The sequence below is a fragment of the Diadema antillarum genome, unplaced genomic scaffold (assembly GCF_040938485.1).
Source record: "Diadema antillarum isolate AM-2024a unplaced genomic scaffold, OU_Dant_1.0 seq00000779_RagTag, whole genome shotgun sequence".
Lineage (NCBI taxonomy): Eukaryota > Metazoa > Echinodermata > Echinoidea > Diadematoida > Diadematidae > Diadema > Diadema antillarum.
The window spans coordinates 14295-66660 of record NW_027271667.1 but is presented as its reverse complement, the minus strand read 5'-3'; the positions used below and the strand labels follow the sequence as shown (position 1 = coordinate 66660).

The 52366-nt window shown below is 38.6% G+C and overlaps 2 protein-coding genes across 2 annotated transcripts; both read left to right on the top strand.

Annotated features, from left to right (window-relative positions):
* The first annotated feature begins 26171 nt into the window (after positions 1-26171).
* Positions 26172-35205, top strand: LOC139739017 (acetylcholinesterase-like). Its single transcript, XM_071649632.1, has 10 exons — positions 26172-26306; positions 26613-26789; positions 28649-28808; positions 29808-29885; positions 30479-30597; positions 30769-30936; positions 31479-31930; positions 32328-32522; positions 34134-34315; positions 35090-35205. Exons 1-10 carry the CDS (start codon positions 26172-26174, stop codon positions 35203-35205), a joined length of 1782 nt encoding a protein of 593 aa, XP_071505733.1.
* Positions 35206-37906: 2701 nt separating this feature from the next.
* Positions 37907-47702, top strand: LOC139739016 (cholinesterase-like). The gene is made up of 7 exons (XM_071649631.1): positions 37907-38068; positions 40662-40847; positions 42337-42496; positions 43300-43419; positions 44247-44413; positions 44954-45393; positions 47504-47702. The coding sequence occupies exons 1-7, from the start codon at positions 37907-37909 to the stop codon at positions 47700-47702; spliced, it is 1434 nt and encodes a 477-aa protein (XP_071505732.1).
* Positions 47703-52366: the final 4664 nt, after the last annotated feature.

Below are 52366 nucleotides of genomic sequence, written 5' to 3'. Positions count from 1 at the left end.
AGTGTTCAAAGAAGGGTGACGTTTATGGTAATCTATTGAAAGTAATGGTGCCAACACAGAGAGTGTTTTACAGCCTTTTTTATAGGAAGTTACACTTCCTATATTGTCAGTGTTATTGAAATTCATTTGCTGATCATTTGTCTTTTTTTTTAATGCAGGTGATCATGTATCATGTTAATATGATTTGTATGTTTAGAATGCAATTCTGTCATCATCTCTGTCAGGTACACATGTATGTTCCAACTCAGTCAAAAGACATACACGTGTAGATTCTGAAGTAATGACACATTGACAGATGTATAGGTGGTTTTCGTGTGATGTTCATCAATGACTGTATGTATTACTAATGTCAAACCTATCTGGATTGGTACACGTAACCCAGGGAAGACTAAATGAGTGACTGCTATAAACAGGTGGCCACCAAGGCAGGTTTGACTGTAGTCTCAAGGACAGGGCCAAATGAAACAAGAGGAAGACTTGACTACTGTGGAGAATTCTGTATAGAAACCTGCTGTAAACATTGATTGTAATGCTAGCTGTGTGTATCTTACATCAGAACAGGAATTGATTGTAGGGTAATTATACTCCCACTAATCAGTCATGATGTACCAAACACTGGAACAAAGAACATTCAACCTTTAAATGGCTGGGGGGAGGGGCAGACTCACTGCCCCCCTTCGATGTCTTTTGCAATAATTTTGCAAGTCAAGAAGGCCTTGTAATTAGGCTTCTTGACTTTCTTTTCAAGTCTTGCACAACTTTTGAGACCAAATTTGCAATGTCCAAGCATACCTTTACTAAGCCACGCCCCTTTTTGTTACTGTATGTCATGCCAGTATGAGCATAATTTTGTGATTGTGGGTTCATTTCACAGGGAAAACAGTGCTCTGTCATTAAAAACTCATAAAACGTGGCTATTTTTTTTTTTTACTATTAATCACTTTGATTAGTTGATTTAGAGCTGATTATGGTCAGTGATTAATTGGTCAGTGACAATTTCCAATGAAAAAGCAAAAAACAAAAGTCGAAAAACAGTGTTACAGATTCCCAATAGATAACGACGTGGGTGTTATGCATGCCCAATTTCGTTGGGATCACGCTCCTGGTGGCTGAGATCTTGGAGGGGGGGAATCCACTTCCCCCTGGATACAGCATGACCAAAAAGGCCAGGCTGGTTTAATGGGGTTCAGTTAGCTGTCAGTCAGTCTTTATTAATATTTTGTCAAAATACTCTCTCACATACTGAAAGGTCCTGTTTACCCTTGAAAACAGCTATTAAAAAGATGTTCAATATATCACATTTGATGCATATATGAAGGTCTGTTGTATCACAAAACATCCTGCCATATCAAATACATGTACATGTATCAGTATTTATCTCATTAAACCATACTGCTAGATGGTTTTATCAAGCAACATTTTTATTATAATTGTTGTTCCTATATTGTGGATTTAAGAATACTTAACATTACAGTTCGACCTCGATTATCCGGCCATGTCAGGGCCGGCGCTCATCCGGATAAGCAAATGTGGCGGATATGGGAGACACAATGTTAATGTATATAGCTGCCGTCCAAGCTGCCATCCCAGTGCACTGGCAGCTAGGCAGGTAGCGTATCCCGCAACGGTGGTGTAATCTATGCTAGCCTGCGCAAAATTGTAGTCCCGATAGATCATGACTGCTTACTTATATGATGGTAATGTGGTGTGAATTTATGTTAGTTCTGTCGGAAATATTGTAGGTATATCGTGTGAGTTTTGTTGAAATTTTAGTTGAGTTTAAAGTCACTGTTTTTTCTCAAATTTTGGATGAATAAAAAGTCCTTCGCTGCGTGAATGTGTCCGGACAATAGAGATTTCCGGATAAAAGGAGGCCGGATAATCGAGGTCGAACTGTACTCATACGGCTTCAAATATTTACAGTGGTTGTTTCTATCCCAAACTCACATTTTTGAACTATTTCAAAGCACTAATGCTGGGTTTTTCTTTCATCTGCAAATGGTAAAATATGCCTTTATTTTTTTTATTCATTTTTTCGGGATAGAATTTTGTCATCAATATCCAGTGAGTTCAAGTATTTTCCAGTGATTATTATTACTAAAAAGTTATGTTTATAAAAATTTTCCCATGCGGTGTAGCAGATGATGACTTTGTCTTCACTCAGGGTATAGGAGAAACCCCACAAAAAAGTTTTGAATCCCTTCATTCTTTGATTTATATCCTATACTATATTCTTGCCTATCCCTTTCTACATCTTCAATTTGAAATCAGTCTTTTGTATTTTATTCATGGACAGTTGTGTGCAATCATGAACAGGAAATTCTTTAATGAAATATGTTGTAAATCTTCCGAGGAAATAGTTGCTCACAAAGCCCCAAATTGATGACTGAAAGGTTAATCTCATCGAGTCACTCACTTTGTGTTCATCTCACACTTGCTTTAAAAGGATACCATAGTATTTCATCAGAAACTGAAAAAAAAATTTTAATTTAAAAATTTAATTGTTGTGTATAATGGGCGAGAGGTAGGAAAATACAAATACACAACAGCAAAGAAAAAAAAAAACAACAGGCTAGTTACACTCATGTTCATACTTGCTGTGATAAAAGTATTCCCTGTGCTAATATCTGCGCTGTTTCAGCAGTGGGCTGTGTTGTACCAAAGATTCCACATTCAGTGTAATTGGGGCGACAGAGCCTTGTATCTGAAATATGTTGAATGTTCAGGAGGGCGAAAGAATGTGGCAGCCAAAGCACTTTAATCGAATGGAATTGCCTTTTTTGGACATGATGTGAAGGCCTCATGTTTAGAGTTAGACAGATGGGATTTTTACAGGACATCACTTAACTGATTATCCGACTATATTCAGATTTGCTGCTAATTTGATTGACGAAAGACACTGTCGGGTAACATGCAAGTTATGCTTGGTCTATGGGAAGTTGCATTTCAATGTCTTTTTTTAGTCATTAGTACTTAAGCAATGATTGAAAAAATGTGATTTAGAAGGGTTTTGTGGGTGTATCCAAGGAATATGAAGCAGAATAGTTACTGTAGAAATACAGTGTATTGTTATGAAGTGATGAAATGACACATACATGTATTTAGATACATATTCTTGTTGCCACATAAGCGATAATGAGAGTGTTATGAATCAGTGCAAGTCAACATGCATTCGCATCGCTCAGTTCCTTTGATAGCACGTATGAATGTTTCTCCGTTACAAGGAGATTACTCATTAGGTTGGTCTTTATCATAATCTTGTTTTCTTTGCTTCCTTCTATGGTTCGTTATTGTCTGCGGGAGAAAAAAAAATATCGGTCAGTGTCCATCAATGTCGTTTTCATGTAGAGTACGATTCATAGTTATTTTTGGAGTTGTTGTAATCGGTTAGCCATGATTGGGCAGTGTTTTGGTAGACTATACACCTTCCCCCGGCTTTCACGAATACCTTTGAAGGCGAATCTCTTATCATACTAATAAAGAGGGCTTTGTACTTGACTCCGTCACATTCTGTCTGTTCATTTTCAACAATCATTTGTTTGCTCTAAACTGAATAAAACCTCGGTTACATCGGAACCAAATCAGCTGCGAATGCACCCAAGTACAAGACGTATTCGGATGGATTCAGGAGTATTCTGCTCTCCTTTCCCGAATAGGCGAAAATTCGGGAGGAATTCTGGAACATTCGTCGAGGTACAGCGTATTCGGCTCGTTTTGAAATGTTCCAAACCAGTCGAATACCCTCAAATATACTCCCGAATGTGGTCCCGACAAATTTCATTTGGGCCACATTCGGGATATATTCGGATGGGATTCGGTTGGATTCGGGGAGCCATTTGGGACATTCTGGGCAGATTCTGGTCTATTCGTATCGTTAGGGGAGAAACGGCCCGAATCATCAAGCCAAGTAGACCCGAATACATGTATAACGAATCGAGCTGAATCTGCCCAGACTGCCCCAAATACCTCCCCGAATCCATCCGAATCGTTACCCGAATATAGAGCAGAATACAGGCAAATGAGCCGAATAGCAGCCGAATAGGTCGAGTGAGCGGCCAGAATGACCCGAATATCCTCGCGAAGAAGAGAGCCAGATCGCCAGTAGGACCCGACATGAAAGTCGATGACGTGTTCGGCGCATTTGGCCATATTCGTCCCGATTCGGGTCGACATTCGGGTCGTCATTCGGGTCTGTTTGGCTGTAGTCGGGGCATTCGGGCCACACTCGGCTCGATTCTGGCCACATTTGGCTCGACTCTGGCAACTATTCGGGCTGGCATTCGGTTTAATTCGGGATGCCCAATATTGATTCGGATCAATTCTTGGCGATTCTGCTCTGATTCGGGACCTATTCGGAACCTATTCGTCTCTGATTCGGGGAGCTCCCCGAATCAGAAACGAATACAGATTTGTACTGTACATTTCGAATCCATCCTATTCAAGCCATATTTGGGCAGAATCGGTCCAAATTTATTTTGGAGAACTCGGTTCTGATGCAACCCTGTCTCTAGATTGTCTTTAATATGGTGTGGGCGTGTTCTGTCCGCAGACTTGAGTTTATCTGTAGAGTGAACCTTTCGTACCACTCCTGGTTCTTTGAGTATCAGCAAGTTCAATTGCATTGTCGATGCGTTCATGTGTAGGTCGAGTAAGCATTTTTTTTTTTACACTCTCCCTATGCCTTTATGTATGAACACAAAAGTGGCGATGGTTATGCAACCAGAAAAATGAACGTGACTGGAAATTCCTTGCTTATCACCATTGCTTCCACTTCATAACATTTCGTTTTTTTCATACGAAAAGCCAGCTAGAATCAATATACATGTACAATGTATTGTGGGTGAGGGATACGATCGAGACGCAGTGAGCACAAAAAGTATGTACACACACGCACACACACACACACACACACACACACGTTCCATCTGACATGACATGAATTCGATTAAAGACTCGGTAAAATGCTATAAATACTCGTTTATCCCAAGAACAATAATAGACTGGAACTCTCTCCCATCGACAATTTCCAACATCACAAACAAAGACTCCTTTAGAGCAGCAACCCTACAGTACATCCAAGAGCAAAGCAACTAGACCCCACACTTCTCTCTCCGTGCAATATTTAACACCAGCGCACCCCCTGTCCGGTTCGCCCCTACTACGGGGTGTTGGACATGAGTATACAGGAACAGGGGCGACGGATCCAGGAATTCCGTAAAGAGGGGGCGCGTTTACAAAATTAAAGGGGGCGCACGCACCCCTCCCCCATTTTTTCTTTTTATTTCTTTTGTTTCAACAAAAAATAAAGGGGGGGGGGGGGCGCCGGTTGCGGTCCTCCCTGGATCCGCCTGAGGAAGAAGAAGAAGAAACATCTGCATGGACGATGTGACTTCCGTGAGTAATGTGACTTACAATGTATGCAAGATTTCCTGTATGTGTGTATCCGAAATGCAACACTGTTGTCACACCATAATAAACTACTAAACACACACACACACACACAAATGAGAAACTGGAGATGATTAGAGGATTACATTACTCATCAGTGCATCTGCCCTTCTCTTTCAACCTGCAGATACCGTGTTCATTGTTGGCTATAGCACCTGAAGGTACGCAGCTCTGAAACAAAGAGACAGAGTTCTTATTTATGAACACGGTATCAGTTTGAGGTGGCTTGCCCTCTTCTCCGTTGACGCTTTCCGCCGTTTGTAATCCGTAAATAACCAGAAAGGTTCTGCTATGTGCTACGACGATACGATTCCACAGCTCGTGCTCTCAGTGTAAGTGTCACCAATGCAATAGGATTGCACCCTCCAACCCGAGCGCACCACCAACTCCTCTGCTGTCTCCGGCCTACCCCTTCCAATGTGTCTGCGCAGACTACTTTCACTACAAAGGCTGCAACTACTTGGTCATTGTAGACTGCTACTCCAATTGGCCAATCGTTGAGCGATCCACTCAGGGAGCACCTGGACTCATTTCTTGCCTGCGACGGACATTCGCCACCTTTGGGATTCCAGACGAATTAGCATCAGATGGTGGACCTGAATTCACGGCAGTAACCACGCGCTGCTTCCTCAAGGACTGGGGTGTTCATCACAGACTTTCTTCTGTCGCATATCCACATAGCAACTGTCGGGCTGAGGTAGCTGTCAAATCTGTGAAGCGCCTTATCATGTCCAACACCAGCCCTACAGGTGCCCTGGACACTGACGCCTTCCAACGTGCCATGCTACAGTACCGAAACACGCCCGATAGGGACACCAAGTTGTCTCCGGCTATGTGTGTCTTTGGCCATGCCATCCAAGACTTCATCCCTGTTGCTCCTGGCAAATACTTACCGCACCAGGCATGGCGTGAAACCCTGGTAGCTCGGGAAGAGGCACTTCGCACCCGCCACATGAGAGATGCGGAACGTTGGGCTGAGCATACCAAACGACTCCTCCCCCTTGCTGTTGGAGACCATGTCCGGATTCAGAATCAGACAGGACCACATCCACTTAAGTGGGACAGGACCGGGACTGTAGTTGAGGTCCGACAGTATGACCAATACGTCATTCGGGTTGACGGTTCTGGGAGGGTCACCCTCCGTAACAGGAAATTTCTTCGGAAGTATGTCCCTGTTCAACAGCGCCCACCCCCACTGACTATGGAGGTCGACATCTCTGCTCCTCGCCGGCCAGCACCCATACCCCTCTCCAACCCTGCGAGATGCGTACCGCCCTCACCACACCCACCCGGCGCTGCTGATGTTCCCCACTGCAACCCTGAACCAATTCCCAGTGATCCTCCACTTCAGATGACAGCCAGTGATGCTTCTCCTAGACGGCGTCATCTCCATACGGCCATCCCCCCTACTGCTGACTGCCCAGGGACACCACGCGAGACACCTCCCACACCTCCTGACCCGGTTCCAGCCCCTGCACTCGTCGCTTCCCCCTCGCCTGGCACCCCTGCTGCACCCCGACGCTCTGCCCGTCGCACCCGACAGCCTGCTTGGCACTCGGATTACTCCATGTGATTTAAGCCATGCAATTCCCTTGAAATTGTTGTTGTGTTCCTGCGTTATAGTTGTGCTTACCAGCAGTTTTGGATTCTGAACATTGTTCTAACTTTGGTTTGTTTTCGCGTTCCTACGTTCAGCGTTATTATGGATTTTACTCTTTTGCCTACGGAACTTTATGGACCTATTCCCAGCGTTATTATTACCACACCGCGGTATTACTGGATCAGTCTTTGTCACGTTTTGGATTCTTGACATTTTCTTCGCGCCAAAGACTTGGGGGGAGATAGAGGATTATATCATTAATCAGTACATCTGCCCTTCTCTTTCAACCTGCAGATACCGTGTTCATTGTTGGCTATAGCACCTGAAGGTACGCTGCTCTGAAACAAAGAGACAGAGTTCTTATTTAATGATAGTGTACTGCTGCCTTTAATAAACAATAGAGCACAGAAACTATGACACATCGTGCTTATCATTTTTAATTAATACATGTATTCACATCTTCATCAAATTGCCTCTTTCGACATGAATCATTGAAAATGCCTTATCAAAAAAAAAAAAACCTTCCCTTATACATATAATCATTCTGTTTTTGTAAACTCACTCCGCTATTCCTTTAGGATCGGGGTTGTATACCCGGCAGGTAATCATTTAGCAAAACATAATTTTCATTAAATATTCTAAAAAGTGTATAAACAAAGTGGGAAAGAGTTGTCTAGCGCTAACATCGTCAGTTCTCTTATTAAGGAGTTTTCGCTACACGACGGGAAGACCGAGAATACGCGGAAGCAATCAGTGACAGTCCCCGTACTCGGACTCCCGTCCCCATATCGAAACAGTTTCGCTTTCCTGTACAGGACGGGAGCGTATGGACAAGATTGCTGATTGGCTGGCTGGCTGGTTGGCTCACTCGCTGCCCAGCATCGGGACCGAACGCTATTTTGGTGTATTTGTTTTCCCCCAGGACGGGACGTTTCTCGGCTTTGATCATGCGCAGAAGCAAATTTTGCACACGGCACGCTCAACTCCCGGCCGCGTCGTACTTGCGAAAACTCCCTATAATTCCCACTTGTGCGTGGTTAAGACCATAAATAATATCACATTCTTATTTTAAAAAAAAAAAGTCATGACTTTTTGTAGGCCGTATTTCTGTCAGATTTTTGACAAGACATCCTCCACGCTGTTTGGCCGAGCTTACTCTAGCTACTACACGTATAAAATTAAATGTGGACATATCCTTGCACTGCATCTCAACTCATAATGATAAGTTAAAGGGTAATGATATGATGCATGTTAATGACAGAAAATAGAATTCGTAATTTTTGATTTTATATTCGTATATGGAAAAACGCTACTCAACATTATCTATGTAAAATAGATATACAGTAAGAGATTCTTCAATTTGTAACTTTTTTGAATCTTATCCACAGACATTAATACATTAGATTATTAAAATTCTCTAAAATGTACCCATATGTCACCTTTCTGGTATGAATGTTCTTTTTTTTCTTTGCTCAAAGCTAGAAATGTCCGCCATGTTATGTTTACAGATGAGGATATATGTTTTATAACTTTACATGTTGAAAGAGGACATTTAGTGAATACAATTATCCATTATGCGAAATATTCTATATTTCCGTGTAATATCAAAGATATTATTCCAACTCGATAGTCTGTTCTGTTTTCTATGAAGCATTTGGAAAATACACAACGTATCATAGCTATGAAAAAGAATCGTCTAGATTTTCATGTGAGCAAATGGCAAGCTCTTATACCATAATTTCTATGTTAATTTCTTTTTTTTTCCGAAATGTACTATTCATTATTATGCATGTATTTGGTATGAAGCGGCATGTGAATTGGGCAAATAAAGTTGTAAAAAAAAATTAAAGGTTAATGAAGACAAAGCATTATTGTTTGCATGTGGATTGAATGAATGGAGCAATATCAGTAGGACATTTCAATGGAGTGCGAGGAAAGTCAGACAATCCATTCCATAGTTTAAAAAAAGAATGAAGGAGTCTTATTTAAGAGTTGTTACAGTTTTAGAGAGTACTGGACGAGAAGACCACAACATGTCATCACATCACGCATGGATGATTTAAAGAAATGCAAGGAAAAGTATGTAAAACTTCCTTTTCCTGAATTAAAAATACACAATCCCTCGACTTGTTACTGGCTTGTGTCACAATATTATTCCCCATGCATTCTGCACAAATATCAAATGCTCTATCATCATGCTGTTCATGATGAATTCATGATTAAATGCTTGACTTTTTTTACCAATTACTCAATTTTCATCATACTCTGCTCATGTGCAATCGTAATATTGCTGCATTCACTGGATCCACATGTACTTTTGGATTCCTTTAGATTTTTCATCACTCATCTCAGTTGTTTGTCGAAATAGAAAACTACTCGTAATCCATCAGCTCCCACATTGATGAGGTTTGATTCTTAACTTGTTTACTATAATCTTAATGAATCATTGTTCGTGATTCACATGGCATAGTAAAACTTTCAGGACAGCCTTTTCCTGTTCATCTGATGATTATTCGTTATACATGTATATTGTTGCAGAATACACCGTATCTAAAGATTACAACTGGTCTTGAATTTGTAATATAACATATAATAGCAGAATTTAAAATCATCTATTTCATATACATGTATATTTCTTTCTGATTTGGAGCAGATTGAACGAATTTTGAACAATCCCATACATGCAGTGAATTTAAAAGTGTCAATGTATTATTCATGCAATGAGAGTTCAATATAGAGATGGCAAGAAGAAGATTCTGAAAGAAAAGTCTTTCAGAATGCTTTCTGATTTTTCTCGAGGGATACCCAACTTGCCATGGTAATATAAGACAACGATTTCTGTATACCGTGAACCACGCTACACTGGAAATTTAAATGGTTTGGTTTGTGTTACAACAGATGCCATTAATGCACGTTCCAATATGAACTCATTGGCTGATTACCCCGCCTTCCATCGGTGGGCACACGCTCCATAATCTTTACCAGATCTGTTGTCTCTTAAGCAGTCAGAAAAAATGTAATTGGAAGTCAGAAACTACCCAGTCTCATGTTATCTGAGGAGTCTCCACTTTAGATATAAGGACATACATTACAAGCTTCTCGAGAGATTGTGCCAACATTTCTCCCGACAAACTGGTGAAAACGGACATCCACTCAGTCAAAAATGTTCAGAGTAAGGATACAAAGAACTATAAAATTGAAATATTTTGCTGCTCATCTCAAGTGTTAATATTTTATAGGTCTTAATTTATGCTTACCCTAAAATATAGAGTTCCTTTACTGCTTTTGAAAAAGCAGTTTAAAAAAAATTAATGTTTTGGAAAAATATTGACATACAGAAGCAACATATTTGGATTTGATGGGGAGATGCTGTAATCTGCCATCAGCTGGCTGAGTTTCGATTGTTTTCTTGTTTGGTTCTGTTTTTTTTTTTTTTTTTAGTATTCTGGGGGGTTTTTACGTGGTAAATTCATATGATATTTGAAATGTATTCTTACTTTAGTCTTTATCTTAAAGGGACTGTACAGTACTGGTTGAGGTTTGGATTCATGTTTTGAACATTGAGTGAGATAATGAGAAACCTTTTATAAAATATGAAAGTGCATGTAATTTTAAGAAGGATTCGACGTTTACTTGATGAAAATTGGTTTTCATATGGCTGAGATATCCAAAAAAGTGATAATAATAAAAGACTACAGGCCACGTCTATAGGATCTCTTTGTTTCACCTTGTTTTTGGATATCTCAGCCATTTCAAAACCGATTTTCATCAAAAACTTTGGATACCCCTTAGAGTTGCATATTTTTTGACATCTCATAGAGTGGTTTCTGAATATCTCGCAAAACGTTAAAAGCTAGAGCCTCACCTCGACCAGAACTGTACACACCCTTTAACGCCCTTTGAAGGCCAAATCTAGTGAGAACAATTTCAATCCGCTCAAATTTAAGGTTCAGTAAAGGCGCAACATATACTGTTTGCAGCTGGTTTTGACATGCTTTTACACTAAAAAATAAATCTTTCGGATGATACTTAGTTTGTTCTCTGTTCAACCTTTAATCTTCTATGAACAACTATCATCAACAATACACGTCACACCAAGTACCCTTCACAACTATAATACAAGTTTGAATTCCATCAGTGGAAGTAAGGGAAATAAAAAAAAATAAAAGCAACACTGCTAAATGATTTGACAATTCGCACAACATCAGGCGCTACCACTTTGATGATCTTTTCATGAAGATATCTAAATAAGACTTAGACGATAAGCTTGAAATGCAATATTCATGAATGTTATCAAACATTTTGCCATTGATCAATCCAATTACCATAATTGCTGACCATCACGATACGTGTAATCAGCTGCGCTATTACCATTGTCATTATTGCTACGATATTGCGCTTTGATGTCACTGCAATGTAGACAATTTTATCATTTTAATGCCTCCGTTGCAAAAGAAATGCGAAGAATCGCTGAGTTTTAAAGCACCACTTATAAATCTACTGATATTTGATTCCAGACCCTGTAGGACATCATAATTCGTAAAAACAATTTGCCCAAAGCCATTCAATCATGTGTCAAAGGTCAATAAGGACTTCAGAATATCACAGAGAGAGTGGTTCAAGAAGACTCAAAGAAGAAGGCTTTGTCAAGTGGGTAAATTTTGCTTCTCTTCAACACAGATTGTTTCTCACGAGGCATTTGCCTTGCTGCATCATAACCATGATCTTGAATTCATACAGTTTTTCAGATCGAAGGTCTTTGAGCCGCTGTCCATGGATCACGAACGCCATCCCTCTGCTTTTGCACGTTACACTTTACAAATTGACCCACCTTTAATGACTTTGTTGAGTGGGATGAATTCCGTTCTGTAAACACACAACAATGGGATAGGCAAGTATCTATTTGTTATACGTCACAACAATAAGACATCAGCGAAAGGATTTAAAGATTAGGTCCCGATCGATGTACCGTGAGATAGGATCGCCCGTAATGTGCTCTTTACGCATGATTTGAATCGCGTGTCTGTGGCGTGAAATATGAACATCTTGCACCATAGGCGCCGGAAGTGGGGGGGGGGGGGGGGGGGGGGGCAGGGGGGGGGGGGGGGGGGCGGCCGCCCCCCCCCCCATCCAAAAAGTGGGGGGGGGGCAAAACGCATTTTTGCCCCCCCAAAAAGCCCCCTCCCCCCCCCAAAAAAAAAATAATAATGATAATAAAAATAAATGAATAAACAAAGAAAATGAAATAGATATGTATATATATAGGAATAAAAGGGAAAAAATATGGCTACAAACGGCAGCTTTTGGACTGTAAAATGTCAAAATTTTCAAGCTCACTCGCTTCGCTCGCTCGCATCCAGCAGTTGAGCCCGGTGCGCCTCCCCCTTAATTTCTAAAGCGAAAAACATAGCTACGACGGCAGTTGTTGGACTCTAGAATGTCAAAATTTTCAAGCTCGCTCGCTTCGCTCGCTCGCATTGAATCGTCATGCCATTCTCCTAATGTTGCTGACAGTAATTGCCAGTAGTTGCGCCCGATGCCCCCACCCCTTAATTTCCAAAGCAAAAGATAAATATAGCTACAAACGGGAGTTTTGGGACTGTAAAATGTCAAAATTTTCAAGCTCGCTCGCTTCGCTCGCTCGCATTGAATCGTTATGCCACTCTCCTAATGTTGCTGACAGTAATTGCCAGCAGTTGCGTCCGATGCCCCCCCCCCTTAATTTCCAAAGCGAAAGATATAGCTACAAACGGGAGTTTGGGGACTGTAAAATGTCAAAATTTTCAAGCTCGCTCGCTTTGATCGCTCGCATTGAATCGTTATGCCATTCTCCTAATGTTGCTGCCAATAATTGCCAGCAGTTGCGCCCGATGCGCCCCCATTTATTTCAAAGCGAAATATGTAGCTACAATTAAAACTCCAAATTGGAACTGTAGAATATCAAAATTTTCAAGCTCGCTCGCTTCTCTCGCTCGCAGTTTATTGTTATGCCATTCACCTTATGTTGCTGACAGTATATAATTTGTCGATCGTTTCACACCGTCATTCCATAATCCATGTAAGGAAAACTTACAATGTTCCTCAATGACTGCGTTGTTGAATGTATCACATTCCGTAATGTATTGTAGTCCCATTATTGCTCACGCACACACGCACAAGCATACAGACCGTCAAAATTACTTTATGGTTCCCCCCATGTTTCGACCCACCGTACGCCACTTTACATATATATATATATATATATATATATATATATATATACACTCAGCAAAAAAAGTAAGTTCCCCCCTAGCATTTGTGGATATATCTCAAAAAGTATTCAACCGATTTTCATAATTCAAACGGAAATGGATAAAGAATTTTATTACTCATAACATGAGTGGCAAATCATTGCCACCAGATATCATTATTGGTGTGAAAAATGCATTTTATGTCAAAATGCATGAAAACGAAAGTTGCACTTTAGTGATTTGCAATGACTTTTACACAAATAATCAAACAATCACTCATGATTCTGAACATTTAAGCATGGGTTATTGCATATTTCTCTATCTCTTTCTTTTCATGAGCATATAGTGAAGTATTTGATAATTGATATGTCCACCACCCGCAATGACCAGCCGCCATCTCCTCCTCATACTGTTAACTAAAGTTTGTACTTGGCGCTGCTCAATGTTGGCCCATGCTCTCTGCAAGATGCGCTGAAATTCTTGCAGTGAAGTGTCATCTTTCAACTTCTTGCTCGCTTTCCACTTAATGATATCCTAAAGATTCTCTACTGGATTACAGTCAGGGGATCTTGCAGGCCACTCCATACGTTCGATGCCATTTCCCTCAGCAAACTGATCTACAACTTGAGGGCATGATGCAAAATGCCCACAGGCACATTAATGTGATCAACCTTAATTGGAATTACAAATCACATGGTTTCTACCAATATTTTCGTATTGAGAAGGCCTATTGTTCAAAAAGTATGCATAACATCTGTTTAATAGGGAAGCACATTGTACCTGAAGAAATTCCTGAGAATTACACAATTTAAAAAGATCATTTGATAACTTACATAGGAAATGTATACAATATGCTTCCTATGGCCTAAAGTGCAACTTTTTTTCCCATGCATTTTGACATAAAATGCGATTTTTTTACACCAATAATGATATCTGGTGGCAATGATATGCCATTCATGTTATGAGTAATGAAATTCCCTATCTATTCCCGTTCGAATTATGAACATCCGTAAAATACTTTTTGAGATATATCCAAAAATGTTAGGGGGGAACTTACTTTTTTTTTAGTTCAGTTCAATTCGTTTATTCATTTCTACGATAAAAAACAAACAAACATGCAATGCATACATACATAAATACAAAGCATACAATAATTGATTAGAATGTATAACACAATAAATATATAACAAATTAACAGAATAACGCACTTAGATATTTAACTGAATAATACAGCCTTTGGTTAACTAAAGTGTGAAATGAAAAAAGAGAACTTGGAGGAAAGCTTCAGAAGCCTTGTGAGGAAATAAGTTCTCTTAAACCTTCTAATGAGGTATTTTACCGGCATATGTTACAAGTCAGATTAATGAGGAAACACACAAAAAACACACACACGCGCACACACACAAAGAATACATTTAAGGTATATAGATACAAAATAAGAGAGATCAACTTTTCATAAATGATTCAATAATTCAATAATAATGACCTTTTGAGGGACTTTTTAAACAATCTTAATGTTTGACATGACTTAATGTTATTTGGTAATGAGTTCCAGATGACAGGAAAGCTAAATCTGACAGATCTTTGAATAAAAGTGGAGTTAACTTTAAACAAATGAAAATCATGACTTTTGCGGGTCTCATAATGATGAATATTGCTATTGACATTAAACATTTGCATTATGTGCACTGGTAGCAAGTTTTTGAAATAAAAAAAGCCGAGTATTGCAGTATGGTAGGAATATAAATCTTGAATTTGTAATATGTTCAGTTGTTTAAACAGTGGCGTAGAATGAGAACGATAATGACTCCCTGTGCAAATACGTACAGCCTTCTTTTGGAGTTTCAAAATGGAATTTAACTTGTACTGATTGCTGTTGCCCCAGACTGGTAGACAATATGACAGATAAGGTAATATCAACGAATTATACAAAATAAAGAGAACAGATCGGGGTAAGCAATTTTTTAGTTTGTATAAAATACCAACACTCTTCGAAACCTTATTTTTCACATAATCAAAATGCTCATTCCATTGTAAATGTTTATCAATTTGAATACCAAGAAAATTTACATAATTACATTTCTTTAATAACTTAGAATCAATAGTTAAAACAATATCATCTAATACATCACAAATATTACTACATCTATTTTGAAATGGAACAAAATATGTTTTGTCATAATTCACAAATAACTTATTAACTTTAAACCATTTTATGACTTTACCCAATTCATATTCAACATTTTCTTTTAAATTCCTTACATCAGATTGGGAATAGAATAAGGTGGTGTCATCAGCATACAAAACAAATTCCATTTTTTGGGAGGATTTTGTTATGTCATTGATTAATGTACAATAAAAATAAAAGGGGGCCCAAAATAGAACCTTGGGGCACACCGTACTTAATTTGACTTTGATTTGAAGAGTGATTAGCAAAGAATGTATATTGGGAACGCTTGTTTAAATAACTAGTAAACCACTTAAGAGCTGTACCACGAATCCCATAATGCTTCAATTTGTAAAGTAAAATTTGACATGCTGGATGAATGAGAAGCTGTCTTCTAAAGAAACTTGAATGCTCTATTGCGACAGGATTAGCAGGGAATTAACTCTGGCAGAATTCCTTCCGAAGACGCTTTGTTCAGGATGAAGAAAGCAGTTTATAGGCGTATCAAGTCCATGGTGCAAGGTGCTCTCCAAAAAGCAGGCATAAAAGTGAGCATATGGGACTGTAGCAAAAGTCTTGACACTGATAGTCAAACAAGACAGTTCAAAATATCATTGAAAATCAGGCACAGCCACAGCTCATTGGGATCATATTTCTCTCCCGGTGGATGAGAACAGTCGTCCAAGTAATTACATGATGAGTTTAATTCCACAAAGATACATGATGAAGTTCAAATTGAAGAAATATCGAGAGCAATTTCCAGTACATGTGTATCCAGCCAACCATTTGCTGAGTGTATAAATATATATATATATATATATATATATATATATAATAAATGTGTGTGCGCGCGCGTGTGTGTGTGTGTGTGTGTATGTGTATATTGTGTAACATATGCATGGTCTAATCTTGAGCCCCCTCCAATGTTTGCCCCCCCCCCCCCCCCCCCCCCCCCCAATCCAAAACTGCTTCCGGCGCGCCTGTCTTGCACCACCAGCAGCCTAGATATATACGGGGTCTTGAGCAGCCACAAGAAAATATCAGCAATCCATCCATCACCAAGCTTCGGGACGACCACCATCAGCACCAAGGGTAAGCCGATGCTAACGAACGATATCATCGTGTACAGGGCGATTGTCTTGGTTCCGCTGAGGTCGAGCCTTCGTTGACCCCTGCTTGTCGTTCCTTCTGTTGAAGGGCGCTCCATACGTTTCGCGAAGTGGCGTGCCAGGACCAAAAGCGACGTATTTATAACGGCGTTTACGATCCCTGAAGTACCCACGCTGGCGATAACGAAGCTAATTACCACTTTCTTGTACGAAGACAACAAGTCCTCTCCACCACTTCCGCAGAGAATGCCGGTGCTGACAAAAGGAAGTCGTCCTACAGGGAGAAAGAGCGAAGACGCAAGAAGGGCCCAAGCCGCTGCCGTCACTACGAACGAGCTAGCTTTTACGCGCGTCAGGTACGCGCGGTAAGTGAGAGCATAAAAGATGATGACAAATTTATTCAAACTTAGTCCACTCAGCAGGAACGATGAAAACACGAACGCAGCGACTACCCCTGAAAGAAAGCACTGGCAAGTGGTGTCAAGTCGACCATAAATCTATGTCACCTCCCCTAGCGAAAATAATGCAACGCTCATGATCCCGCCAAAAATGTCGCATATGGCAATCGCTCGAAAGAAGATGGTTTCGACTCCATGAAACTCCATCATGGCACTCCTCTTGAGGGCGACGAGTATTACAGGTTAAAGACTACGATCGGTATGATCTCAAGTAAGAATTACGTTATTAACAGATACCTGTCCAAGTGACTGGAATCATCTGCGGCACCTTCCAGACCAAGATCATTATACGAGTACGTAGAGTGTGTCATGGTTTCCTTACGTTCTGCACCATGCGCGAGCCTCCTAGATACTGGCCGAATATAGAATGAAATATTTTGATTTTATTCAACTAGGGTAAAGAAGAGCGTTCGACATATCACAGATGCCCCCTGCATACAACTACTTGATTATCACCGTTGATTTTCGTTTGTTTGTTTGTTTTGTGATTATCGAAGTGCCTTTTAGTAGTGGCTTCTTTAACGCTCCAGCCTTATAATGCACAAGCAACGGTACATTTCTAGTCACTGACAAACAAATTATATACCTGTACATGTACATACACCTTAGTACTAAGTATGCGTGAAAGAAATACATGTATTATCAGTACTGTTCAAAGACATACACTTGTAAGTGGTAGATTATGCTCGTGGCAATGCCCACTATGAAAAGATTTGCGAGCACATGCCAGAATCCTCGATCTGTCTCGTAAACGCTATATCTATATCTATAAATCATATATATATATCATTTAACTCTCTTGGAGGAGTCTGCTCCTTTATAAATGTTTCTACAACAAAAAATGTGGCGCTACACAAATGCTGTGGATCATCATATAACAACTGCAAAAACTTGTAGGCTCTAAAAATCTTGCTCTTGACAGAATAAGCTAACGAACAAACAATCAAGCAAACAAACATAAAGCAATTTTGGTATTGATCACAACCCCAACCTTCTTGGAAAATACTGAATCACTTGTCTTGAATCCCATGTAACTGCAGAAATAACCTGATGATAATGCTGATACTTGCGGAGTCATAAAGAGGTGCACAGTACTATAATAGGCCTACATGCGCACTTAAATAATGAACTTGCAAGAGCCATTTCACGACAAAAATCAAGGCTGAAGTTCCCTGTATATGCATACCAACAATCGCACAATAATTCTCGATCCGGCCCCTGGTTGTTTTGCACCCAAACACCTATAATCATAGTACTACAATGTATATCACCTACTCTCTTCTTCACCATTAACAGCCCTATACCCCATTGACGAGAAAGGAAAAGTGTTCAGTTTACTACAATAACTGTGCACACCTGACATACACTATGGCCACCCGATCACACATCCTACATCCTGAAGCAACAATTTGGATCAAAATACACATAAATCTTTGCTGGACAATACTTACAATCAGTACAATCTTCGGAAGATGTAGACGATTTTGATGCTCTCCACCTTTGACCTTTACTGCGGTGAGCCAGGAGCAATATCTTTTGTGAAAGTGAACATCAACGTCCAAGAGAGAGAGAGAAAGAGACCAAGAGTATACGTGCTGACGTTTGGTACCTTCGTAGTTATACATCATATGATCTTAACCAGATCACCTCCATTGGCACTATGCTTGAGCTTTATAGTCCCTAGCCATACTTTCACTGAAGGCATCATTGTTACATCACGACAAGATCTGTCAATTACATAGCAGCATTAAACAAAAGCGCCATGGGTGCAGGATTTTAAGCGAACAGTCCACTGTCGCTAATCCTGCAGGGTCCCATTCATTATAGTATGAGGATCCAAGCGATACGTTCCCGCAGGGTCCCCATTCATCAGGTTAATTGCAGTAGCCCTACTTGTATAACACTGATTTGCTCCCGTGACAATATCGCCTATCTATTATAGGACTTAGATTGGGATCGAGATGGGATTTAAGGTTTAGTTTGATGGGAGGATTTGGGTTAGCGTGAGACTGGATTCACATAACGCTATTCGCAATTATACTCTATACACTCATGATACGGACGTGGTGGGTCACATAAGGTAGCACGCGTGTCCTACTTTATTCTTTTAGTATACTCCTATGTGAACCCAGCCTGAGGGTAACGTTCACAATGGATGGACTTAATAATAATGTCAGACTCGCGGTGCAGATTATTTCGTAAGAGCAGATGTAGCAGGAGCAAATGTCATGGAATCCCAGCATGCATGGGTGTCACTAACCATATTCGTCTCTCAACGTTATTAAAGGGATTGAATCAAAACTACAGCCAATCTAGGTATTTTCATTCTGTATTCATTTTTTTTAAAAGTAGGGACCTATAGGAGAAATAAAGACATGGCACTTTACGACAATAGTCTGTGCAGACTAAAGGGTCACTCTAGAACTTCTCTTGCATTTGACTTGTACAGTAACCCAGGTATAGTTGCATAGGCCTATTATATTTGCCCTCCCCTTCCAAAATAAAAAAAAGAATATAAAAGGGTGGGTATTCATGTAAAATGATATTATTTGTGAGTGTACTCGGTGAATTGAGGAATGTAGAACCGAAGAGGGAATATCATATTCTTTTCTACAAAAACAGTAAAGCCATTCATGATCATGTGCACCCATCATGTCTGGTACATAACAACGTTGGTTGTTTCAAATTGCTTTTCTTTTTTAAAGATTAACATGTGCCTTAACAGTTACGTCTTGCTTCAGATCTTGTGATGCTGTTATGGTACTTGTCACAAAGGTCAAGCCATGAGTTATAGCTGGAATCGCCACATTAATATTATTTGTCTTACACATCGTTTTGTGTTAATTTCCTTCTGTCGAAACTTTAGAACATCCTAATCAAGTTTAAACTTGGCTGACTTAGCAAATTGAAATTTAGCATGATGATAATATAAAGAAAAGAATGTTGTCTTTTTGTGGAATTTTCGTTGAAATTCGGTATTTGAATGTAAATTAAGAAAAACACTTTAATCAGTCAGAATTAGTATGCCGCCTTAACCACGGGTATGAATTGATCTTTCCCGCGTATTCCCATTAGATTGCAGTGACCAGAAACCACGGAAGACCAGAAGTTATGATTATTGTCGAATCATGGACCACCCAGGTTTTCTGTCTTTGTAAGACATTTCTGTCAGTTGTATTTGGATATGATATCTATTTGTATTGGAGACGAAAGTGGATAGGACGTTAATGTAAGTTGCCATACGTCATAACTGTACGTCATGATTGTTTCTTCCTTTCAGGTGTTACTTGGCATCGAAGAGCTCCCTCTATTGTTTGGAATGCCCGTCATCGAGGAATTGTCGGACCAGTCTTCGCTACTTACAACCTTACGGAATCATGAGGAAAAGGAATTGTCAGTGAAAGTCATGACCTTTTGGACAAACTTTGTCAAGACCGGGTATGAAGGTCTTATTGATTTAAGTTTGTTTGTTTTTGTCCTTGAATTCATTTCATAGCAACAGCATAACAACAACAAATCCTAAACGTGTGTCGTTATTGATTGATATTGTTAAATTGAAATGGGTTACTACGGGTCAATGGAACATACAAGGGTAATAAACATTCTTAAAGGGAAGATAAACCCCAAGAGCAATGTGGATTGAGTGAAAGCAGCAGCATTAGTAGAACACATCAGTGAAAGTTTGAACAAAATCGGACAATCGATGCAAAAGTTATGAATTTTTAAAGTTTTGGTGTTAGAACCGCTGGATGAGGAGACTACTAGAGGTTATGACGTATGAGTGGACAACAATACCAAGAAAATATAAAGAAAATACTACAAAAATCAATTTTTCATGAAAATTACAAATTCCATCAACTTGATATTTACATATGTTAAGGGTATACAACAATTATTCCCCCTGCTTTCTGAAAGCGGTTGGTCCATTGCTCTTTCATAATGCTAGAAAAGTGAATTTTTGTTGAATTTCCTTTATATTTTCTTTGTATTGTTGTCCACTCATACGTCATATCCTCTAGTAGTCTCCTCATCCAGCGGTTCCAACAACAAAACTTTAGAAATTCATAACTTTTGCATCGATTGTCCGATTTTCCTCAAACTTTCACTGATGTGTTCTACTAATTTTGCTGCTTTCACTCAATCCACATTGCTCTTTGGGTTTACCTTCCCTTTAAAGGTACTTCTATACCATTGGGATCAATAAAGCCCAAAATAAATTTTGAGATATTAAAGATGGCCGCCCAAAATAATAGTATTTCCATCTTAATTGTGAAAAATTGAAAACAATTGGTGGTTTTACCTTACTTCGAGGGTGCTGAATACAAATCCAGCACCCCCCCCCCAAAAAAAAAGAAAAAACAGGTTAAAGCTAAAAACATATATATTATGGAAAGACGGTAAAACTTTAAGTTTATGCCAAAATCTGACTTTGACACCAAAACGGAAAAAAACACCCTCCGATTTGAGGAGGTATGTGTGCTTCACATGACGCCAGAGATTTACTATACGTACGAAAAGCTTACGATTAGTCATAAAATAGCCATCTTCATTTTACTCTCTGAAAGAAAATTACGGTAAATGTAATGTTAAACTCAATACAACTTATGTCTATTGCTCTGTCTATTCAATCATGTGAATGACTGAGTAAATGGAGTAAATACCCTCTCTGCCGACCTGTATGGTCAACCAGCCGACAGCGCAATGGGTCTTATTAGGGTAGCGAAGGCAAGCCTGACATCTGTAAAGCGTTTATATTAAAGTACTATACCCTACCAATGATGAACGTAATATATATATATATATATATATATATATATATATATACCGGGTGTCCCAAAAAAAGGGGAACGGTGGATTTTTAGTACCTTGCGTTCTAAAAGTGATAAATTTTTTGACATCATTAGAACGAGCATCTTCCGCAGAAGACCATGACACCAAAATCATTAAATTTGGTTGAGCACTTTTTATTCTACGCCAATTTCTGTAAATGCAGTCAATTTCAATTTTTTGCGACTTATGAGATAATAATTTGGGTGCGACCCGCGTTCCATACGATGAATTGTGCAAGCTCGTTGATCCATGTCAGCAAAAGATAACGCTTTCATATTGGGAACGCGCGCGCGCGCGCGCACACACACACACACACTGTTTTTTCCTGGCCCGTGACCAATGTGAAAGCTGTATCTTTTGTTGACATGGATCACCGAGCTTACACAATATTCACCGTATGGATCGCGTGTCGCACTCAAATTATTATCTCATAAGTCGCAAAAACCCGGCGAAATTTGACAATGATTGCATTTTCAGAAATTGGCGTAGAATAAAAAGTACTCAACCAAATTAAATGATTTGGGTATCATAGTCTTCTGCGGAAGATGCTTTTTCTCATGATGTCAAAAGATATATAACTTTTAGACCGCAAGGTACTGAAAATCCACCGTTCCGCTTTTTTTGGGACACCCGGTATATATAAATATATATATATATATATATATATATATATATATATATATATATATACATACATATATGTGGGTAATCCGGGGATATGCTAATTATGCAGAGACATCAGCAGCGGAGGGGCGCCCCCATGTGGCAGGCACCTCTCTGCTTGCTGTTCACAGGTGAGTTGATGGAAATGAGAACGTCGCAAATTACACAAGAATTTCAGTGCTTAGATGTTATGGTGCTGTATTATCATTATTGGTAATTGTTATGAAGAGTTTTAGGGGCCAAATAGGCATATTATGTGTAGTGAGAGTGTTTGTCAGAATTTACATGAAGCCATTCTATTTGTCTCTGGTTGATGGTGGTTTTGTTCAGTGACACTGAATGCACGGTAACCTCTGTATGTACGTACCTGTGTTAAGTCGGTATATGGACGTGTGTTGTGTGTACGGGCGTATGTAGTTAATTGCGGCTGCCGTAGTCTTGTACGCACAATGTATTCGTAGTGCAGTAGTACAATGCAAGGGCTGCAGGCCTGCGTAGGTTTGTGTACGTGACCAATTACGGTATTGAACAGTGTATTGTGTAGCGCTGTGTAACAGTATAGGGCGTTTAGCGTGATTTGTGTACTCTGGTATTACCTGGTGCTGTGTAGTATGGGGCGCCTATAATAGTGTGAGAAGATGCTGAGTTGATGGTTTTTGATGGAAGCTAGCTATTTACCTAAACTACATTTTGGTAATGCATTTATGGTGATAGAGTTGAGAAGGATTGAAGTTTAACCATAGAGATGTGTAGCGTAGGCACATTATAGGCACGATGTTGTAACATTTGTAATGCATTTCAGGTGAAAGAGATGATAAGAATCAAAGTTGATCAAAAGAGATGTTCAGTGTAGTAAAAGGCACAATGTTGTACAATAAGAGTTGTACAGTAATTCAGCCGAGGTTTTAATTAATAGAGGGAACCTTTGTATTGCATTTCTTAATGATTTGTGATGGCTGTGTAGGTTGCAGTTATAGTGCTACAGCATGACTATTGTAGTAGGAGGGTCTCGGTGTAAGAAGTCATGTGAGTTAATTATTTCGGTTAAATATAGGCTACAACGAGCGGGTTAGAGGTGTGTGTATGTAGTGTCGATGGTAACATGTGTGTTATGTAGAGGCTATGGTAAAGAAGGAGTTTGATACAGGTGTCCCAGATGAGACATTCTTTCTTTTAAGGATCCCAATTGTTTTAGATGTGCATGAATATAATAATTATTTGATTAAGCCAGGGTACATTTGGATATACAGTAGTACCATAATTATATGTCTGACGTATCATATCATATACTTCTTATGTCATGTGATAATTCTCACAATACATTGCATGCAGTTCGATCCTTAACGTGGAAGGTTATGAAAGACTCGGTAGTAATGTTGGGGCGTGTTTTAATATTGCGCCTGTTTTAAATGGTACTGTATGCATATGTTCGATCAGTTTGTGTGAATCATTGATACTGAATTATGTAAAACAGTTGTGTCTAGTGAAATAACAATGAGTTTCTAGGTCACACTCAGCTGTTGATGGCAGATGCTTTCATTAGATATAAGATTATTGTTGATACCCCATTGTGGATTTATATAGTTACAGAGGCGCTAACTCACTTGGTATCTGTGTGTTATTATGAATGAGTTGTTTTGGTGTTAAACATGTGCGGACTTGATGATGTGCACATAGTGTTTTAAGGCATCTCCTAAAGTGCCTTTTAGGAGCTGTTAATTGTGTTATGACTATATTATAAGTCAATAAAAGAGACCTCTCTGCTTGCTGTTCACAGGACTTCTGTTGAGTGCTTGTCTTTATTGACTGCACGACCTCCCACCCGAACCCACGTGCCGAATAACCATCTCCATCATATAGACACACATACACACATGCCGTCTTCACATCATCTCGCCATCTCCATATCTCTCTCTCTCTCATTCGCCCCGCCCATTCGGCCCACCCCCCTACATATATATATATATATAATATATATATATATATATTATGTGATAATAATAATAATGATAATTATGATAATACTAACAACAGTAATAATTATAACAATGACACTGATAATAATAATAATAATAATAATAATAATAATAATGATAATCGTCATCATCAATATCCAGGATGGAGACGATAATCCAAATCACCAATAAGAATTATTGATTATCAATTTTATTATCTGTTCCTTGTGTCATTATCAACTTTTCTTGAAAATTTCATTCAAATCCGTTCACAACCCTTACTCTTAAGTTATTTTTCAAACAAACAAACAAACAAACAAAAGCCGACAAAGAGCATAAACTAGGAGGAAGGTAATGATTCAAATCAACTCCATAAAAAAGAAGAGCTTGATACACAACGACTGGAATAGAACATAACTGGTCGACCAGAAAAATGAAAGGATCAAGAACACAATAGAGAGTACTTTTAGGCAGTTCACTAGATTTCAGAAACGCCCAAAACCAATGGCAGTATGAAATTGATAATTGACTTTAAATATGTAGGCCTATTAACCTCCACCAAGGTTATGCTTTGGTCGGCATTGGTTTGGTTCTTTGACCGTTTTTTCTGTCTGTCTGTTTGCAAAATAACTAAAAAAGAAATGATCATGGTGGCTTTGAATGAGTTTGATAATGATACAATAATTATTTTCAGCAGGGTGTTTAATCCGTTGAAGTGTCCCAATCTGACTCGCTGAGAAGATGGCTGGATAATCATAATATTCATCTGCAATAGCTTGTCTTCCATATGGGGTCCATATGGCAGATGACGGGACCACTTCAAGGGGTTAAACACCGTTTGCGATGAATAAATGAAGAGCTGGGATCTTTTAGGCCCTACATGATTAGTCGTGACTCTCACACACGGGTACCTCCAATTTATGTCCTATCCAAGGGACAGAATGTTTAATTATATCAGTGTTTGTATGTGTTTTATTATGATGATTAGTGTTTGTATTATGATTACACACAACATTGCTCCACAAAGTGGACTCGGGAATTCAATTGGGGTCCTTTGGATCGTGAGGTAGACGCGCTCACCGACCGACTTACCATTATTATCGTATACCGAAACGTCAATGGATTCAATCGGATATGGACAGACTGACGTCAGGGCATTCATTGTGTTGACCTACCCATTCAATGGCGATTTCCCCTAATCACTTTTCACTAGCAACCAAGTGTCTTCCTATCATACATTTTCTCCATAACTGAACATGCTTCACTTCTATCGGAATAACGTATTGTTTGGGACCGAATGTGATTTAGAAGAAAAGCTTTGTTCAAAGGGCGTTTTTAATTCTCTGCCATTGAGCGACTGACCGGCAAATAATTTCATATGAATAAGTTCATAAACGATAAAAGGTAAGATTTGAAGACGCCAAATAATGATTGAACAGCTTATCATTATTCAAATTTGTTTTAAAATTACACGTGTTTTGGATTCACAGACATTGTGATGAAATAACCTTTGTACATACAAGCACGCCCTGTGTCGTACGGTAAGATTTATGACGGCTGTTCTGATAACATATGTAACTTAGCGTGCCTTACAGTCGAATCTATAAAGTGCGAGTCCAAAAAACACATCTACACTGGAGTTATGTTTGTGGGCAGACAGGGACGGAAAATGAACACCAGGACCTTCACTTCTTTTCTAGTCGTTCTCATAATGGAGTTCTGCATTTGTAAGAGTGATGCAGACAACCCAAGAACGAAAGTGAGTGAAGGGGTCGTGATGGGAAAAACAGAACTGTTCACTGAAAATCAGTTCATCAATGTTAGCGCTGAGATAGACATCTATTTGGTAAGTGCAGTCATGATTGTTCAAAGGCTTGCTAGTAGTTGAATTATATTGTTAAATAATAACATGCCACTCATAAAGTTACACCGAGATGACGTATGTGAATACCACAAGCCATCAAATTTAAACTGCTAATCGTTGATCAGGAACCCGATCGTCCCCTTGCAGACAACATCATGCCTATCTCTAAATTATATCATTTTAAATGTTTTGCAAAGTAAAACAAATGAAAATTAAACCTAGAAACACAACATGAAGAAGCATGTGAGTATAGTATACACAATGCGGGTATCACCTGCTCTCACCCAGGGTATTCCGTATGCTGAGGTCCCAGTACGGTTCGAACCCCCTGTGAAGAAGATTCCGTGGGAAGGCGAGTGGAACGCCACTTCCTTCACTCAGAGCTGCTCGCAGGCACCGCATTTATACTACCCGCCATCAAACGAGGATTGCTTGTATCTTAACGTGTATTCTCCTCATCCAAAGGTTAGTAGAGAATATGTGTGTGTGTGTGTGTGTGTGTGTGTTTTGTGTGTTTCTATCTGTGTGTATCAAAACTGAGTGTCCTATACGGAGGTTTTTTTTATGTGGTCATAATACAATTCATAGTTATGTATCTTTACTTTTGCCACTTTGTCTTCTTCTCGTACAAGTCGTATGGCGCAGTGTGATGAGTGGGTACAATTTACTTCGTGTTATAATTCTCTTCAGGCAAACCTCGAGGGGTCGCCATCATCAGTAATCATTTTTCAACTGCACCTGATCTCTAGTGTTAGTTAGTATGGGGAAGAGAGGCGGACACTTCACCCTCAGAACTACGATAACCGACCAAAGTTTAAAGAGCAGACTTTACATTATGTAAAAAATCAAACTGTGTGAAAGTTAAGAATACTCAGCTGAGAGAAGAATGTTTCATGCTAATGAACATAGGCAGAAAATAGTTTGTGTGTCCCAGTATGCACTGCGTTGTTTGATGATTCCATCTAAGAATAAAGTGCAGATGAACCTTTACTACATTTTTTTTTTTAGTTAACAGGAGTACATGTATCTAGACACAGTGAAAGACTGTGCTAGCCATTTTAAACTTTGGACCCATCCACAGTTTGGAACGGCCAAATTTGGGTATAGCAATTGGGAGATCTGGTGGGTCTTTGTTGTTGTTGTTGTTGTTGTTGTTGTTTATTTGGGTTTTTCACCGTTACTCTGGTGGAAAACTTTCGGTTTCTAGACTTTTTGTCAATAGTGGCTTTCAAGGCGAACAACTCGTCAACCAATAGCCGTGGAACATACTTCTACGGAACGATAAAACCGGCGAGGAAATAGCTAAATATTGGGCAAAACAGCAACAACAACAAAACATTCACGTAACTGATCTTGGGCCAGAGATAGTTCTCTCAACGGTCTGATAGTAGAACGGATGGATACGGGGATTGAAGTGGAACGTCTATCATCGTCTAAATCAAAACCCATTTAATAAGGAGAGAGAGAGAGAGAGAGAGAGATAAAACCAACAGACTCCTGACCAACGGCCAGACGGGTAGAACTGTTCTTAATCTTGAAGTCTTCAGGTGCCAAAGGTGACTCTTTTCTCGGACCTCCTCAATTACAATTACAATGACCTCTTTCTCATGGTCTTTTAACGTGAGGGCCCACCTGACTTCTCCTCCATTGAACCTCTCTAAGATCACGTGATCAAGGAGTCCCGTATGGTGTCCATTCTTCTGGTATTGGGACATCCTCCTGTGGGACATCTAGGGCCTAGTTCCTCTGACATGCCTGGGACCACCTCTGGGACTTCTAGGGCATCTGAGTCTGAAGAGTTTTCTCTGGGAAGAGGAGTTGGAAGATCAATCACCTGGCTTTAGAAGGCTTTGGATCGCTGCCAAACGCACTCCCATTTCTTAGCTGGCATTATGAAATGAAGTGCGATTGTATTCCAAAAATGATAGTCTTTCGAGATGATAATGTTTCAAATGCATAATTTTAAAACGAGCTTTGTGGACTGTCGTATATGGGTTCATGGACGGAGCTTGGCCTTTCAGATGGAAACTGGATGTTGACATGCAGACGTGGGCGCAGTTCCCATGTTTTTTTTTCCAGCTCAAATCGTTCTTCATAAAAAGACCGTACTTAGACGTTTGATGTTGGTTCCAGACATTTTCCAGACTTATTTGAACATTATTTATCATGTGCCCTATGCACTTTCCATGATAAAAAACGAAAAGAAAAATAGATGGCCTCCGTCTGACACCGTCTGACTTAAACATTTAGGCAGAGTTAAAGACGGAATCGTTAAACGGGTATGGGACAGGGCCTTTGACTTGGATATAATTTTGACTCTCCAGCCTCTCAATACAGCCGTGATGGTGTGGATCCACGGTGGGTCATATATCATGGGTACCGCTATGACGTGGGACTTCTATGGACTGCCATTGGTTGCTGTAGGTGACGTCATTCTTGTTACCCTAAATTACAGACTTGGGATATTTTCACAATTTACCACAGGTAAGTAAATATTTTGTTCTTAACAACAGATCATGCTGTTCAAGAGTATTTTAGACACTTACACCTTAGAGTTAGAAAAACAAACAAACAAACAAACATTATAGCTTCATATCTTTTTCATATCTTCCTTGGATTTGTCACATTGTATACGCTATCAATCCAAAAACTTGTCCAGAAAGAGAGAGCAGTAACCATCGACTAAAGGGAATTTGTCGGGGCGTCAGAAAATTAATAGTGTCCAATGGCAGATATCAATCGTTAGTCTTGCACTATTGAGGAATATGCATGATGTGTATTTTACGTGTAATTATTTTGCTTTCAAAATAATCAAAAAAATGCGTAATGCATAACTATCTACTTTCAGTCAAAAACATGAAAAAAAATCAGTCGCAACATTCGAAATGGGCACCCAGAGAGGTGCCATGTTTCTTTGTGTTCTGCCATTGAAGTCGAAAGAAACCCCAAACAAACAGAAACAAGCAAAAACATAGACTGAAATTACTTTTAGAAAGGTCTGCCAATAGCCATCTGTATTTCGCTGTCTGTACGTGATTCCAGAACATTTGCTTTACTCGTTTTATCTCATCGTAATTTTTTACCGCCTATTTGTCGTCATTGTTCTTTTTCCCCATTGTAATTATATCACATTTTCTTTATACTTTATGTCATTTTCGATTATGTACTGCAATAATCTTGGTTCGCATATAGGTATTGTCTTTATTAGTATACTTATTCTAAAGGATTTATTTTCCTGTTCATATAGTGATTTTACTCGAGATGTCTTAATTTTGTTGTAATAATTATGCATGGACTTGCCGTAAAAAAAAGAACAGATATTGCAGATAGGCATTTCGTCCGTGTATGAATAAGCAAACATACTTTCACACGCGTATAAACTACTGGGGAGGGAAAACGCTAGTTGCAATGTTTTCATTCCTCGCTTTTCCTCTTGTCGAGCCGTGTTTGACGTAAATAATTGAACGTGAAATCCATCTACAGGAGATGACGAAGCACCAGGGAACTTTGGTATGCTTGACCAGCAAATGGCCTTAGAATGGGTCAAAAACAACATCAAAGGTAATATACTTCAGCACTATAGTTTGGCAATCTTTTTTTGTTGGAATATTTAGTTTTTAGCATAAATGTGACTTCATTTCGTTTCTCATAAACTCACACTTCTTAATGATTGCACCTACCTCGTAGTGAGACGAGAATTGTGGATATAAATTAACTTGATTAGGACAGAGCTTTTACAGCAATCTCTATTTCCGTGTTTATAGTTAATCGAACATTTGCTAGATGTCTTGAAACAGGCAGAATATCGAATTGGCAAGACACAGAATTGTTCTCCTACAACATTGTAAAAACCAATGCAATGAAAAATATCTATTCTCAAAAGCCAAAATTCTATTCTTTTTTTCCTGATCTTATCAAAATATTACAGACTAAGAATGACAACGGAAAGAGAGGTTCAATGTTCAAATCTATTCTAATTTTCATCAAATGAACAGAGAGAATCATATAAGCAGATCGTATTATATCATATTATTTGTTATAGTTGCAAAAATGGTTTTTCCTTTTCGAACGCTGCTTTTCAAATATTGAAAGAGAATTACGTATTTACAGCCGTGTTAGGCCAAGTGCATGTTTTCCCTCGAATTTATTGTCAGCATTTGGCGGTGATCCGAATCGAGTAACCATATTTGGAGTGAGTGCCGGTTCATCGAGCGTCAACTACCACCTGTTGTCGAAACAGAGCCGAGGATTATTCAGCCAGGCCATTATGCAGGTTTGAGCTATGCCTAACATTTGTCTTAACTCTTAACTCGCTGTTTTCATCAATGCCACCACTATTCATTCTTGTATTTATCAACTTTTTGTTGTTACAATATGTATGACACAAAATTCGTTCATTCTTGAATATACACACTTACAATGTTTATTATACAATGTGCTACAGAGTGGAAGTGCGCTTGCGTTTTGGGCCTTCAGTAACGATACGACAAAGGAAAGAAATAAAGCCTCGAACCTTGCACTAGCCATGGGATGTAATGTGACCAACTCGACTACCATGGTTGAGTGTCTGAGAGCCAAGCCTGCAGACGATCTACGACGTTCTGCTGATAAGGTAGCTATCGACATTTTTTATGCAATGCACGTATCACTATCCATCGCACAAATTGCACTGTGTATACCTAATATAAACGGATTGAATTTTAGGACTTGTTTTCAGTGCATTCTCGCCACTTACCTACTTGTTAATGTTATACTGGTATAGGCCTACAATGTGAGATACGCTCTAAGATGATTCCCTCTAGACATTCTATGGCAACAGTCAGTTTTCTTTCACTCATGTACAACGCCCATGCTGTGAGGAGCGGTAAAATGCCGAAAATCTTAGATGGGGATGAGTACGATGCTTTCTTTGCTTTGTTTGTCTGTTTTTTTGTTGTTGTTTCCTTTTTCGACTTGCACTTGAATTTCAGCAAATTCGTTTCTACACTTGTTGAAGAGAAAAAAACCCCACTTAAACTCGAATATGAGAGATGGGTCGGGAAAGTAGGGAGGTAAATATAGAAAAGATCTATTACAATACATACATGTACTTTTCTCCCCCATAAGTGTCGTAAATAACGATTTCTATATTCTCGTGATTATGTACATTGACAGATTTATGGTTCCTACACGATTTATGCTGACGGTCGATTCCTTGAGGCATCTCCGTCCACTCTCTACCAAGAAGCAGAGTTCGCTCACGTACCCATCATGGCTGGTATTGGGAGAGATGAAGGAACTCTTCTACCCTACGAAGATTTACTGCAGTACCAAGGCAGTCCCATCCCTCCATACTTGAACGAGACTATGTTCGAATACTACATGAGCTATTTCACGAACTCTTTAATGATTGCGACAGAAGACAAAGCCTTAGTGCAGGCAGCCATCTCACAGGAGTACGTCGACTGGTCGCACGCTGATGACGTCGGAGCAGACTACTTCACATCCATAGTCGACATGGCGGGCGACGTCATATTTGCTTGTGCCAATGACAGAGTCCTGCGGTTCCATTCTCAGGCTAATGACACTGTCTTCTTGTACTACATGACGCACAAACCGACTGCCACGTGAGTCATAGTCCTCAGTTCTAATGTTACATCAAATATATACAATCGGCAGGAAGTTCTCATGAAAACTAGATATTATTCAGAAGGGTGAAGGTTCAGGTGTGAGTTTCTTCAATTTGTCTCCCTCTACAAGGGGTTCATCGTGTCACTGCCGACAGCCAGGGACAGCCTGGTGGTAGTGTCTGTGCCCGGAAAGCAGTATACAGATGACAGGTTCGAGTCCCACTGGTTCCTTTTACCCGACATGTTCGTAAATTCCAGATCAGCATTTGCGATCATAACAAAATCAATTTGTATAGAGGTAGACAAACTGGAAGAAACTCACACCTGAAGAGGTTCTCATGTTCCAACAAGATTGCTGTGTAACCGCCACCTCGTCCTTCTTAATTGCACGCAGGAGCTACTCTCAGCGAGGTGACATCGTACCTTTCACACCATGGATAGGAGCCGGACACGGGGAAGAGCTCATGTTTGTGTTCGGAATGCCTTTCATCGAGCAGCTACGAGACATCCATGGACACACTATGACAGATGACGAAAAGGCCATGTCCGTCAGAGTCATGAAATTCTGGACAAACTTTGCAAAATATGGGTAAAATGTTGTTTATACGTTATACCTACTGTGTGATCCGGTTTATTTTTAATATCCCATTTTGTTTATACCTTGCTTTCACGCTTTTTCGTCAAATATTAGTGTGCCTTTAAACATTTCGATAATTTTATTTTGACACTGTAGAGAAAATTTCATTAACGGATATTTGTAGGTACACTTTTGGCCCAACGCAATTCCAGTTTACCCATTCAAAAAGTGCCCCCTCCTCTGCAAGTAATATCTTCCATTATTATCCATACAGAGGATTTTTAGAACCCAAATACAAGTGTTATTTTGTCGACACACCTCATAACCTCCGACCCACTTAGAAAGTTTGTTGAACTCGACCAATGTTTTTTGCCGAGGCGACCAATATTTAAAATATTGGACGGCAAGAGGGGGATCCCCCAAAGTTTTTATAAACTGAACAGTGATTGGTTGAGATATATACGAGATGACCTGAAATATGAAGTAAAAACGTCTGTGATTGGTCAATCACGGATTAACTAAAATATCGTTTCTTCTAAAATTCTGTGCTTATACAAACAAATTTCTGATAATATCAATTGGTTGAAATTGTTTTTCATACAATTTTTCAAAATATCACTTTCATAACAGGAAATTGAATTTAGGTTTGATGAAAACAAGTTGCCTTTTTTTTTTTGTACGTGCAGGCGACGATTGATCAGCTCAGCGCTACTGCTAGATAGCCCGTGCGCGATATACATAGCCGGCCGCCGCTTGCATTTGCATGCGCGATATGCATATTACAGTTACTGTACGGACATGTACGTTATGTGTTACTTAGTATAGTAGGACTACAGTACTAGTAGCCTTATTCGATCTTTCACGATCTACGGTAGATGTGACGTGAATTGTTTCTCAGATCTCGGATACAAATACTAATTCTGGTCTAAATTAGCTAGATCTCGGCCTAACAGTAACATGACGGCTACCTTGGATACATAGATCACTGTTTTATCAGAGACTGAAGTGGATTAACTTGCACTGAAGAGTGTACATGTACCATACTCCAGTAGCAGACCATATACAGCACTCGGAGACAGAAAGGGTAGGCCCAAGTGTAAACATTTTTTGCTGAAATCCTCTGTAGGATAATAGGCCTAATGATGATGTTGGATGTCCCATTTTCGGTTAATACAAGGAAATATTGGACTCGCTAAGCAAAATATTGGACTCGTCTTCGACTCGTCCAATATTTGTGCATAGCTCGTCCAATATTTCCTGTAATCTCAAGGCCATCCAATATCATATAAATGTTCTATGTATTGATGATTTACATTCTATGAGAATAAAGACAACATGCGGACAGAATCATATCTCTAGAGGTTAACAGTGAGACGTTCCATCGTTGACTAGCTAAGGTGAGCAAGCCAAACAGACCAACGTTTCTGTCAACCACAGCTATTTTGAGATCAATATAACCATGATAACGCCTAGATGCCGATGCACAAGTATGTTGGAAAATGCTCACGAATTCAAAATTCATTATGACATTGACATGTACCTAACTCCTTCTCATTAAAAGAAAAATACTCAAAGAAAGGCACATTACAATGTATAAATCGGTATACGCCTTAATGCTTTCAGCGACCCGAGCCAGTCATCAGAAGACGGGAATCGAGGAGAGGGACCGGAAGGCTGGCCAGTCTTCACCATTCCCGAACTGCGTTACAAGGAAATCTCTCTGTCTATGGGGGATGGACGAGCAATACGGGCCAGACAATGTAACCTGTGGAATCATCACATCCCATCACTGTCTGCTTCTAATGGTCAGTTGAGTTTGTATTCAGGTATCTCGGTTGAAATGACCCACTTCATGTTAGCAATAATAAACGCTCTTATAATACTACAACTGTATGCTATAATAATTTTACCATAGCAATATTTGACAAGAAATTAGCTAGGGTACATCGCATTGTTCTTAATGTGGTTTATTGCAATATACGCGTCGGTGCACGTCTCTACGTGGAATTCGTTTTTGACAAATTATCATTTGCTAGTTATTGCTATGATCGAGGGACAAACTGCATTAGAAATTAGCCATTTATATTACGCGGTATTATGCCTTTTCAGAGGAGCGCTTTTAGTTGGTCCACCTTGTTGCAACGCAGCCCAAAACCCTTACTCCCAGAATATTTCTATCTCTATCCTAAATTGCTTCAAAGATCGGTCGACCTTTCCGCTCATTTACAAGCAATAATTTCAGGAAAAAGATATTAAGTCATGTCATGGAATCGAGAAGTGAGACTGGACTTAACCATGTTCAATTAGCTAACTGTATTAGATATTTCTATGCAGTTGATGGATGCGTCACAAAAGAGGCTTGACACATACAGCGTGCATCAATCTACTTTACTGAATTTACTGTTAATTGTTGACAACGTCAATTGTTATCATGCTGCCAATATGAAATGTAGTGTATAAGAGAGGAAGTTTTAAAAAATGCATGTGATAAGAATTGCTGCAGGAATAATGTGAATGATGCCGTCATAATGAAATCAACTTGCACGTTTATACTCTCCCTTCAAACAAACTACCACAAGATCTCCTGGGCGAAGACGAAAGGGCATGGCGTGAGAGCTACGAGGCATGGCGACAGGAGATGGAGTCATGGCGAAGGGAATTCAAGAACTATCAGGATCAAACATTATGTCCTTGATTAGTCTTGACGTAGTGATCTTACAAGTACTTTACTTACTCGGGATACTTATTCTAAGAGAAAGTAAATGATCTTTTCAGGTCTTTTGGTGCAGAGAAAAAGTTTTTCTGTCTGACCGTCGTATTTCATTATAATTATTATAACAAAGACTTTTGATCTTCAGCTAAGATACATACTATCCTACATCGCAGTAGTTTAAGTTAGTCCCCGGACTCTTTTTGATAGGTGTAATCATAAAATCTATTAAAGTAGCAATGATTTCAATACTCTGTTTCTGTGTTCACTCTCTATAGTCAACAATGCCTCGCAGCTATACATAGTACATTTTTATCACTGCTCTAAGGCGCTGGATTCAAGCATGACGTTGTGAAAATAACTACTGGTGTCTTCTGTCAGTATACTTGTAATTCATTTAGTTCAATGCGTTTTATCGCTTACAGTCTAACATCACAGTTTTTGTTTTTACTTTCAAAGCACACCAAAAATAACAACCAATTCACAGAAAATGGATAATTATTTGTTTATTAACTCAGAGCAGCTAGATTTAATTGCTCGTTGATTCAAAATGAGACCATTGTTATCTATTGCGCTTTTATTAATTTATTCAACATTTCAAAAATGGTATATTTATTCTGTGTTACGTGGTGAAGATTCTATTGTATTAATTCCCATCATGAATTGAATAGAATCAAAATTAGAATGATGAGTTTCCTAAATTGTCAAAGTGGTGTGGCTATTAAGAAATTGGCTTTGACAAGATGACATTGAATAATGTACCTTTTTTTAAGAGTAAGAACCTGTAACACTAGCCATGATCCCTAAAAGTATGATCAGATGATCAGATACTGAATAAGAGAACTTTGAGAAATACTGGAGTATTTAATGAATATCAAGCTATTACTATTTTACTTATAGTGATTTCGAATCCGTCGTATGAAGGTTTGATTTCATTCCATCTAAATTATTGTAATGCTGTATGGGCAAACACTCATATTATGTCAAACGTATATATACATTTATCCTTTAAGAAAATCAATATTGCACAAATTTACATAAAACGAGCTCAAAGCACATGTCTGTGAAAAAGAATGCCTTGCACGTATTTCAGCTGAGCAGGCGTAATATCAAAGGTATTGTTTACAATTGTTAGCAGCGATTTAAAAAAAGATGAGATATCACATTTGATGCATATAATTGGGCAGGTATAGTTGTATCACAAACATCCTACCATGTAAAAAACTTTTGCAATAGAGCCTGAAATGTAAGGAGATATCACAATTTTTCTCAGTAAACCATAACTGTAGACGGTTTATTCTACAAACATTCTTATAACTATTATTTATATTTTATATATCTAACAATATAACATTGATTATACTAATTCAAATTTTTACATTCGTTGTTCCTATCGCTAACTCATATTTTAGTACTATTTTGAAGCAGTAACGCTGGGTTTTTGTTTCACCTGCAAATGGTAAATAATGCCTTTAATTGTATATGTTTAAGCAGAAAATGAGTTTATTACCTGAGATGTTTTCTAGTTTGCTTATAAATGACAAGGCCGCATTTCATAAAGCATGTCAGGATATCAACTCTTGCTGAAACGGCAATTTCTCATAGCAACAGCCAATCAGGAAGCTGGATTCTTGTTATTACCATGGTAATTGCCACTCTAGCAAGAGTTGCTATCATATCAGGTTTTTATGAAATTGGGCCCAGATGTACAGCTGCAAAACTATTTTAGAAAAAGTAGTAAACATAATTTCTGTGACATGAATCAGGCGTATATAATTTTACATTAGATACTGCATTTTGATAGGGACACAAAACTGGCCTTCATTGTGGATTTTTTTTTTTACCAGATATGATTGAAGCTCCCAAACCAATACCTACCAAGGACCTTAAAACATAATATACCCGTTCAACAAGTATATCATTATGTGGCATGATAACGATGTTAACTCTTGCATCTTTGCGATCTCGTTCTTGTCACAATTATTTTTATGTTTTATTTTGTTTTGTTTTTTGTTTTTTATTATTTTTGTGGGTAAGTGAAATTTGTAAATGGAGACTTCCAACGGATGGAAAGTTCAAAGCCATTCCGGTTCTGGTGTGTTTCAGAAATTTGTTCTTCTTGTGGTTGTCTTTATTTCTCTTGTTGTATTCTTGGTGTTGCTGTAGTGGATGAATGACTTTTGATTTTTTTTTTTTTTGTGTGTGTATGTAAATGGAACACTGTCTACGGATGGAAAAAGTTAGCAGTTATTCTTGTTTCAGCATGTTCCGGTAGACTGTCGATCGTCTTTAGTTTCCCTCAGATTATTTTAATATCATGACATGACATCGTAGCATGATGCTTTAATAACAGTAGACAACAAGCAGTTCTTCGTTACTTTTGGCAGTCCTCAAATAGATGTTTCTTCTCTTACGTAACCATGATGTTAGTGTCCAAATCCCTGAATACCTCAACTTGGACCTAACCTGTTTTGCTGAGTATGATTACAGGCTTTCTATACTGTAAGCAGTTTAATTTTGTGTTAATGCTGCGTAACTGTTGATCCCGTCGTTTGATCTGCGCGAATTATTTTATTCTGCTTGCTAAGCAAAGCATCAGATATCTAGCATTGATAGCACTGCAGGACTTTGCACCCTCAAGAAAAGGACTATATTTCAGGCAAAACTGTGCGCCTAACGGACCACAATGCTGAGGGGGCCTCTGGTGTTGATAGCGCTGATGTTGCTAACAGCAGCCCAAGCTCAAGGGCCGCAGGTCACGGTGCAACAAGGTGTGTTGCTTGGGAAAACAGAGCTCTTTCAAGATACCAAGTACGCCAATGTATCGAAGAACATAGATGTCTTCTTGGTCAGTTAGTTTTGGTAATCACGTCTGCATCACTTACTCTACACATGCAAGTAACTACAATGTATGGTCTGTTCTATGGATGTCCTATATGCAGTAAAACAAAAATTTTGTATTGATCATTTCGTTCCAATTTGGAGGTTGGGTACGTGCATGTTTGCTTTTATCTGATACTAATTTACACTTGCAGCAAACAAATTATTAAGCATGGTAATTTTGAATTTTACTATGATTTACATTCAAATAAAAAAGAACAAAGAAAATCAGATTTAATCTAGATTCGAAACCGAGAATTCGAGTTTACGAAGTTAAGCTGACATAAACGCGAAGGTTAAGAGCATTTAGAATACAGGGACTCGGGAGCAAACAACTGTAGGGCCTTCCATAATTCTCTGGGTACGAGAACCGGACTAGCGATCCGGAGGTCTTGGGTTAAAATCCCAATCAAATCCCATTCTCTTTTCTCATTTTTCATATATTACCTTTCTGCTGAGTTTCCCTTTGGTTACATTGATTCATATCAATCGGACCTATCAAAGACTAGTCGAACAAGCCGACCGCAGTCGCGTCTTCGTCGCACGACCATGAAAGCCCATTGTTACGTCATAATAATTGTTAACATAGGTTTGAGAGAAGCAGCTACTGCTTAACCCTTTGTACACTCGAGTGTCGATTGTCACAGAAAACCCCATAGCGTTGTACACACTGTCCAAAGTCCCTTGTACTTTTGTTATATTAGGTATATGCATAGCATTGGGCCATTTAACATACCAAAGCAGCGATTAGGTGTGCACGATGTTGTCAGAATTTCGACTGCTACTGCGACCTTGATGTCAGTTTGAGTTCATGTAGCACACATTCCTGAGCATTTTTTTTGTTGTTGCATAAACATTGTCGATATGTCTATATCGTCTTTCTACAACACACTCAGCAGTATATACAGGCTCTCCTGTAAGATAGTGTGATTCAGATTTTGAATCTTCAATTCGCTAAGACATAGGAACCTACGCAATATCTTCCAACGTTCTTTTTCTGACTTACATGAGACAATACAGGAGGTAAGTACTCCTATTGAATTGTTCTAAAATTTTAGTAATAAAGCAATAACTTCGTACAGGGGCGTATAGGTTGTGGTTGCAAGTATTATTGGGCAAAGGAAACTTGGTAGCAATATCATGAGTACACTAACCTTGTAATTGTCAAGCGCTCAAAGGCCAGTGCAGTATATCGCATTATAACGCATACATAGAAAAAGTTTCACAAACAATGCATATTCATTCGTAATATACATGCTAAGTTGATTTTAGTAAAGATGGTTTTAGATTGGATTTAGGTTGGTCCAATTTTTGTCTTCATTATGATGGAGTGACAGGAAGAAAGACCATTCGTAGGAAAGTTCAGCATGTGTTCAGGGCCCAAGTTCCATGTTCTATTATTTGGCAGTAAGCAGGCAAACGATTTAGAGTGCATGTTGTGGTTGATACTGTCTCGGGAGGTGTATAAGGGCAAAGCAATGTACACTACTAAGACCTGTTAACATAGTGATGTCGACATCAATTCACAGAATGATATCATAGATTAGTCTTTTATCCCCTTTAATTAAACATACTGGAGTGAATTGCTGCATAAAGATAAAATATGGAAGGAAAGGTATCATGTAACAAATTTCTTGTTGGTTGCTATGTACACACATATCGCGTGCAATATCCTTCACAGGATTTCCCTCCCACAATAAAATTTCTAATCATATTTATCTCGTTTCGTTTTACCATGACCATGTATCTCTACTCAGTTCTTTGTAGGCATATTGATTCATTTTGCTGTTAGCATTCATTTGAAGTAATCTACTGTCACCCAAATAGCCTTATAGGTTGCGAAGAGGTTGTTACGTTGTTTCTGGACACGGCCCGTAGCGTTCTTCATGGTAAGACATGCATGTCCTCTACCGTTATACTCTATTAAATTAAAACAATGTGCGAAAAATGGGTACAATTTATAGATCGTAAATTACAATGAACCTGCAAAAATATTTGTTTTCTCTTATAAAGTACGTGCATTTCGCAAATGAAATTACATAAGCTATGATATTTCCCAATAGACACTATTACTGCACATGAATTAATGTCTTAAGATTTTATCAACTTCTACGCATGTAGCCTTTAGATTTATCAGAGAGCCTTTTTGTTCTTACCCAGACTGGACGTCGGTGGTCATGATGACATCAAAGAAAGAAAGCATGTTTAAAATGCTAATGCAACAATTTTGAAAGAAACGGAAGTATTAATCAATTAATAAAAAACGACCGTCCATGATGTTTAGGCCTATAGTAGATCCATGCTTTGACTCATAATGATTAAGTTATCAATCAGCTATCAGCTGTAAATGTACAGTTTCTTAATTGAATCTTCTTTATAATGTATTTGGACAATGCAATTACAAGCATGTATGATTGCGTTGCAGGTGAATATTAGCAACTGTATAACGATTTCATCAAATGAGATTGATATGAAAAGAGGAACTTTTCGTTTTCTCTGTGTCCTTCTTTGTCCCTGACAAGTTGCTCATGATCAAAAATAATTGTGCCATATCTGTGCAGGGCATACCTTTCGCTGATCCCCCGAATCGTTTTGAAGCTCCTGAAGCCAAGAGAAGCTGGCCAGGAGTATGGAACGCCACATACCACAGACCAGCCTGTATGCAGACACCCATCGCTTCGTTTTACTACCCTGCCTTCATGGACGAAGACTGTCTTTACCTGAATATATTCGTCCCCAGCTCAAAAGTAAAGTCCTGTATTTAGGAAATTCCATCCAAATACACAAGAGAGATTGATTTTACTGATATTGAGATTTTGTACTTTTCAATCTTAATGTGACAAACTTAAATACGTCTGTAGATCACTCCAGTACACTCTTTTCTTTGTTTTTCCTTTATATTTGTTGATTTCATTCAAATCATTTATGAAGCAACCATAGCGATTCATGAATCACACACATGCCTTTTTTTATAATTCTTTATTCGAATTTCCTTCAGTTTCATATAAAAAAGATCAGAAACGTTCACAGAACAAAACAAGACGTCGTACAAAAACAGACTGCATTATACACAAACATAATACAAAATAAACATCAGATTACACCTATAAGGACAAAATGAAGTTATACCAACGTTCTGCAAACTAATATCAAACTTACATTATAACTCTTTTAACCAAAAAAGAAGAAAAAAAAAACCCGAAATCCGCTGTTTGTTTTGTTCACACATATTCTCGCAAAAGCCCGCAAAACAGGAACAACAGAGATAATTTGCTTTAAAAAAACCGGGCATATTTCATTGCTTCTCGAAAAAAAAAGAGAAAAAAAAGAGGCCATTTGCAAGAAAACATTCACACATGCACACAGACTCACCCACCTAACACCAACGTGCCCCCCTTCCCCTCCCTCCCCCACCCTCCCCGCGCCTTCAGCCCTCAGGTTTAATTTACACTTGAATAACTCTGCCGTTTAAGTTGCCATTTTATTTGTCATACAACATCCTATTCATTATGGAGATGATGTGGAAGGTGGAAGCAATAAAGAAAAAAAAAAACAACAACGATGTGATAATAACTCAGCAAACGGCAAAATCAAGACAAAAAAATCATGTATCATCGGTATACATCATTAATATTCCCACTTTAACAAATGCATTTCAACTGTTCCTCTTTTACTCGCTATCTTATTTTCTTCTTCTTTACACATATTAAAATACCTCATAAAATCATTAAACTTCGGTACCTTCCCCTCTGATGTCGCTAAAAAATATAAAATGTGTTTAACCATCAATATAACATTATATAACATACGCACACGCACATACATGCACACACACACATACACACACACGCGTGCGCACGCAAATGCATAGAATCATATGCTTGTTCCTTTGTAACCTAAAGCTACTGAGTACAGGTTATGCCCTAAGGCAACACACAAACCCTTCTCCAGAGTGTTAATGGTTTAACGTATTAATCCTTGTTGACCGCTCTTCTTCTCAGTTAATGTTGATGTTTTGGAACATTGATTAATGTATATTGCATGGCCTAGTAAAATACAATTTGCATCGCTTATTCCCTTGTTCTTATTGTGATGACGTATTTCAAACTTCGGTGTCGTATCTTCCAAATCTCTCTCCCCCGTATCTCACCCCATCTACCATAATCTCTTAGTCAGCTTCATTTCCATTCAATTCACATCCTTTTCATTCTTGTATCGACTTGACTAACTGAATAGCCACAAAATGCTACAGCTATGGTGTGGATACATGGCGGAGGTTTCGAGACTGGGACTGCTATGACTTATGATTATTACGGTCTGCCATTGGCTGCTGTCGGTGACGTCATCATTGTTGTTCCCAATTATCGATTGGGGGTATTCGGCTTCCTGGCAACAGGTGTGAACTTTCTTAGTTCTTACATTGTTTGTTTGTTTGTTATTGGTGTTTTTCTTTTTTGCTTTACGTCGATAAAAAAAAACAAAAACGTATCGCCCTAAAAATGTAGTGAAATACACACATTATGTTACATGGAGAAAAACAATTTTGCTATATATGATACAGATCTATGAAGGTAAAAGGGTTCTTTTTTTTTTTGATCCGTCGATGGGATGACAGTGTTGAATCAGGCCTGCTCTCTGAATTCTTGTGCTGATGTAGTGGCTCTATTTAATTCATTTTAGTAGGTTAGCACATCCGCTATTTGTTACATTTAAAGAGTTGGTAAGTAAACCATAAATCGAATTGTTATCTTGATAGGTTTTGAGCAACCAGAAGAATCATTGCGGAGCACCAAGATTCCTGACACCAAGACATATCACTGTGGTGACGTGTTAGATCGTGTCTTACATTTGACCTGTTGCAAGAAATTCAAGAATGTAATAAACAGAAACGAGGTTTTTCTTTTATTATCAAACAGCCGACTAAAAATGTGTAGTTAGACAACAATGCGTCAATCTTGTGATCCGTGTTTTGAAAGTTTGACCACTCATTTCAAATGGGAATTAGATAGATAGGCCTACATCAAGCAGTGCTGTCATTTGTTTTCTGGGATTACCATAAGATAAAAGGGTTTGGACAACAGTCATTCATCCACGAATGCACAAAACTTGCAAAATGATGTTCTTCCTAAAATTTATATGCTTGCTCTCGGCAACACGCGTGTCTTTTTTTTCTCAATGCCCGTCGCTGATATTATGCAGCTGATGACACTTACCCTGGGAACTACGGTATGCTGGATCAGGTGGCCGCCTTAGTCTGGGTGAAAGACAACATCGAAGGTATGGAGGCTCAGGCCGACATCTTTACTCAACACATCTACAGTATGAGCGTTTTTGCCAGTATTTTTTTGATGGACTACGTAAGGATGTATGACCTTAAGATAATGGCCCTATATAACTGACCTACAACTATGAATCTCACACTCCAGCGAGATAGCACATTAATACTATGTACGCGATGAATCAGAAATCCAACAAGAGCAAGATATTGAGATGCGGAGAGAGAAGAATTAAAACACTTTCTCTTCTGAAAAGATTATAGCACTGCAAACCGTCGTATTCTAAAGTAGGTACACACGTGTAGGAAAGAATGCTCTTTCGGGAATTGACAGTCAACGCGAGGACCATTAAATCCTGTAACTTAACACATATTTTGTCTTGGCCATCACTTTGCATTTTAATGAAAGAAAATACTGAGTCTGTAGCACAGTAACATCAAATAAAATATTGCAATATAAGTACAATACTGTTCGAATTCTGCAAGCAAAGCATCATCAGAAGACTTGGTTTGGTTGACAATCTTTTCAGCTTTTGGAGGAGACAAGAACAGCATCACGCTTTTCGGAGAAAGTGCAGGTGCTGCAAGCGTCAGCTTTCATCTACTTTCAAAGCTAAGTCGAGGCCTATTTCAGCAGGCAATACTTCAGGTATGCAGCTTGTCATTGCCACAAGTAAAGGTCTTGTCAGTCGATATTTTGCCCATCTCTGTCTGTCGGTCTGTCTGTTACATCTCTCTCTCTCTCTCTCCCACCCCACCCCCTTTCTGTCTTGTTCCAACAGTCTCTCTGTTCCTCCCTTAAAACCACAAAACCACTTACAGTCCTGCTCATACATTTACTTTTGTGTCATTGTTTGCTGCTGATGTGTAGAGTGGCTCGGCCTTGTCGAATTTTGGCTTCCGGTCAGACCGACGAGTGGACTACCAGTCGGCCGTAGTGTCGGGGAAGCCCTTGGTTGCAACGGGAGTACATCACTGGACATGGTTGCCTGCATGAAGCAGGTCAACGCTAGGCGACTTCGTAGCGTCGCGGACAGTGTATGTTATCAAATAGAGAAAATAAAGCATTGTTTGACATGTTCAATAATGTATGACTGGTAATATGTCCACAAAAAAAAAAAAGAATGGCTGAGATATCTTTCTTTGATAATGTTGAATAATACGTGTAAATCATGACGTCAACATGAGCTTCGCATGCATGGCTTAGTTAGGGAGCAGAATGTGCGTTGGAGAGAACATCTCTGAGTTCTCACCATCATCATATATGTTAACATGATGCTACTAAGACATCGATTTCAACACCAGATCTATTTTTTTTTTCATGTATGTTTTGTATGTGATAAGGGTTTTCAAATTCTTGTCTTTTTTTTCCTTTTTAACTCACGTATGACATTTCACTTTATGAACTTGTAAGATTCAAACAGTAGTTGTTTTTTGTTGTTGTTGCTTTGGATTTGTTTTATTTTTCTTATTTCTGGATATGAAATAGAAAAAAAAAAGATTTCTACAATTACTAGAATGGACAACTATTAATTGTGATAATAATCTATTTTGGATCGCATATTCTATATCCCGTAGGTTTACCCTGGGTATTCTGTATCGGTGGATGGCCACTTTCTCGAAGATACTCCTTACAATCTGTACGCAAAGGGCGACTTCCAACATGCAACACTCCTAACTGGATTTAATGAAGATGAGGGAACTATTCGAGTTTTCAGTGAGAACCTGCAGTATGCTGGTAGAGACACTGGTCCATCCATTAGTCTGGATGAACTTCGAGAGTCTGTCACAGCCTCAGCTACACGGTATGGTATTGGAGATGACATCCTTATTGAGGCCATCTTACACCAATACATAAACTGGACCAAAGCTGATGACGTGGGTGCAGACTTCCTGCAAGAACTCATCAATTTCCATGGAGATTTCGACTTCATCTGCCCAACCAATGAGATCTCCAGACTCCACTCTGTTGTGGGTGATTCCGTTTTCCAATACTACATGACTCATGACCCAAGCATGTACGTCACACAATTCTCATATTTTTTCTTCTTCTCACCATTACATTAAGTAAATTGTATGCCAGTGATGATGGGTGTGTGTCTTTCCAATATCTTGATAATTCCAAATGACTAGACTTCCGGGTCAAAGATATAACGATATCATCAAACTTACTAACAAAAAATAAACATTGGTTCGTAGACCAGGAGCCCGTTTCAAACAGAGCTAAGATTACTCTTAGGCTTGATTTATTCGAGCGTAAGGTCGTTATTGATTGTAAGTCTGTTTATAAAGATACTTCCGCTTGATTTAAAGAGTAGGTGTGATAGCATAATTGAGGATATTTTTTTTTTATTGCATAAATCGTGAGATCAATCTGAGGAATAATCTCAGTTGAACGGGTACCCGCACATATAGGTCCTACGTGTATATCAATACAGTGCGCTCGTGTTATAATGAAATCTTGGGACCGACAGTTTTCTTTCGTTGTACCGAAATTTCGTTATGGCCGAACAATTATACAGTTTGCCGATATGATGAAAAAACGCTTACCATGCGTATATTGTACGTTGTTTATAAAAAAAAAAAAACACACACACACACAAACTACCATACGCCGGAAATCTATGTCAAACGTGATGCTATCTCATTATTAATTCGTTTATGTACTAGAGCATGAAATTGTTTTGTACTTTCATGCACAGGTGAACACACATGTGTAAAAAGTGATGGTTAAGGATTCGGTTCTAGTTCGTTATTCCGAAGGCTCCTGATTCCGAAGGTTGGCCATTTCTATGATAAATTCATTACTCCGAAGGTTCGTTAACCCGAAAATGAAATAAGGTTTGGTATTCTGAAGCTTCATTCTTCCGAAGATTCGTTTTTCCTAAAGTTCGCAATTCCGAAAGTGGGATAAGGTTCGTCGTTCTGAAGGTTCGTGAATCCGAAAATGAAAATTTAATAAGGTTCGCCGTTCTGATGGCTAATTAATCAAAAGATGAGAAAGGTTCGATCATCCGAAGGTTCGCTGTTTGTAAGATTCGTTAATCCGAAAATGAAATAAAGTTCGTTATTCCAAAGGTTTGTTAATCCACAAAGGTTCGTTATTTGGAAGGTTCGCTTATCAGAAGACAGCATTATGTTTGTAATTTCGAGTTTTGTTTGTGTACTCGCTTTTTTTCATTTTTGGAGCAAAGAGCCTTATTTGATGTTTCGATTAACGAACGTTTGAAGTAACGAAGATTGCTATCATTTTCGTATTAACGAACCTTATAAATAGCCAACCTTCGGAATAACACCACAATGTTCGTAATAATGAACCCTATTTCATTTTCGAATTAATGAACATCTGGATATATCAGAATTTGTGTGTTTCGTACTAACGAACCTTATTTCATTTCGGATTAATGAATTATGATCGTTCAAGTTCTCCTCAGAAACGGTGCGTGAAACAGGAAGCAAACGCAGGGTGATATGTGAAGCATCCACCCATGCAGAGACGCTCTGTAAATGCTTGTTCCGATAAGCATTTTCGGAAGCGATCAGCATTTCGATACAATGGAGCACATTTCTTTTGCTTTTCTTTGTTGATGGCGCTCGGAAAAGAATTCGTCATAGCGCTATAATCGTGTTCGTTATACGATGTTAGCGACTTTTGTACCACTGACTTTAATGACAATAATTTGGGGGCCTGAATTCTTTCTTCGTTATATCGAAGTTTCGTTATAACCCTGTTCGTTGTAACGTAAGTGCGCTGTAATTGGCAAAATACTGTCTGAGGTAGAAATACAAGTGCTAATAAATGTAATAAATCAAGTAGATAGAGCCTAGATATGAATATTCGAATAAAAACCTGGTCGACAAGTACATCGTAAAACAGTCACCGTTTAAACCAAGTTGATCAGAATTAATATAGAATAAACTTAAACGTCAAATAATACTATACATGTCATGCATGTATAAGCTCACATCAATATTACAAGCTTTTATGCATTTTAAATAGGGGATGTAGTAATAACACACGAAATTGTAGATATTGTGAAGATTACAAAAGCGAACCTCTGCCTTTGATCTTGAAATGAATAAGATTGCAATAAAGTGAAATCACAATTCCCTTCTCAATCTTGGTAGGAGCTATCTCCAGTATAGGAACCTGTTACCTTCAACTCCATGGCTGGGCGCAGGACATCTGGAGGAATTGACGTTCGTCTGGGGCCTTCCATTCATCAAGGAGCTTGATGGTGTTCATGTTTACAATCTCACTAGTGCCGAAAAAGCTCTCAGTGTCGACTTTATGACAATGTGGACAAATTTCGCAAAGACCGGGTAAATCTAGCTTGTTGCATCATAAAACAGTTACTTTGTAGAGTTTCTTGCATGTCATGTTTGACTAGCCTTCCTCTATGTTCATATTATAGACAGTTCGCCATGAAATGCTGCAATGCGCACTGGTTTCCATGACTCTTCTATTGATTTGATTTTTTTAAATCTTTTAATCTGGACTCTTTTTATTATCATTACGTACTTCATTTTATATTCTATTCGCAAAAGTTTGTTATGACTGGTTGATTCAGTCTTAATGAACAACTGTGATTACCTACGTGTTCTATTTTCCATTTTTTTTTTGGAACTCAGCAATCCATCCGAGACCTGGCCAAAATTTACATTACCTGAGCTGAGGTACAAAATCTTGTCTCCAAGGATGGGTGAAGGTAGAGCGGCAAGGGCCCAGCAATGTCACTTTTGGAGCCAGTATCTGCTACGCTTGCTGCCATTTACAGGTATATTCACTCGTCTAGTCTGGTCACATGGACAAATTTACATATTGTACAGTCTTTTGATTGAGCAGTTTTTTATAGGAATGCTTGTGTTTGTACAATTATTGTTAGATAATTTTGTATCGAGATAATTGCTGTCAAAGGAAGAAGCGAAAGAAGGAAAGAGGGGCATATTATTTCGTTTCTCGTTATTTTTTTCACGTCTTTTTTTCTTCAAAACATTGCACCTGATAGAAGAGTGTATGTTATCCTAATTACAGAAAACAGGGGCATTTGGTCATGCTTATTTCATTCTTATTGCGCTACCCAGTGTCTTAATTGCATAATTGCTGATAACGATATATATAATTATATACACACACACTCACATATACATATACATATATATATATATATATATGTATATATATACATACAATAATATGTGTGTGTGAGTACGTGTGTGTGTGTGTGTGTGCGTATGTGTGTGCGCGTATACTAAGTAGGCATACATTTATGCAACACCAGTACACGTCGTGCCAAAACTCATAAAATGTCATTTGTAATTCTAAATTTGGAATCATGGAAATGACTTTAAATTACTTGTCAATGAAATTCTGTCACTGTTCTGTGAACGTTATATCAGACTTGTACACTCACATGTCCTCAAAGAGTTTGCGATAATGTTACCGTGTCCACTGTGTCCGTTTTGCAGACGCCGACATTGATGATGTACTACGTGAGTGGAATCTAGTAGTGTACGAGTCCTGGAGGAATGACTTTTCAAATTGGCAACGAGAGTTCACGAACTACAAGGAAAACTCACAGTGCAAATTTGCACCCTAGTGTTTTCGGCTGCATAATGATGGAACGTATTAAGACGTGAAGATTCGTTCATAATTTAATACAATTTCTCGACAAATGAAGGGAACGAAGTTGTTGTATGCCTCCTTGTTCTCATCGAATACGACATTTGAAGAACATCTCTAAAGACACCTAGTAGTGAGATCCGTGTATGTGTGTGGGTGTGTGTGTGTGCGATTGTGTCTGGATGTGTTATGTCACTTGTATTTCTTCAGTATTCAGACCATGACGCTACTATTAGTATGCAGTTCCAAATTCATTGCCCATGCTCGGAGACAGATGGAATAGACTCCCTCACTTGGCTTGCAGAATGATAATGAACATATCTTATTGATCTTTATGGAACAAATCAGTCAACAGTACTGAGCAAGCAAACATTAAAGGTTCTACCAATCCTAATAATCAGAAGGCTATTTCGAGATGAGAGTGGATTATCAGTGCTGATCTTTAAACCGCCAATAACAGTCACAATAAGGAAATTACCCTGCGACGCCCGCACACACACAAACCCTGACACACACACACACACACACACAAACACACAAGCACACGCATGCACGCGCTGTCTCTCTCTTCAGTGAGCATATTTTCGAAAGGAGATGAAACTCAAAAGATTGTTGTATTTTTTTAGTTGTTTTTTTATACAAAAATGGCCTCCGAAGAATTGAATAAAAACCGTCGAATACACACTGGTAGTACCGAAGCGCAATATTGATTTCCACTACCTCACATCGTTCCTTACTCATCACTTGGTTTAGAAAGTTACTTTGTTGAAGTCTCTTCTCAATGTAGAGAAAGTTACAGGTATCTTTGCTTTCATTACAAAACCTTTTTATAATCTTTGTGATACAACTCTCTTGACATTTCTCCGCCCTTAATGTTCAGGCAGATACATATTGTGAATGTCATACCGCCCCTGTATAGATGTCCATCAGGGACTCAATATCAATCGGTTATATATTTATGCATTTACTATCCTCCTGTCAATAGCTTTTCAATTCTTAGTGAGATCCATCTTGCGAAAAGCGTTCCATTATGAAAACTAGTCTTCACCTAATGCAACAATCCAAAAGCTCATTATAGATAAAATCGATTGGCATTTCAATATGACATTGTGAAGGATGTCTAGGTATTGAATTGAGCTGCTGAAAGAAATTCTTCAGACCAGTTTTACCAATTCAGACCAGGTTTCCAATACCGTTTGGTGCACAAAGCTGTTTTTAGTTCTCATTAACTTGCTGCCATCTGGTATAAATAAGACATTTTGCTTAGATTTATTTTTTTCTTTTCGTCATGCATTGTTATGCACACCCCCATTACCTCGATCACATCAACTGCGATTCATGAAGTCACTTGATTTCATCGTATATCGAAGAAAGTAGAGATCACAGAGCAAAAAAAAAGAAAAAATCTGCCAAGGAATGGAATAGAGCGATTGCATTAACTGTCATATTTCTTAGATCGTTGCGACTTTTTCTATAACGTTTGGTGCACAAAAGCTCTTTCCAGTTCCAAAGATCTTGCAGCAGTTAGTATATGTCATGAAAAAGAGAGCATAAAGCAAACAATATCTTTTGCAGCAGTTATATGAAATCACAAGCAGTGGTAGACCTAATATTATTTATTGTAGTGGTAAAGTACTGTAAAATAAATAGTGTACACTGCCTTGTCAAAAAGTTGCTCGGGGTTAGTCTTAATATCAAACTAACTTTTAACCGACTCACACCATGCCCAACCACACACAAAACAACATAAACATGAAATAAGCTACCCCCAGTCAGAAAAGTTCGTTTTAACGATGCGTTTGTACGAGTGTCCTTGTTAGTATGAATTCAGGAGTTCGTAGAGATTTCACGTAGATTTCACGACAGTGTTCGTACGTTTATTTCACATGAACAACTTAAGACCTTGAGAAACGAAGAGATTTTTGGTTGCAATTTCCTTACAGTTCGCATGTTTTTCGCAAGAATGCCTTCAATTTCCATTGTTCCATATATACGGCCATCTTACCATTTTTCGGGGTCGTATGATAGTCCTAAGTGCAGCTCACGACATTATCAAGTGATTAGTAATAAGATCTTACGAATTTTTTAATACTTTGCCCGGTTGGAAAAAACAAAAACAAAACAGTGCTTCCCTGTCCTGGCGAATATTGTATGAGTATCTAAAGTTTGATACCGTCAATATTAGATTTTAGTGCCAATTGGTTTTATACTCCCTCAAACTCAACAATTGCACAAATTGTATACGTACTCCTTGCGAGCAGCCTACAAACATCTTATGAACGCTATGAGTCGTACAATGTACGTATGAACGTTATACGAATCTCGTTCATAAAGTTTCTTGCGAACGTCGTAAAATCTGCGAACAATTTAAGGCGTACCTACGATCATAACAATTTGAGACTCCTAGAATTGTCTCGAGAACCTACGAAATCTACAAAAATATTGTGTTTTGTACGTTGTTCTTACGGCATTCGTACTAAAAGGGGATTCGCACGATGTGGAAACAAATTTTGGACAAGATCATCGACCAGCCTGCGAACTTACGAACCGTTTAAGAAAAATCTACGAACGCTGGTTTTAAGACGATCTTAAGAAATGGTCTAAAAATCGTTCTTATGGCGTTCATGGCAGTTTGTAAAGGCATTTGTGACCGAGCTTTTAAAGCTCCACCCCAAAAACAAGATTCTCAAGCCGTTTCTGAAAATGAAAATAGAACATTATGATAACGACTCATTTCATCCATTTAATGTGCAAAACTAAACCCTTGAAATCTTCGGTACATACTTTTGTGCTCGTTTTCACTACGTTTCACACTTGCGCCTATAGATTTATACAGAAAGGAAACGCAAAGTGAATGATACAAAAGAGAGCTGGCGTATAAACATTTAATCATAAATATTTTCCTCATATTGTCTTTTTATTGTAGGAAAATATCTTCCATGCTTATTGATATAGGCATACATGTGTTATGAATACACCTGCAAGACTGCTTACGAAATCACGCAGCAAAGCGTCACATTATTACGGAGATTCGTTACTCAGAAAATGGTTAGAATTTCATTATTCCGAGGGTTTCTCAAAATATCAGAACAAGGAATAAGGCTCGGCTAAAAAAAAGAATCGGGAATTACAAACCTTATCATTTTTTTTCGAAAACAAAAAACAAACAAATCATCGGAATAACTAACTTTTTCATTTTGTGTATTGACGAAACTTTGTAATGACGAACCTGATTTCATTTTCATATTTACGAGCATTTGGAATAACGAACTTTATTTCACATTCGGAATTACGAACTTTCTGAAAAGCAAACCTTCGGAAGAACGAACCTTCCGAATAACAAACCTCATTTCACTTTCGGAATTACG

Bases quoted from the DNA above. Each gene is read 5' to 3' on its own strand.
- LOC139739017 (XM_071649632.1), top strand. From the start codon at position 26,172: ATGGAGTTCTGCATTTGTAAGAGTGATGCAGACAACCCAAGAACGAAA. The intron at 30,598-30,768 runs GTTTGAGCTATG...AATGTGCTACAG, and splicing joins TCAGCCAGGCCATTATGCAG to AGTGGAAGTGCGCTTGCGTT. The intron at 32,523-34,133 runs GTAAAATGTTGT...TAATGCTTTCAG, and splicing joins ACAAACTTTGCAAAATATGG to CGACCCGAGCCAGTCATCAG.
- LOC139739016 (XM_071649631.1), top strand. From the start codon at position 37,907: ATGCTGAGGGGGCCTCTGGTGTTGATAGCGCTGATGTTGCTAACAGCA. The intron at 42,497-43,299 runs GTGTGAACTTTC...GATATTATGCAG, and splicing joins ATTCGGCTTCCTGGCAACAG to CTGATGACACTTACCCTGGG. The intron at 44,414-44,953 runs GTATGTTATCAA...TATATCCCGTAG, and splicing joins TTCGTAGCGTCGCGGACAGT to GTTTACCCTGGGTATTCTGT.